Genomic DNA, 63,346 nt, shown 5'->3' on the forward strand with positions numbered 1-63,346 from the left:
GGGAAATCTTAAGACAGTAATCAATGGTGAACGAAACTAAAACAGAACTGCAGTAAAACAATGAAGCCAGAAGCAATATAACTTGAACTTTGAACTCGAAGTAGTTTAAACTGAAACGTCATTGAAAAGCCGATAAGGACGAAAAGCGTGACTTTTCAGCAGTATAAAAATATTTTCCCCTCAACCCAGTCAACCCTATAATATACAACGACATCAGTATTATTGAAAAGTAATTTGTATTATTATTATTATTATTATATATTATTGCGTTTATCAATAACGGAAAATCTACTATTATACTATATACTCTCCGCCATACACCGATCCACGAGAGAACATTACCGTTTGGCGCATGCAGACTAACGGCAGTGACCGGTCCAAGGTATACCATTTCCCCGACTATATTATAATTTATAATATACACGCTGTATAAATATTGTTAAACGTTGCAGCGAACCGTTGTCGGACGTTGTCGAACGTCGACGTGTCGATGGAGTTGGGAATGCGCGGAATCGGACGCGTTTCGATCGAAACACGTCAATATATTATGTTCTCTCGTAGACCAGGGTATATAATGAAAAATCGTAATGCCCGGAAAATATACCGTCCCGAAGAATCATCGACCGCAAACGTCGCGGACAACCGTTCTAGAAATCGAAGAAGGCTGCAGGTTAGCCGTGGGAATAACAGACCTGGCGCTACCGCGGAACTATCGGACGCCGCACGTTGAACCTAAACAATTCGAGTAACCCGCGGAAACGCCAACGAGATAGTTGCACACGCGGGTAGCTGCAACACCAACGTTATGTTTATATTTATAGCGCTTAGTTGTGCAATGTCCAAATATAAAACTATAAAAGTCTGGTTCCCAAAAGAAGCCGGCACGATGTTTGTTCGATACTCGTGTTCGGGTTAGATTATTAGGTTTGAGGTTGAAAAATGTACACAGGTATAAACCGTAGAGCTAGAAGTCGTATAAGTTACAAATTACGTTACTAAAATACTAAACCACATGAAAAATTATTATATACCTTCATATTTCGTTCTTTAGCTCAAAAAAGTATAGTGATACTTGATAGTATATATATCACATATGTATATACATAGGACCTAACCAACGGGTTCTCAACATTCGCATTATTTTTTCACAATTAGTTGTCTACAACTTATGATATATTATTTATCAAGAATGTGAATAAAGAGTATAATAATTAGATAATAATTTTTTTTACATTTTTTAGATATGATAAAAGATTATTAATTAATTATCTGCAGTATATCATTCATCTTAACACTGCATAAGTAAGTAAATATGTCTAATAAAAAGGCCGAAAGGCGCTATAATATCTCGGGGCAGTAATACCTGATAATAAATATAAATATAAAAATGTCAATATTTGAATTTAAATCACGTGTTAAATTTAATACACATTGATATTGTTATTACTATTATGCACAGTGTTGATTTTTTATTTGCCAATTTATCTGTATAATATCATTTATCAGAAAATGTGCTCAATCATAAGCTCGTACAGTTCACTATGTTTGGTAATTTTTAGTGGATTTATTGTGGAGGTAAAATATTGTACGTTTATACATGCTATAGTCACTATACGACAGTAACACAAGGTGTAAATACACGTGTGTGATTGCGCAGTAAGCGTAAAAGTAAGTATAACGCGTGTATAATAATATGATCAGTGATGCGTGGTTTAAATAGTGGGTTGTACCGTAGTATTACACGGTTTTGTGTGTTACAAACTACATAATGCATAGGTCAGTATTATTGTATTGTTTAATCAATAGACAATAATAATAAAAATATAAATCTGAAGATCAAATATGTCAATGTTATTCAAAAATAAATACAACGTAAACTATAGTTTACACAATTTGTTAAATAAAGATAGTTATTTAAATATAATCACAATGCAATTAATATGTTTCATGATAATAAAATTAAATAAAAAGTAAACAAGTGAGAACAATTCATTAAATATGTTTTAAAAAACGTAATTTTTTTCTACTATATCATTGCTGGAAGGCGAGAGAATTTTCGAGATTTTTACGATGACGACCTCTCGCTCACAACACTATTTATTAGCCTTATTTATTTACCTAACTACATATTTTACGTCGTTATATAAAAAACAATAATAAAAATTAATACACTTTTTACCTATACGCATATATTTTATAATATGTTATTATTTATTTTACAGTGACGTTTCATAACCTTTATTTATGAGTGTGTGACACAAATTAAAAAGTACATAAAAAAAACAATCCCTCGTAATTTAAATACCTATAGAAGAATATTTTTATTACACCGTTTATGCTTATGTATTTGTTGACCACATTATTATTTTATTTTAATTTACTAAAACAGAAAAATTATAAATTCCTCTTATTAAACTTGGGGGATCTTTGTTAAACATCCGATTTTTATTATAAATAAACGATTAGTTTTCACCAATATTAGATTTTCTATATTATGTAGTACGGAAATTAAACACCATTTAGTCATCGGAAATCGTCCCAGGAATAAATTACTTTTATAAATTAGAATATTTTCTTCAACAAAAAAGGTTGAATATTAATTCAAAAATTCAGTATTACATTAAAAATATTCAACTATATGATGGTAGATGAAAAAAGATCTGATTTCTTAATATTACACTGAATATCTATTTTGTTGAAATAATTGCTATACTCGCTACTCGCTGTATTACGTATAAAATGCATTATACATTCATATTAAAATTATAAGTATATATAACAAAATATAATTTACATGTAATATTAAATCAAATAATTTAAATGTTTTGTCCACGATTTAATAAACCTATACTAATGTACCTATATTTTCAGATTTTCAGATTCGATTATCTCCTTAAAATTATAATAGGTATAGGTAATAAGTAATAACAATGTACATTGTACAAAATCTTTAAATAAAAAATGTTTATGTATTAACCTAACATTATAAATTGATAAAATACTTATTACCTATAAATATACAATTATTTATTTAAATTATCGTACAAATCAGAATACAAATAGACACGCAATCATTGAACATATAGTAAATAATATTTTTATAATATATTTTTCAATATTGAAACACAAAGCATAAACCTTGCATTTTTCGAAGACATCTTTCGTAAGTAATGAAAGCTTTTATAATAAAATTTAATTTTTAAAACATCATCATGTTCAAAAAATTGATTGTTACACTAAAATTGATCACTTTGTATAGACTATAAAAAATAATCTGATTAGAGTTTTAATTGAAAAATGAAAATGATTCAAAACATGTTCCGTAATGAAAATTGAAAAAAAATAAATTAAAAAAAAATATATATTTTAATATATAATTCCATAAAATAATTTAAAAATCGCCAACGCGTCATATACGTGGGTAGCGATATAGTCTATAATCTAATAATTTATATATAATATTGTGTATACTATATATTGTGAACAATATTACAACACTCTTATGTTTTTAGAGAATTAATATTATATTGGTTAATTTTAATAAAATAAAAACATCATATTATAACTAACAATGTAAGAAAATATTATATCAATAAATCACATATTTTAAGAATATTATTATTATCTCTAATTTATACATATATTATGTAATATAAAATTTAAGTCAATAGATATATACCATAAAATAACTATATAACTATTATTATTTTTGTTTTTAGTATTAGTAAATTACACAATACACATAAGTAGGTTGTAAATATATAACAATATAATATAATATGTATATACCTATAGTCATATAATACACGTCAATATCGTAGTAATGTTATTTAAGATTTTCGGCGAAACGATGAAAGTAATGATTTTACAATAATAAGAGTTTTTTTATGTTTGAAGACAATTTTTAAACAAAAAAATAAAAAATGCTTCATCATCAATATTGAGGATGAATTCAGATAATAATTAAATTTAATTTGTGCTTGTGGGAAGGGGAGGAAGAAGAATATTCAGTGCTTTTTAAAATAATCGGTAAAAAAAAATACAGAATAACTGTAATTGTGGAAGATTTATCAGTCTATGAAAAAATTAATTTTATTCAAAAATTACTAACCACGGAATATTTAAAATTTTCATGAAAAATTTATATTAATTTTTTTTACACGTGACATAATTATTAAATTATTCAGCTTTAATCAACCCATTTATAACTTTTTTTTTTTTTGGAACTAACTTATCAAAAAATCAACAACCAACTTTTTCCATAAACCTTAATACTAATCCAAATAATTGTACATTTTACGATTTCTTACATGTATTATTTTTTCGAAAATTTCCAATCATTTTAACTTGGTTAATTGTAAATGGATTTTTTAAAATGTGTATAACTTTATGACAAGTTGTAAGTCGCCTTTTTATATAGGACATACCTAAGTACCTACTTGATCTATTAAAAAAATTATTTATAGTAAAAAAATTAATATTTTTGGATTCTGAGCTGATCAATAGATGTATAAATTTAAGTAATTTAACAATATGTTTTAAACAATTTTTTCATATACCTTGATAACAACAACTTTGAAGGAGATTTTCGGTAACAAATTCGATCTTTTTTTTTACATAAGTAAGTTAAAAAAAGAAATTTTTCAATACTATTTAAGATAATCGGGAAAAAAAATAATAAGCCGTCAAGTAGGTCATTGCTCTGCTGTACATTATAGGTGTCGAGTAAAACCTCGTCATTGAGTAGGTCAATGTAATGTATGTATTACATTTTAATTTCATGATTAATCATTGTATACGATTAAAAACTGCGCGAAGATTGTCTAACTTATTGGCAATCAAGGTTATAAAAAAATTATTTTAAGAATTAAATTAAAATTTCAATAATTTCATATTCGTAATTTTTTTCTCTCGATTATTTTTAAAAAAATATGAAAATTTTGAATATTAACTTTCAAAAAGTACTAACTAGAAACTTTCCTCCAAGTTAACCATTTTTCTATTAAATAAAGTGTCACCAGACGTACAAAAAACACATTATTGTAAAATTATTTGATCCAAAAATCAATCACGAACATTCGTTAAAATTTTACTATAATTATTAAAATAATTGTTTGGTAGCCTGAAGGTCACCAAAAAGTTAGTAAAGCCCTCACTCGGAAACTTTTTCGTATACAACTACTATACAATATATACGATACATAATTGAATTCAAATTTAACACATCCATTACAATAACCCACTCGACATTTACTGTACAGTAAAGCGGCACCCACTTGCTCACCTTTTTTAAAAACTGAAAAGTATTTAATATTTTCAGTCTTATTAAATTTGTCTTTAATATAAATAAAATTATATTTAATATTTTTTGATTTAAAATTAATTAATCGTGTATTATTCTTTATTGTTCTATATAAAAAATAATATTTGACGTACTCGCGTACTACATTTATTCTTCTGCATTGACTGTATGGAGATGGTGTGTTGCTCCTATTGACAAAAGGTCATACATGCAATAACCTACTCCTCATTCCTCAATGACGAGGTACACTCGAAACCTGCAAACTACTATATAGCTACAGAACAATTCTTCGGTTTTTTATTACTTTATATTTATGTATGAAATTGTTATTGGGTTCTCTTTTGGCAATAAGATATGATAATAAGGCTAATATTTTCCTGTCCATTTTTATGAATCAACCGGGAATTTCCTTGGAACCTATTTCGATCAATACATACATTTAATAAAATACACTTTAAAACATACATCTAAACTGATATAAACAAATTGTTTTTTTTATGAACTCACAATACTGTTATAGAAAGCAATTTTCATTGATTAATGATTATCATTTATTATCATTTATCAATGCAATTATGTTAAAATAATCTTAAATCTTTAGATATTCCTCTCACAATTAATCTCAAATTTTTGTCATTTTATATTATCTTATAGATATAGGTACACTAGCATATTATAGATTAAAATCATGAACTGTGAATTCAATAAATCGAATCCGTAATATGGAATGCTGGTGACAAGACAAATATAAAGAAACAATTAATAAGTATATAAAAATTTGTAAGTATTTAAAGAATTTTAAACAATAAATATTTTTCGTAAAAATGAACCCGAGCTAAGCTCACGGTTAGGGTAAGTCGTATCTCGTATGGTACTAATTTATGTAATATATATCATAAATGTATTATATACATATCTGTAATTATACGCTTTGATCATTTTACACACAGTAACACTTATTAGGACATTCTACCTATATGATTACGATGTGAAAAATTAGAAAAATACACAGGGCTGGTGTATGAGTATAATGAGTATATTTATATGTTAATAAAAATGTTTAGTGGGACCAATTATCTTTTTGAATTTGAAGATTAAACAAAAATAAAAATAATTCAAATAAATGAATATTTATTTCATTAACCTTTATAAATTATGATTGATCAACACAATAAATCTTAAAGTTAGTTGACTTTTGTCGGTAAGTTTCTACGAAACAATACTTGCCTTAAAAATAACGTTTTGTGATATTTCTTCTTTAAAATAGTTATATTATTGTTCAATTATATTAATTCCAATTTAAAAGTAAATATTGTTTTTACAAAAAGTATACATAATTATAAACTTAATATAAGATATGATGTATAATATATATTATTTCATTATATAATAATAAGTAGGTACTTATAATATATAAATATATAATAAATAATGAATAATGACTATAAGTAAAATTTATTAAATACTATATAATATTATAAGATAAATTCATATATTTCAATACCTATATATAGGCTTAATAATTAATATTAACATTATAATATATACGTAACATAACATATGCTCTTTTTTACAAATTAAACGTCACTATATCAATGAAAACTCATCAAAATTATTTTAAAAAATACATCCACGATACAATTAGTTATAACTTATATATTAAATATTTTTTCGATAAAAAAGCGAATTCCATCCATTAAAATTTTAACTTCTATTGATAATAGCTAGAAAGTACTCCAATATATAATTTATACTTATTGTAGTGATTATATATGTAATTACATATAATATATATATATATTAGTTCTTGGCCTGAGGGGAGAGGGGGCAATATTTTTTGGTATGTATATATATTTAAACTATAATACAATTATAGCCAGCGAATGTTTATATTGTCATATAGCAAAAATTAGTGTATTAAGTTATTATTTAGACTTTAAAGCAGAGGTCACCAACTAATTTCTTATTTCTATGGAAGTCCGTTTTGAAACTTACCATACTGGTCGCGGTCCCTGACAGTTCTAGTGATTTACACACATTAATAAATATATTTTTTTTTAATCAGTATTTATATCAATAAATTATTTATGCATTTGTTCAATACAAATCAATTTAATTTTTTTGTCGTAATATAAATTTTATATGAAACACATATAATTTTTATTTATTTATATTTATATTATAAAAATTTTAAAATCTACTCCGCGGATAAGGGTCCGTAAAAAAAGTGTTCGTGGTCCGCCAGTTGGTGACCCCCTGATTTAAAGTAAAAAATTAACGGTGTATTTACTATTTATACAACAAATAAAAAAAAATATTTAAATATTAATATTAATGAAATAAAAAATAGGTATATATACTATATAACTTTGACTATTGACCATATATTTTTGGAAAAGTTCAAATCATAAAATAAAATGATTAAGAATTGTCATATTACTTTTGTAGTTTTGAATTTCATAAGATTTATGTTATATATACATTCAAATTACCTTAGTTGTTATTACTTAAAATATAAAATGTAAATTTCTATTTTTAACACTAGCAAATTGATTAAATATTTAACAAAATAAGGAGTAAGGTGTCTTGGGGGCATGGTCCTTATGGCCCCCCCCTAAAAGCTGTCCCTGTATTTTTATTAAATGTTTTATTACTATAAGAATAGATTAGGTACATACCTAAAAAACTGTACAATATAAAATTTCGTTTTAGAGCAAATAAAAATTTGTCTAAATATTATACGGGTTTAATTATTTTTCATCGCTATGAGTATTTTCGTGTAATTCGTGGACTTGAATCTTTTTATTATTTTTGGTTACAGTGTAGTTATTATAAAAAACTAAAATATAGATTTTGATTTCGGATATTTCGATTAAAACCTAACTAATTACAAAATGATCTATAAAAGACACACCAAAAAAATTAAAACAATCTATCAGAAATTCAAAACTATTAACATAGAAAAACATCTTTATAATAGAAACGATAATAATATATCCCTTTTTCGATTCCGTGATGTAGAGTTCCAATTGCAAATAATTGCAATCGTTTTCTTAGGATCCCAGTTATTTTCGGTCTTTATACGGTTTCAGTCCCTTTTAACATTATACATAGGTTTACATAATATTATAATGGTTTTCAAAAGAAATTAGCTCCGTATGGTCATATGGTTTTTCTATGTATATATGTTGTCAATGTATAGGTAACCACATCCGACTATATTTAGCCTATTAGGTCTGCACAAGGGTAAACTATAATTTATTTAAAACGAAATTTACTCATCTCGCGTAATAATATGTAGGTATAGGTAATAGGTAGAAATATATAATATTATAATATATAACACATAATATCAAACAAAGTTATTATTATTATCCATACATATTATATAGGTATGTACTTGTCTCTTTGTATGCATTACCGGAGTAAATATAAATTTCAATTATGTGTGTTGTGTACTTGTGTTTGGTGTGTTAAGTCTAAATATATAAAAAATGTGTACCAGTTATTTAATAAACGTTGTTTATTCATCGATTTAAATGTTTGTATGTTTAGAATAGGTATTTAATGGTTAATAGTATATCTAATCGTTTAAATGTATGTAGGTATATACATAATATAAAAATTTATTTAAAGAACTCATAATATCTATACCTGAGAATTTTTAATAAATAAATTGTACTAAAATTGGATTATATGTACAGCTGCTAATTTAATTACAGTGAAATGTTAATAATAAATTAATAACTGGCTTAGGTACTGGTGTAATGAGATATATTGAACAAATTAACAATAGTACAATTTTGTTTGTCCTTTACATAACTATGCATTTTTTGTAAACGTAATATAAGGATAAATAGGATAATATTATTATTAATCAATCTATTTTTTCAGAAAACTAAAATACAAATATTTTTTCATACCTACACCTTTTTTTATAAATATTTTAAATTAATCTTAAAATATTTAATAATACTTTTGATAATTTATTTTTATTCACTATTATTTTTTCATAAATTGGGCATATTTAAAATAGGTATTTTTAACATAAAATACAATATCGACTTATATTATTATTTTCAATTTTTTTTTTTGATTAGGTAGTTATGGAAAAAAAGTTGATGTTGCCATTTAAAAATCAAAAGTCAATAGTCCTAGCTCATAAAATAATAATGAGTAGGCATTTTTAAAACATTTCGAAAAAGTGATTTATTACTTATTATTATCTAATATTAAACAATTGTCACTAAAGAAAAAGAAGAAATAAGACTATTTCCAAACTTTTTAGTACGCTAGTTATATCACCTACCTAAATATCATAATATAGTAATAATTAATAATTTATAATTTATATTGATAAATGTATATCTATGTACAACGTAAGTGTATTCAATACGATTGATATTAAAGTGATTGATCGATGAACCCTAAATGGTATATTATCGATAATAAATTAATTAAAAAATTTAATTTGTACACATCGCACTAAATATATAAATATTATATACAGAGACGTTATTGCTATACTATCTCCAATTATATTATTTTCCTCTTCTATAATCATAATTATCTCGAATTTTTTGAAAGTTCTATAATTTATTATTTTTATGTTTACGGCTAATAATACGGTAAGTATAAGTTTTTGGTAATAAGGATGTATAATAATATGTTTAATTTTCAATTAAAATAGTATTTTCGACGCTGTATTTGTATATACTACAGAGTAAAGAATAATATTAAACTGTAATATACTGTTATAGTTACTTCATAGTTAGTGGTCTATTCGGCGTAATATTAAATAGAACCATTACTCATTAGTATAATATTAATTAATTAATAATTATAATATATATAGGTAACACATTACTATTAGTATATTATATTGTGAATTGTGATTAATTGTGGGAATATAGCTGTATATTGATGGTAGGTATGTATTATATACCTACCTATTATTATATGACCATATTTTTATGTTTAACAAAACACAATTCATAAAAAATTACAAAATCAAAAACCAGTGTATCTCGTGTGCGTTATACAATTTATAATAATACATACTATAATAATCGTACAATATTGTATGCAAGGTTAACGAATTTATAAATGTAAATATATAATGTGAATTTGACGGTAATCATAACCACTGCATAGCCTTTGAAAATCGACAGCTGGCATAAAGTGCAATCGATTGATATATTATATAATAATCCTAATATATATTATTATGTTGTTATAATATGAAAAAAATTTCCAAGCTCGGCGATTATATGTCAACGGTTTACCGGTCTACCTATATGTCCTAAAAGTATATTCTTGTTTATACCTAAATTTGTTATTTTGTACAAATGTAGGTATAAACAACTAATTTTCATGTGTAAACACCGATAATTATTATAAACACACATGCACATTAAAGTAATAATAATTATTTTTCTTTAAATAATAATACGATTATTACAAATAATATATATTGTGCACCGAAGGTTTTTTTTCATCTATAGGCATTTTAATTTCACTGTCCGAGTATAATAATGAGTATACGTGCAACCAGGCACGTATACAAAATTAAATTTCGGGGGGGGGGGGGGGGTATGAAATATAGCAATACAAATTGTACCGCAACATAATAAAACAATTTCTTCCTTGTTACTCGAAATAATTTTGTGGGGGAGAGGATGAACACCAAATCCCCCTTGTATACGTGCTTGCGTGCAACGAACATAAAAAGTGCAGACTGCAGATGACGAACATTAAATCTAGAAGATATAAGCAACACCGCCAACACCTACCTACCACGATTCTCTCACACCTGTCGTCTTGTATATATCTAAGAATAATCAGGATTGGGTTATGCTCATTGCTTGTTCTATTTGAAACTTTGTTTTTAAAACAATGCATAAAAATCAAACAATTCATGAATATGAATAAAGGCACGTGAAGTTGGTATTACAAAATATGTAACATAATATTAGGCAAAAAATGTTAAATGATACGTCTGCGATGAATTAATCGATGAATAACATCACTACAGCTTTTGAGGCTGAATTAATCATTCTAAACATACAAATACATAACTAAAATTATGTTAAATTCCTAGTTAAACTATTTCTCCTGTTAAATTTTGAACAAGACATGAATGATCATTCGATCATATTACATTGCTAAAGCAAAATACGGAACTAAAGAAACCGCACTAAGAATAAATAGGAAATAAACGTAATTCCGTTGTAACACCAATTGAGTTATTGGCTAGTAGTATTTATGTGTATTTACGATATTATAGGGGACGGATCCAACTTTTTGACCTTTTTTTTTTATATAATTTTTAGCATTCCAAGAAAATATTTGTTCTAGGGTATTCTTATAATCTAGTAAATACTTACATCCGTAATAGTTGGCGTTCAAATATTAAGACGACTATCAAAGTCAAAAAACAATAATAATTAATGATATTGATTTAGAAAAAATAAACATCGGTTATTTTAAATGTATATAGGTACACTATAATATAGTAAATTATGTAAAATACTGGAAATTTAATTAAATATTGTTTATAAAAATTATTTGAAAATGATTATTATAAGTAATAAGATCTGAAAATTGAATAAAGCTTTATTATATGGTTATATAATATTTAATATTTATTAAACACATACGTAGTCCACATTTTTTTAACATTTTGTTTTGATTAAGCATTTAAAGTATGCGAATCTCGTTTCCTAGACACGGCCACACGGGTGCAAATACACAAACAATTTGAGTGGTCAACGTTACAGTTTGATAATAATAACCCAGAGATAGGATAGGAGATTTGCATACATTTCCACAAGTCTGATATTATAGTTGTACTCGATCCCCGAGAAGAATATGGCCTATTATATTAACATTTTCCTCTATGGCTCTATATCAGTAACCTTTTATCTATTTTAACCACGGTAGATTATCTACCGATGAATCTACCGTGATTTTAACTCTCGTCTCTCACCGGGTTAATCTGTAATATAATTGTTTAATATTTTGATTAAGTATTAAACCATAAATTAAGTATTGGTAATTTAAATATTAAATTATAATTAATAGGCTTTTCTGCTGAATTGTTATTAAGATCAATAAAAAAAAAAAAATTATATTTTTGACATTCGAAATACCAATCATATGTCATAACTCATAAGATAGGTAAAAAGATAAATATTATATTATTATAATCGAAATAATTTAAGATTAAATATTGTGGAATGTAGGTGACACACTAAAATGGTGATAACTGTGTAAGTCATACACTATGGTAAAAATGTTGTTGTAGGTCACAAACTCACAAATAATTCCAAACTTCTACTAAGTATCTTTTATTTTGGTTATAATTTTATAGCAAATGGTACCTAACACAAATACATCTGTAATAAATAAATAAATAATATTTAAAAAAAATGATAACATTATAATATTTGTAATTAATACATATAAAAGCTGTGATTAATTAAATATATATTATTATCACATTATATTACAAAATGGTTAACGTCCAATTATTATATTAGAAAAATATGTTTAAAAAATGAATCAATGAACAATAATTTAATTTCATGAGTTTTCTATTATTTACTATTATATAGAGTGGCCATTTTTGACAGATTTTACGGAATAAGTGGTTTAGGAACAGTAGAGGATTCAAGGGAGAGGGTCGAGCCCTCTTGATTGTCATATTATATTTGTAAAGCCTAACATCAAATGCTAAATATTGAACTTACAAAATAATATATATATAATATAAAATAATATGAAAAATTTTACCCTCCCCCTCAAAAAAAAAAAACTAGATCCGCCACTGTTAAAAAACATGTATCTCAATGTCTCAAAGAAGTTTTTCAGAACTCTGTGTTGTTATTGTGGTTTGATCATTGTACATAAACATTATAATGTTCCAAAATTAAACTAGAGTAAAATATAATTTATTATTATATTTCTGGTCAATAAATATTAACTGAATATTTGTTAATCAATGGTAAAGTAATTACACAAAAATATACCAATAATATATATTATTTATATATATATAATTAAATTAATAAATAAAAATGGTAAGATACAGTAACAATAGATAAATACCAATAGTTCATAAAATATCTTAGGATGCTTGTAGATAGATGACTCACATCCTTATTAAAATCAATACTATCACTGTAAAACAAAAATATTAGTACAAAAACTACTCATCATCTCTTTGGCCTCTTATGAAATCTAATTTTGAAAACTAATTAAAAGTTAAATAATATTTTCAGTTAATATCTCTCAAAGCAATAATCAATGCTCCTAGGTAAATTCAATAAATGATAACATAAAAACAACATTATCATCTAAATCCTTTCATATCAAATTTATACTCTTTAAATCTATTTGATATAAATCAAATCAAAATAAAATGGGTCAAAGAACTTTTAACCTAATTATTTATATAAAAAAAAACAATACTTGAACTCAGGTTTAGATAACTTACTATAATGTTATTATTACTTATTTATTTTATCTACTGATCAAATTTACTTATTGTATTACTTAATATATATTATAAATAAAAAATAAAAATAAAAGACACTGTAAAGTAAAGTAATGGTTAGGTAAAATTGGAATTTGTTGTACCAGATTTCTACAATTAATAATTCAATCTGGCCGCCCTACAATAATAGAATAATAATAACAATTGCTGACTAGATTTAAAGTTTCTTAAAATATAATAAAAAAATATTTTCTCTTATCTTTCAATTCATAAATATTTAAAAATACATAATTAACAATAATTAAATATTATATAAAATAGTACAACTGTTATAATATTTCATATTTTTGGTGATAAGTAATTATTAATTTAGAATAAATTTTAAATTTTAAAAGAAATATTATAGCATATATATATATATATATATATATATATATATATATATATACCAATACATTTAATTAAAATATGTATCTAAGACTCGGCACATTTAAATTTTATTGGTAGCAAAATTTTTACTACAGAACCAGATATTTTGGTACCATAGTGACCAGCCCAATACTGTGTGTCTACTCCAGAATGATATAGAATTAATTGAGATGCATTACTCTGATTTTTAAATGAATGTGAAGCCTAAAAAATAATGTTTAATAATAATTTTACTAAAATATTTTGAAATACAAATATTAGATTAAATATATAATGCATAAAAAAAAAAGTACAAACTTTTGTCCAAATATTAGCCTCCCACTGAGGTAAAACATCATTGTAATTGTGTTGTTCTATTAGCTTATCATTTCTATCATGAACAGTTGCCCTTAATGCATATTTGCAACCACAATCAAAACGACCCGTATACCTGCAAATAATTTTATTTTATTATTTGGTGCAAAGAAAATATTTTAAAGTATGTATTACCATTCACTAACTGAAATTTCAGGTTGAAGAGTTTTCATGACAATATCATTCAAACCATAATTTTTGAATATGATTTTTTGCCTCTTTGAACATAATCGATATGTTGATACAAAACAGCTTGTATGGCCATCAAAATCAGGATCATCAGGTAATGGAGGAGCACCTTGTGGTGTTTGTTCAATAGTCCACCAATTATGATCGTTAGTTATATTCCAATGTGTATATTCATCTGTATATTTAATATAAAAATTATTATGGGTATTTGAACACTAAATTATTTTGAGTTATGATCAGAACTAGAACCCTATATTATAATTTAGAATTTATCAACTTACTTTGTCCACAGTGGTTTTTCACTAAATTTCTATTAAATGGATCATATTTGCATATGACATGAAACACGTACCATGGCAATTCTAGCTTTCTGATATTATTTGAATCAATTTTGGAAAAACTGTAGTACCCTCTACCATTATTCACATACTTATTTTCTCGTGAAGCTTTTTCTTGAAATACGTATGCATCTATAAGTTCTCGCCATCTTTTGCATACAAGTCTACAATCCAAAAGGGTATCTGCATCGATAAAGCTTAATGTGTATACAACCATTTCATCCGGTAGTAAGTCAAAAGGCTCATGATGATTTTTTAATACATCCATCATATTATATAATATAATAATTAATTATGTTGACATCAAAATAAATAAATAGAATAAAATCTTTAATTAACTTCCAAATAAAAACATTAAATAATTTATAATTTTAATTTAAAAGCCTGTAGGCTACATGATTATTATTTATTAATAACTACTGAATTTATGTGATAAAAGTGAAGTTTTAACTTATATAACTTATAGCCCATATAAATTAGTATTATTATTGTCTAATAATCATATTATAAATTTTTATCTTATATAATAGCCAATAGGTAAACAGTAAACACTAAACACTTTAAATATTTCAATAATAATGAATTGCAAGATTAAAATTAAAAATAATATTATCTAGCATATAAAACTCTTATCTTCTTTATGATAAGGAAATTATTGAGAGGACAGCTGTATGATGTTAGAGCGCTATAATGATCACAAATTAAAAATTTATACTGGATAGTGGATACACAGTACACAGTCGTCAGTTACCCATACCTAAACGACCTATAAAAACAACTACCTATTTTTTCTAGAACCCAAATTGACTTACCAGAACAACTGTTGCAACTTGCAAGTACACCTATTTTTTTTGTAGCGCTTGTTATCATATTAGTAGCAAATTTTACTACATAATTTATAATACAATTTAGAAATGAAATTATTATTTTATCGTTCCAGGAAACGTTTAAAATGTAATATAAGCAGTCGTCAAAATTGTATACATGAATAAATTTTAATGTTGCTCATCACTCATCAGTTAGTAATTCACACATTGTCATGATCATTGAAAAAATATAAACATTTTTTTCAAATCCTATAGATAGTTCCGAAGAAAGTACTAGACTAAACGTACACTACGAAACTACAAAATTATAGATATTCCCCTAAAACCAAATTCTTTGGTCGAACTGACAATTAAAGGTGGATGAACAGTAGTTTATAAAAACGAATGGTTTTTGCTAGATATATGGTAACAAAATTAATTTAGATGACAAGACAATTTTTTGAATTGCGGGAAAAATGGCCACGGAAAAAAAACCTAAACTAAAAAACGCACTCCGGAAAAAAAGCCCAAAAAAATTAAATATAAATATAAATGAATGTATTAATATGTTAACATAATATATTTACATTTATTTATAGATACATATTTTAAATAATATATATAGTAGTAAAATATATAGGTAGGTACTAGGTAGTAGGTACATACTTTATTAAATTATACGTGCATAAAAATTTGTAGTTGATTTATTATTAACAGAATATGTTGAACGAAAAAATTTTAAATTATTTGATTTGGGTAGTTAAGGCATAGACATATTAATATGTCTATGAGTTAAGGTAACACCAGTGTGTAGCTGAATTAATCTTATAGTTCAACAATAAGTTATATTTAAAATATCCGATAGGTATGTCAAAATCATGTCGTATTAACTATTGATTGTTATCGTTTTGACAGTGTTGACACCATTTAATTGTTGTTTCAAATCAATAAATGAGTTAAATTAATCCAAGTAAATGATTATTAATTAACCCTTAATAAGTGCTGCTGATTTTGCTTAAATGTATTTAACTTTTTGATAATAGTATTTCAACACCAAGCTTACTCCAGCTGGATTTCTTCACTCAAATGTGTTTAATATTGACACGTTTTGTTATAATTCAACACCAGAATTCTATGTGTGATAGTTAACAATACAATGTATATTTCACACAATAATATTATACCCTGTCAATAAATTTCATTTTTATTACCCAACCTTTGATAAGCATTTTGACATTTCATTTAATTTATATTGCTGATATCTTTATATCAGTGTAAACTGTACTTTTCTTAAACCAGTCAAAATGTTAGTTGGGTAATAAAATTGAAAAGTTCTATTAAATATGTACTATTGTATAATCAACAATCAACTACATTTTATAAAATATTACAATGCTCGCACTTTTATTTTCTTAGGCTTTTTTCCGTGGCCATTTTTCCGCCTCCCCAGGACAATTTTTTCTGCACTTGACGAAGGATTAAAATATTGAAGTATGAAGCAAATGGTATTGTGATGGTAATTTTTATTAAGTTCAGAAAACATTTTGCAGTTAAATGTTTTTTGAGAGAAAAAATATTATGATGTATTTATAACTGCAGTGGTTCAAAACAAATAAAAATATAGTTCTTACAAAGGAGCAGGCCCGTAGCCACGGGAGGGAAAAGGACCCATTACCTCCCCCCCTAAAGGCCTAGACTCGTTTGTTGCACCCCTAGTATTTTAAATAATACTATGAAGACGGAAATTTATATTGTTTTTTCCTACAACTCGATTTGCTCCTCCTAAAAAATTGATCTTGCTATGGGCTTGCAAAAGAGTTTTAAATATAATTTATAAAGAATGTGAAAAACAAGAAGTTTACCCAATTCCACAAATTATAAATTTAGATTTTAAACAAGCTACTATAAATTCCGATCAGTGCATGTTATACTGGCATAGATACTGTAATTATTGATCATGTCTGAACGTCACCATTTACAAGGATGTGTTTATCACTTGTCTCAAAATGTTTATCGCAAGATACAAGAAGTTAGATTAGAAACCAAATACAAAACATATAATGATAGTCAATGATACATTAAATAACTTTTTGCTATACAGACGGGATTTTGCCAATAACTAAAGTTTATGATGGAATAAAATATTGAAAGATGGTTTTTACAGAAGAGGCTATACAGAGGTATAATATATATCAAAAGTTAGGAAAAGGTATGAATATTAAATTTAAAAAAAATAAACAAGTATTTTCATCAGAAATTCGGAACAAATGTTTTACGCATCAGTGGCGTGCTCACGGGGGATCAGGGTGTCATATCCCCCCTTTGGATTTTTTTGTAACGATATTTTATCTATATAAAAAAAAAGTTTAGGGTCTGTGACAAGTCAAAAATGAATATCCCCCTCCTTTCAAAAAAGTTGAGCACGCCACTGACGTGCATCCAATCGTCTGGATGTTAATTTTTAAAATGCACAAATAGTTAGGAATAGGTAGAGATAAAATAGCATTGCAAGAATTACATTATTTTATGCACAGTTAGTATAAAAGTATAACATTTAAAATTAAAATATAGTTTAAAACAATTTTATTTAGAAATTTCAAGGACATTTATGATACATACTAATTTGTTGATTATGTTAACATCTATTGAACTTGTTTATTGAGCACTAACCATAAACATATAAATACTATATATGGTTATCACTTGCTATAACATTTTACAAGTTATACAGTTGTAAATTCAAAACCATGACAATTGTCTGGAAAGAATGAAAATATAAATTAAATGTTAGCTTATAAAATAGAGTAAAATTAATAGTTATTACTTATTAATTATAATATAAAACAGCAACACAAATTTTCTTATACTTACTTATTTAAAAAAATGCAAACAATGATTAATTAACTGAATAATACATACAAATAAAATGTTTACTAAACAAAATTTTAAAAATGAACACCTGCCACATAACTGTATTATATACAAATAAAGTAGTCATGTTTGACAGTTCAGTGATAAAATAATTTTCATACTGAAAATTGGACAATTAAATACAAATTTTTATCAGTATTAATATATTCATCAATTAATAAAAATAAAAATGTAATCATAACTATATAAGATAGTAATTTACTAACTAAACAAATTAAAAATAATAACTTATATTATCTTAACACTATTTTAATATTAAGTCAGTTTAAAACTATGGAACATACAATATAAACCAATAATAACAATGATCATATAAAGAATTAACTGTTTTATTTATACATAAATAAATCATCTCTAAACTAATATAAGAAAAACTATAAAATGTAAAAAAAAATTATAGTTATGAGTGGCCGCTTAAGCTGCCATTCACTTGCGCTAGAAAACACGTTCGTGAAAACCGGAAGTAGTAGATGTAGACGTCCCTTGACTTGGAACGGTTGACGCTGGTCGCATGGCAGATGACTGATGATTATTGAGTCTGCGTGGAGCCAAATATTCAAAATTACTTTGTGTTTGTTGAGACAACATTTTAGACAAATCACATGGCATAGGATCTGTCCAGAAAAAGTCATGATTTAAAGCTGAATCAGCATCAAATCTTTTGGCTGGATCCAATACTAAGAGTTTATCTAATAGATCACAACCCATTGGATCACGTACATAGGGCTTTAGTCGTTCTTTTACCTGTGAATTAAATAATTAGTAAAAAACCAAAAAAAAAAGGAACATTGGAATAATAACCTTTCGTTTTTGTCCTTTAACCAATTCCAATTGATTGTACAAATCTAAAGATTCAACTTTAGGCCAGACTTCTGGTGTTATTGAACCACATAGTTGAGATATTAAAGTTAACTGTTGTTGTTCAGAATTACCCTGCATAATTGGACTACGAGTCCACATTTCAGCCATGATGCATCCAGCTCCCCACAAGTCTACAGGCGGACCATAATTACGATCCCCAAGCAACAACTCGGGAGGGCGATACCATAATGTTACAACTCGATTAGTATATCTAAAATATTGTTATTAATATAAATTAAGTGGTTCAGTGTTTTAATAAAATAAAATATTATTAATTAATGTTATTGTTTATTTATAAACATAAGTAAATTTTATTTTATTATTATTGTTATAAATTACACATAATATTACCTATTAGGTTGACCATTTTTCTGTGCACTGAATGCTCTAGCTAGACCAAAATCAGCCAATTTTAATGTCCCAGTTTTGGTAATTAATACATTTGCTGCTTTCATGTCACGATGCAATATCTGATACATATAGCATAACAGTGGTTTAGATTGTCACAAATTTATACAATTCTAGAAATATGATTATTATAAGTGTGAAATATACCTTGTTACTGTGTATGTAGTAGAGGCCATTGAGCATTTGTTGAATTACTTGCTTAATCTCTCCAAGACTGAACTTCACTTTAGTATTTGATAGCAGACCAGCTAAATCATGCTCGCAGAATTCAAACACCAAATAAAATGTTGAACGATAACGATTGAACTGAGTAGCTATAAAACATTTTTATATGATGTGTTTAATATAAAAATTAAAATGAATGTAATGTATAAATTAAAATTACCTCTAGTTTGACAGATTTCCAATAGATTTACTACATTATCGTGCTTTAATAGTTGTAATATTCGAATTTCTCTAAGAGCAGTGATTGGAAACTAGGATTGAATAAAAAAAATTTATCAGATAATAGTATAAATAATAATAAATATTTTTTAAACAGTATCTATAAAATATTTCTAATTTAGAATCATCATCACTCATGAGTTTAAATATGTTATCTTAGAGCATCAAATACTTGACAAATACCTTATAGTACCTATTTTCAGTTATTACTGTATCACTTAATTTATTGTGCATTCTTTGGTACAAAATGTAAAAATGTATAAGTAATGACTTACTCCTTCTTTTTCATTTTCCATGAGAATTTTTTTCATAGCAACTGTAAATTTATGATTTTTTTTGTCTCGTGCTTTGAACACTTCACTAAAAATTAAAATGTATTAGTTTTAATTTCACATGAATCAAGTCGCCAATCAGTCGATATTTCTATGAATATGGGTCGATCGTAATGAAAATGAAATATAGCATTATTGGTCAATCTAAAGCACTATGATCTTATTTTTAATGCACTGTTTAATTGTATTCGGTTCTGGAATTATGAATGTATACAAAAATCCAAATTTATGATACATTGGTTTGTATATAAGTTTATTTTTTTGTTTCAACTTAGTTAAGTGAGTCAACAATACAATTGCAATGTATTGTATATTTTATAGTACTTATTTAGTATTCGAAAATACTTAAAGAAAAATATCAATCAGTCAAGAATCACAATATTTTTATAATTGTTTCATAGAGAGATTAGAAATTACTATATTGAAGGTGATAGAGTATTTAGAATAAAATTGTGTTAATAGTTTTAATTAAAAAAATCAGGATATGTTTTTATCAGACCTTGTATAAGAAAACTGATATAACATTATAATCATATTATTGTTATTTTAAGATCTATATAAACAATATAATGTTTCTTAACAATAACAATGAAAAATAACAGAAGAGAGTTATGTATACTACAAATAGATTGAATGAAAATAACATAGTATTATTACTAAATACCCAAAAGTGCCTTGACCAATCTTTGCCAGTTTTTCAAATTTTGTGGCAGCTTCACAAAATGGGAAGTTATACTCTTCCAAGTATTTCTCTCTCTCACGAGCCATGTTCATCTGCAGCAGATTGGGTGATGGTGTTGACGGTGGTGTCAACACACCATTTAAATTCGTCATGGCAGCCGTCTTGAAGTCCTTAGGTGAAACGTTTGGGCAAAAAGAAAACTGTCAATTCACAAATCTGAAATCACAACTTAGACAAGTCTGTGCTAGTCAGTAGTCACTACTCATTGACCAAGATATGTATCATGCGTAAAGTTGCTAGGACCACGGTATATAAATTTTATACCACGGTAAGACTGTATAAGTACTATATCAATATCGTGGAAGACAAATATTATGTCTGTTCGGCTTGGAATAAACAACAAATCATATTATCACTAGCACACTAGCTGCTGAATTTAATTTAATAAAATTAATTTAAAATTAATTTTAATAATAATTAATGTTATATATGGTAATTTGTAATATATAATACAATAATTATTGATAGGTTATGTATATATTGTTGTTTTCTAAGTTCCAGTGTATTTCTTATTATAAAATCTAAAACAAATCTCTGTCACATCTCACACCAACATAATGCATATTAGTTCATCTGTGTTATAAATTATACTGTACTTATTTGGTGCGTATTAAAAATCACTTTCCTTCCTATTTTAACATGGTTAGGAATATCCGAACATTAATAGCTTATCGTCTATTTATTAAAAGTATGGAAGTGTGGTCAAAAATGTTTTTTTCTTAAATTTAATAAGGTATAAATTATTTTGCCTAGTTGTTAATTATTATTGGGTTAAAATTTGTAAAATACAGATTTTACAAATTTGTTACATTTAATAAATCTTCTTCAGATAATTACATATGTTCTTACCTTTAAAATGATTATGTTGCATGTTTATAACCGTGAACGAATTTAATGATTTAGATAAGGAAAGTACGAAATTCGTATTATATCCGTAGCCGCGTAGGTACTTCATATTACTATTATTACTGCGATAAGATAAATAACTGTAGACAGACCATAGAGTAATCTTACTCTATGAGACAGACCCAATTCGGACGAATTATTTTATTCACCTGGATTCAATTCCTATAAAATTTAGAACTGTAATTATTTTGGGACCCAATTTAGATGCTTATACTTAAAAGCATGTTAAAAAAACAGTTATTTAGCCATACATAAATAAAAATAAAAACGGGAAACATTAAGCCATTGATATTATATTATCCAAGCTGATTTATTTTATTCTATAAGTAGGTATTAGTATATCTTTCAATTCTTCTATATCTCTAATACAATTGCAAATTGTTTTTAAACTCAATAAGTGATGTACAACGAAGTAGGGGCCTGGTGTCTACTATATTTTATTTATAAGATATTAAAATATTGTGAATGGTGTGAATTGTGGTAAATAATTTAAGTACACATGAATTGTAATTAAATAACCTAATATTTTTTAAATAAATGAAATGTGATTTATGATAGTTAAAAAAACTTGGATTATTATTTTTAAGTAATTGATCGCATAGTGTGCAAACACAATATGGTATATTATACAGACGTACAAAATAAGATAAAGCATTACCTTATGCTCATAAAATAAAATTATAAGTATAAAGATTAAAGACTTACATTTTTATACTCTGTGATTATGATTTAGATAGAGTAATGATAATGTATAACTTAGTAAAAGTATTAGATGTATTTTTTTTATTGAATAGATCAATAGATGTCAGACGCTTAAATTAATATTTTATTACACGGCGTTTTAGCATTCTATATAGGTAGGTTTACAGCACTTAAATTTATCATTATTAATTTAGGCGTTATACGTAGGCAGCCAAACATACTGTTTTTGATATTTTTTAAAAGAAATACCATATTGCTCGAAAACTTATTGTGTAAAAGCTAATAACTATGATTAAGAAATTACAAATATTATTTTTTTTATAAGAGCATAATTATTAATTATTAATTTATATTAATATTATTAATTTATTTATCTTTTAGGATTAACTAAAAATTTTAAATCATGCATTCTGTGATTATAATTGATAAGTGATAACAAGAACACTCGACATTAATTTGATAACTAAAAATTTATTAAACTTTAAACTGCTATTATAGTGCTGTAAGCCTAAAGATTAAAAACATGTAAATTGTTATTTATTTATTTGTAAATATTAATTAATAATTTAAAAACATTGTAGAAATGTGACCATTTAATGCAATTGAGTATTCTAGTTTAACTAGTTCTATGTATTCGTATTATTTCGATTTCTTGTATAATTCTGGGAAATTAGCTAGTCTAATGGATTTATTATTTCCATAACGGTTTAAAATTGCCAGCAAAAAATGCACAATCTGTCCCAAAGACTTACACTTGGCTTGTTGTTATTACTGTTGGCAGATATAATATGGATTATGTCATCAAAACTCATTAACGTATGTTGTATAAATATAATATAAACCATATAAATAATATTTTTCTTCTCATGAAAATTAATATATTTAATTAGTGTTATCATGTCTTGAATTAAATTTAGAAATTAATTTTAAATGTTTATTAAATATAGATACATTTTTTAACAAATCTACAACTTATTTATTGCAATTGACGATCATTAAAGTAAATTAATTTTGTTTTTCAGTATGTTCCTTACCAAACTGACGATTACAAAAAGCCATTTTTCTTTGCCTATACCAAAGCTTCAATATTTACTCTCTACTTTTTGATATATATATTATTTAAGGAATTACGGAAGCCTTGTGGAAACCAAACTAATTATATGGTAATCTTAGGTATATGTACTTAATTCTTGATATTTTAAGTTAATTATTATATTATGATGTTTTAGTTTGTTAATTTTGATACAATTGAAAATGATGACGATGATGATGAAGATGATAATGTTTTTACTGATGAAACTGAAAGATTAGTAAGAATTTTAGTTTATATTATTATTTTATGTAAGAATATTTTCTTAAGAGTTAACAAAATAAATCTATATTTGATTTATTTAATCTGATTAATTATACAATTTGTCTTTGCTTCTAAAATTTAAAAGCATTTATATTTAAATTTAAATTTATAAAATAACTAAAACAATTGAATTACAAATTTGAAATAAATTTAGTTTCATAAGTTTCAAGTGTTTTTTAAAATTTTTACGCCCTTTAGATTATAAATTAAGATATTCTGAAGAGATTTCTGCATTATTTATTTATTCATAATTATTTAAATACATAGTTGATAGTATGTGTAAGATTTTATTAGAAGTTATTGTACCATTTAAGAAAACTTCTATTAAACATTCACTTATTGACAGTCATTAGTGATGTTTTAGAGAGCTTAGAACTGCACCCCAACGTCTACTATAAATTTAAATATTCTTTCCAAATGTAATCATTTATACCAGGGTTTCTCAACCTTTTTAGTCTTGCGTCCTCCTCCCTATCTATATTAAGTATAAATTTGTATCATATCGTAGGGAAAGCCAAATTTTGAATGACTATGTTAATTTTGTAAATCGGTGTTTCATTATTTTTGACATACGCGACCCCCAGTCAAGGCAATCGAAACCTCCGGTTGATAAACGCTGATTTATACATCTATACTAGGTAAATAATAATCAGAATATGTGCCATTTTATAGTAGACAATTCTGAAAATTACTCCATTCTACAGGTTAATAATTCAAACAAAAGTCTACTTATGAATATTTTTGTATAATGACATAGTTTTATGCTAATATGAAATGATAAGTTCACAATTGGAATTATTGTGAAAGTTTTCATATGAAAAAGTCAAATTTGTTTAATTCAATCAGGCATCCAAGATTCAGATGATATCTAAATTGTTAAATTAGGATTTTATTATTAGGTTCTATTTAAATTATATAAATGTGGCTCTCACTTATATTATTAGACATTTTTAAGTTTCTTACTAACATTTGATCTTACACATGTATTATGAATTTAAAACACAAATTGTTTTCCTTAATATCTAAAAAAACAGTACTATTTTTATACAGAGCACAGCAAGCTATGTTCCCATTAAAAATCCTAGTGTGACTTCTGGTACAGAGAGTGATGATTCAGGAACTGTTAAGCCAAATAATAAAGTTGTTCGATTTAACAAAGTTGCTGAGGTAATATATTTTTTTATTAATATTAAAAATCAATTTGTTTTTGGTAATCAAACTTTTTTAATCTAATTTATTGGAAATATTGACTGTAATTTAGTTGTATTTACTAAAAAAAAAAGTAATTAACTAATCTTTAGATATTATTTATATCTATAAATAGTATTAAATGAACAAGTATCAAGTAACAGTTTATAAGTTACAACCACAGAATAGATGTTACCTACAATTTGCTTAAAATAAAATAAATGTATCTTTTGTATATGTACATTTTAAGTAATGTGGGTCAATGAAAATTCTCTTTATCAAAATATTAACTCATATTATTGTTGATAGTTTAAAATTCACTAAACAATTTACAGTCAATAATAGGTATATTTTAAGGAATTTATTTTATCAGATCTATTATTTATTAAATCATAAATATATTATTAAATCTATTTATTTATCAATTATTATAGGTTAGACATTTGTCTGAAACAGAAGCAACCGAAGCATTAATGGCTCGTTTATCATATGCTGCTACAATTAGAGCACGAGAAATTTGCCGTTTATCAAGGCAGTTACTAAATTTACATCAAACTGCAAAGCTAGCTTTTACAGTAGCACCACTTGTAAGAATTACCAAACATTTATATAGTTACAATTTTTTTTTACTTCAACACTAATAAATTATTTTTTTACAATCAATTAATTTAACCTCTCCACAACTCTCAAGTGCTTAAATTAAAACATAATACAACTAGAGTCTAGAATATTATCATTTAGTATAAGCCTTAATAATACTACATCAAAGTCAAAATATTTTTATTATTCTAAGAATATTATAAAATATAAATTACATTTAACTTTATAAAATAAAACATATTAAAATTAATCAATTATTTTATTCTTTTATAAATTATACACACTTATATGTTACATTTTTATTTATACTATTACAGTTTTCATATTGAAATTATTATATTTAATTTAATCAAATTAGCTTTTTAAATTATTGTATGTAAATTAAAGGTTCTCACCCTTTAAAAAAAAATTGTAATACTGCATAATATGCTGTTGAATTGTTTATTATTGCAAAAAATTATATTTATATATTGTTTATTCTTTTTTTTTTCCAGTGGGGTGTTGCTAATTTATTACATCAAGTGTCTATGGTTTACATGGAACATACCCTAGTGTCTGTTGTATTGTCCACAACTAGCTTTTTCACTCTTCTGCTATCTCTATTTTTTGTTACGCCTCCTACAGACCGTTTTACGGTCACTAAATTAATAACTGTATTATTCAGCATAACTGGAAATGTGTGTACTAATTTTTAAATAATAATAAAACCAATAAAAATAGTTTGTTCAAAATTCAAAATATAGTATATTATTTATTGAATTATTTAAATTTTACTTTCATAAAAATTAATACTAGTTTATTAATCTAGAATAAAATTAAAACTCTTATTAAATATAACATTTTAAACAAACTAAAATAAATTTGTGTAATTTGAGTATTTAAAAATTATGTAATTAATAATTTTATGTTTACAGGTTATAATTACTTTACCTGATTCTCATTTTAGTTTTAGTGAAATTAATGTTGGATTTGCATTATCCTTATGTAGTGCTATTTTTTATGCATTGAATATTGTAACATTACGATCTTGGGTAGATCATGAAGATAAATTAGACATTATATTGTACTTTGGTAACTTTTTCATGAACTAATTGATTTTAGTATAGCATATTTTATTAAATGTTATTGAATAAATGATTTTATTTCTAGGTCTTGTTGGTCTATTTAATGTTCTAATGTTCTGGCCACTGTTCATTTTTCTTCATTATTTTGAACTTGAAACCTTTGAATGGCCAAACAAACAGCAAGCAATTTCATTGTTTATAAATGGAGTTGTAAAAGCAACATTGCCTGAAGTCATATGGTTATGGTAAAATTGTTGTATTTACTTTATTTTACAATTACTGTTCTAATTTGTTTTTTTTTATCATAGGGGATGTTTGCTGACATCATCAATTATTGCAACAATGTCTATAGGACTAACTATTCCAATGTCTTTAATGCTGTATGGCATTTCCAGTCAAAACAAGTCTGATAATGAGCGATTTTTGTTACCATCATTCTATTTAGGTTTAGTTCCTACAACTTTCTCTTATTTTTGTCTAATTTGGTTAACATACAGATTTAATTATAATCAAAATGAATACAATTGTCTAAGTCGTTGCCAGAGAAAAAATTTAATTAGGTAAATAACAAAAAATGTTACTAAAAAAAATATTATTTACATTAATATTGTTTCATTAACAGGCTTAGAGATAGTGATGCCGAACAAGCAGAATCACTTATACAAATTCACGAAACAGACAAAGAAGTATGATATAAATTATTTAGAAACTTAAAATTACTCACCAGAATTAATTATTTTTAGTATTTTTACCTCTTTTTGTGCAATATATTATTATTCTTATTTACATTATTTATTAGATGTTATATTAAATTTTAAATCCAGATTATGAAATGAATAAAAGTAATTAACGAATGTTATTACTTACCACTTATTATATCATCTTTGAATTGAGAGATGCTTAAATATTTACACCAAAAATGAGTATAATCTTGTCAGTAAATAAAGTTAAAGTTCCTTTTTTTATTATTATTGTGGAAACTATGACAATAGTTTGTATGTAGCAAATTGGCTTATGTTAAGTATCTGATATTTTAAATCTGGATTTCAAATTTTAAGTATAACATCATAGTTTATTTTATCACAATATTATGATATTATACTTCAAATCTTTGTTCAATTTGTGTTATTATATTTTGTTTAGTTTATTTTGAATGTGTAATTTTACATTTTAATCAAATTTACTACTATATCTTTAAACAATTGTATACTTATTCTATTTAATTTTTATTTTTATTTCTATAAACCTTTCAAAAGTAATCACTAATTGTCTATACTATATTTAGTAATGTATCTTGTTACCACCTATAATGAAATATACCAAAACTAAAAATTGATGTCCTTGATCATTTATTATCAACCTTTATTATTATAACACCTATTTAATGCTATAGAATTATAAAATTGTTTGCTTCTTTTTAATTATTTAAATTTGAATCTTATTTTTTTTACGAAATAAAGTGGACACGATAATAATATATAAAATGATTAAACTTTGTTATTTGGATTAATTTCAATAATAATAATATAAATAAAAAAAAATTACTTTCATCAATTGTTATTATTTCTATTAATTTAAATATGTAATATTTTGCAGAATTCAATTTTTTTTCTTAATCTACACTAAATTATTGCCAAAGGCATTATAGTCAATGCTAATATATATTAATTTACATTGTATTTAAAATGTTTTTGTAGTCCATTATTTTTTTTACTTTTAGCTAAATCCACATTAAGTACTCATTGACAGTGGCAAATTTTGGATAACTTTTGCGAGAACTGTTCTAAATATCCCTTATTGAAATTTGGATAATTCCTGGATACATCAAATAAACTGTAAACTTAGTTTAAAATATATTTCAAAATATGATGTTGCAGTTTGAATGTAAATATTTTGATCGTTGATAGGAATGATTAAAATACTAATACATTGGGCTATTTTATTTTAAAGTTGAAAAATGTTCAGTTATGAAGAATAAACCTTCAAAATATACTACTGCTTAGTGGCGTAACTGGGAAAAAATCTAGGGGGGGCAATGTTTAATGAATGTAATATATTTATTATTATCAAAACCCTGACACCCCTTCTCCTGGTTAAAATATATACTTTTATCTCTCAAAAAATTGTCAAGGGGACAGGTGCCATCCTTCTTGCCCCCCACAATTACGCCATTGCTACTGCTCATTGAAATGCTACTAACTTCTATGTCTATAAAAATCTGTTAGAAATAGCAGTTATTGTATACTTAAAAAGGAAACTTTTAAGTTTTAATAATATATTAAATGTATATTAAATTTATAGTTTTTGCTGAAAAATTACATTACTAAATATTCGAGACATAAATTATGTTTTTCAAAAGCATTGGGGAATGACTTATGACTAATTAAGATCTTACTCATAAATATAGTTTTTTTCATAATATTCTATTATTCTATATCTATTTAATTCAATAATAAAACAATTGGATATCGAAAATATCTTATTATTTCGTAACATGAAATATACAATCATTTATTCAAAGCTTAATTATTCATTTTTAACTTTTACATCCACAAATTTAATCCAGTTACCTACATGCTTTTATGTATATATTACCACTAAAAGTTTAGTATTTAATATTAGAAGGTAAGTGGAGAATAAATTCAGACCAGTGCTCAAAAACAAATGTATCAATGCTAAGTATTTTCCAATTGGATATTAAAAATGTTTTCTGAAATAAAGCATATTATATACATTATACATGAAATACAAATAATTTTAATCTAAAATGAATTGAATTGTTTTTTTAAATAACAACTGATTTTTAGTAGTAAATGGTAATCTAAGTTGACGATGGTAGTATGTTGAAAACTGTAGCATTATATTATTTCAATGACTTTTGTATACAAAACATAGTATCACCAGATAAAAAAAATTTTTTGACAAAATTTTGTAAAAACCAATATTTTAAACACTTGTTGAGTTTATAATTTTTAATCTGTTAATAAAATAATTTATTAATGGTTAAAAATTAGGTATCTAATATTTACCATAATAATAATAATTCACTATTACATTTATTGAAAATAATATAAAATGTGTTATAAAGACACAAAGTATAATTGTATAAATTATATAATATAAAATACACATGGAAATAGAAATGATAATAAAGATATATAAATTACTAATTTTTCATTATTTGAATAATATTTGTCAACCTTAATCAAACTTTGCCCATTAGGTGCACCATGTAAAAGTACATAACATCCTACTCATACCTCTACACATAAGACATCCACCGAATTATGTTTCTGAAGTTGAATAGAGTATAGTATACGAGGTTAATTGATTTAATATGTATTAAAATATTTTTTTAATGATTTGTTTTCATCAAGTTTTAAACTAATATTTTTTAAATTTAGTAGCTAATACATTAAATTATAAATTACTAAATCAAATAACAAATGTTTTTTAGTTTATTATTATAAATACAATCACAGTTCACTGTTCATAATAAATAGATAATATTTATGAATTCCTTTGAATATACAGTTATTAAATTCTATCAATTGAATGGGTGGTTGAAGTTTATTGATTATTACACTAAAATTTGATTTCATACATATTTTATTCAACATTTTACTGTATAACAAACTTAAAAATTGATTTTAAGAGCCAGCTACTACACAGAAATAACTTTACTGTAATCAATATTCAGAAATATTTATCTGAATAAGTATAATATTTAACATTTTCTTGAGGCCATTGTTTAGGCATAAATGGTCTATATCGTTTACACAAATAATCCCCAGAAAGCATCAATCCACTTATTCCAAAAACTGCAGCGAACAATGACAACACTCTCTGCCAATCAGGAAATCTAGATTTTTCTCTATAATTTGGGTCACCTTTATCGGAACCCCACATGTCAGCATGAACGTGTAATATCTCACCTAAGAAAATAAATAAAAAATAAAAATCAACCCATAACTCCAAGGATACAAATTATCTATTATATAGGCTTACCAAAGTTTCTATTATGTTCGGGGCAGTCCCATGGATAATATTCACTTTTAGAATCCTGGCCAATGTCTGGTAACTTTGGGTAGTCACCAAAACCTAAACCATCATCTGGGTGGGGTGCATACTCTTCTGGTAGCAGGCCATACTTCTTTGCAGCAGCAAGTCGTTCTGCTTCAGTTTTTGGATATGGACCGGGCTTCCAGGGTTCATGTGATACCACACTTCTGCTAGACACTGAATATATAGCTTTGGTGCGTAACATCCCGTTAATCACACGGGGCAAAGCCATTTTCAAACGTTACTGAAGAGCAAAATTAAATAATTAATTAATTTTTTTTTAAATTTCAGTCAATTATAAAAGAAAAGTAAAGGCTTATCAAAGAGATATAGCCGTACTGGAGTATTTGATTTAGGATTATTAAAATTTTCAATAAATTTTCTCAAAATAATTTTGATAACAGCGAAGGACGTTTAGTAACCACGGCAAACTGTGGTACTAACTTTCAACCTTGGTTAAGTTTAAGGTTAATGCATTTTCATTAAATGTATTTTCAAAAAAAATCAACTGAATAGTGTAAATCTGGCATCTACGATCTGCTTAATTCAGTTAACGCAGAATAGATTCAAATAAATATAATATATTGAAGTCGAAAATCGATATGATTTAAATTTTCAAAAATAATCCACCATCATTCTTGTCATAGTAAGTTATTATTGTCTTCATAAACGACCGAAACGCCTCCAGCGGTAGTTTAGTAAACTGGACGGAGTTTGGTTTGCTTATCTATTCCTCGTCTTCATGTTTACGACATAATCCGATAACGTGATCGAATTGAATGAATATCATCCAAATTACTAAATAGTATACCATTATAACTATTCGGTTTCCAGTTTTGTTAATTGTTATGTGTACTCACATTTAAATTCATTTTTAAATTTACAATGTCCGATACCGAGGATGTATATATGTGTGAAGATGACGAAGATTATGGACTTGTAAGTATAACTTGCACCAATATTATGTAAAATACACTTTTGTTTTCAATTTTATTCTAGTCTAGAACCTGTGTACAGTATTTTAACAAATTTTGTTTAAGATACATACAATAGTTCTTAAACCTAAATAGAAAAATAGAAAAATAGTAATAATGACTTATTACATACATTTTTGGTTATTAATCATAATGTGCATTTCAAATGCTGCTTTTATATAATTTTTTTGATGTTAAAGTGTACAAGAATAACCCACATACATATGATGTATGTATTAAATATATTATACATTTTTTCTATAGGAATATTCAGAAGATAGCAATTCTGAGCCCGATGTGGATTTGGAAAATCAATATTATAATTCCAAATCGCTAAAAGAAAAGGATCCTAATGCTTCATTAGTGTCTTTTCAAAAAGTATTGGATCTTGAAGCTGGTGAAAAAGGAGAATGGGGTTTCAAAGCTTTGAAACAAATGATCAAAATTAATTTCCGTCTCGTGAGTTTTATACAAATTTATTATTTGAATATGTTATGTCATGTAATTATTATACCTAATTGTTTTTGTACAAAAAAGTAGTATTTAGTCATCCTAATTTACTTAATAAATAAAACATTATAATAAATATTAAATTTACTACTTCCTTTTACTATATAAATAAATATATAGCAAATAATGTATACTTATTATATTTAGTTAGTATTTTTATGGTATTGTATATTATTATAATTTTTGTTCAGAGTAATTTTGACGAAATGATGAACCGTTATAAGCAATTATTAACATACATAAAAACTGCTGTCACTCGGAATCATAGTGAAAAATCTATAAATTCAATTTTAGATTATATTTCAACTTCAAAAAATGTAAGTTTCTGAAACTTATTAAAGATGATTAATATTTTATTGTTGTAATTTATTGATATAAAATGTTTTTCACATTATATTATTTTTTAATGTAGATGGATTTATTGCAAAATTTCTATGAAACGACTTTAGATGCATTGAAAGATGCTAAGAATGATAGACTTTGGTTCAAAACTAATACAAAATTGGGTAAATTGTATTTTGATTTAGCCGATTACAATAAACTGACAAAAATTCTGAAGCAGTTGCATGCTTCCTGTCAAGTAAGATATACATATCTAAGTTTAAATGCTTGGTTACTAACACAGTAATAATAACCAATATTGTATAATTTGTAGTTATTATTTTAATATAGTTTGTCACATTATGTAACAAAAAGATTCTATCCTTGTTCAAATACTAAATAATATTTGTAATTAATGCTATAATTATAAATTATCTACAATTAAGCTTTAAATATTTCATAGTATTAGAATAAATCTAATTTTATGTTCCTAACAATACTCTGTATATGTTTTTGATATATTTACTAAATCATCTTAACTAAATAGCGGCCAGTAAACAAATTTTACCTAGCCCACGGACTAGATATATAATATTTTAATTTTTATATTTCTGGTAAATTAATTAAGGTTTTTATTTTATTTTATTTTTTATAATCAAATATGTACACTGAATTTTTACGACCTGCAATGACTTGCAAATTCTTTGTACGACTCCAAAACTTTTAATTGGTAATCCTTTTTAATATAATTCTTATTTTAATAGTTAGGTATGTTATTTTGTAAACTGAGTTTTCAACATAATTTGGCATTTATAGCAGCTGAAATTAATTGATGTAATATGATTACTTTTTTTGGTTAATAGTAGTTTTCCTGATAATTTTTTAATTTTAAAACCTATTAATTAAATCTGTTTTCAACTTACTGAATTTTCAAAATGTCACGAGTATTCCATTAGCAATATTAGTTTCAAATATAGTTTATGTTAAATAAATCATATAAATATGTTTTTTAATGAATTGCTTATGCTACAATTTCAGACTGATAATGGCGAAGACGATCTTAAAAAAGGTACCCAACTATTGGAAATTTATGCTTTAGAAATACAAATGTATACAGCACAAAAGAACAATAAAAAATTAAAAGAACTTTATGAACAGTCACTCCATATTAAATCTGCTATTCCACATCCTTTAATTATGGGTGTTATTCGAGGTAAATTAATAATTATACCTTAAAAAATTATAATTAATCTCATAATATAATTTTACAGAATGTGGTGGTAAAATGCATTTAGAAGAAGGCCATTTCTCTAAAGCACATACTGATTTTTTTGAAGCTTTTAAAAATTATGATGAATCAGGAAGTCCTCGTCGTACAACTTGCTTAAAATACCTAGTTTTGGCAAACATGTAATAGTTTTAAATTTACCTTGTTAATGATAAGTTATTACTAATAATTATAATTATTATCTAAATTTAAGGTTGATGAAATCTGGTATCAATCCATTTGATTCACAAGAAGCTAAACCTTATAAAAATGATCCAGAAATATTAGCGATGACTAACTTAGTCCAAGCTTACCAGAATGATGACATTAAGGAATTTGAAACTATCCTAAAGAATCATCGTAAAAATATAATGGATGATCCATTCATTAGGGAACATATTGAAGGTAACTTGGCTAATATGCTGATAAATTGTACTCTTGTTTATTATACTCAAATATATATTTTATTTTCTAGCCTTGTTAAGTAATATTCGTACTCAAGTATTGATAAAATTAATTAAACCTTATACTCGTGTTCATATACCATACATTGCAACTGAACTCAATATTGAAGAAAGCGATGTAGAAAGTCTTTTAGTTACATGTATTCTAGATGAGTAAGTTTATCTTCTTTTTAAAATATATTTTTTACTATGTATATATTCTTTTATTGTAGAACCATTAAAGGCCGCATTGATCAGACAAATCAAGTGTTAACTTTGACACTAGTTGATTCAGCAACCAACCGTTATGCAGCCATTGATAAATGGACCAATCAGCTGGATACTCTCAATTTATCTATTTCACAAAAAATATTTTAATAATGTCATTGTAATTTTTTTTAATAAATACTTAACAATATATATAATATTATTATTATATTAATGTCTGAAATTTTCTAATTTTCTAATTCAACAGATTATTAATTTAAATATTTTTGAAACAAATTTTTAGCAGTTTGAAAAATATACTGAATATTTTTTTTATAATTCTTTATTTTTAATTTTTTCCAGCAATGTTGAAAAGAATTTGGCTTTTGATAACAATACTTTTGCTTGATTTTGGTTATTTTCACTAAAAGCTTTTGACAATTCCCTATTAACATACAAATATTGATTATATTCCATGATAAAATATTATTCCTAATTAAATTATTAACTAACGTGTATAAGTCGATCAACATATCATCAACGTCTTTCTTCAAACCTTCAAGAGATTCTTTTGTATTAACTTCTTCGACTTTTTCATTCCAATCCATGATTTCATATAAAAATGTGGTATCCATTGTTATAGAATCTTCATCAATACTCAAACCACCAAGGTGTAACATATAAAGGCCTCTTAAAAGTGGATTCAATAGAGTAGTATAAGATTTGTTTAAAAGAGAAGAAAATGATTCTGATAGTAATTGTTCTTCCTAAAACACAATTAATTTTAAAACATGATTAAATATAATGGAAAAACAAAATTCACTTCAGTTTTGTTGGAAAATCGGTCTGGATGCATAAGGTTTTGTAGTTTTCTAAAATTTGATGTCAACTGTACAGTATCAATTTCATACTGAACATTGATGTTAAAAAGCTCAAAATAATTTAAATTCTGGTCTTCAGGTGACTGAATTATTGAGCAATTTTTACAAAACAGACATGGTCTGATGTCTAATATCGTTTGACAGTTCCAACATTTGAATCCGTCATAAGTTACATATGGATGGCCCTTGAAATTATTATATCTGATATTGTCTTTCTGTAGATATGAGGGCTCTGATAATTGTCTAGCTCCAGAATGGTGAACGTTCTGGCGTACTGTTCTTAATAAGCTATTTCCAAACATACTTGTACGCCAATACCGAGTCATAAACATTATAAATGTAACAAAAATAATAACTAAAAATTAAATAACGTATTGATAAAAGTTTTAGGTATTGAATTTAACTTAGTTAAATATTTACAAATAATACAAATTCATTTTAATTTTAACTTTGCTTATTGCAAATGTTTTATTCGTCTGATACTTTGATGTTTAATAAAAAATACTGATAAAAGAATTATGATAACATTTTTTACAGTATCACACTGAGATAGTGAGATAGATATCAATCATTGACTATGATATCAATGCATTTTTAGTTCAGTAAAAAAAGTGTAAATTTTATATTGAAATACAAATACCACAAACAATATTTTTAAATTAGGTATAGCAAAATAAAATACACTAAAATATTTATTCATCGTATATATTATATCTAATTTTTAACAAAAATATTTTCTTATCTCTTATGTCTATTTAAAAAAAAATGTATTTAATTATTTTTTTAATTATTAATATTTTGTTCTAGTATGAACTACTTATGAAAAACCTTGCATTAAATTTTCCAGATTATTTAACCAAAACAAATTGTTTTTCTATACATAAAGTGGAAAATTTAAAATAAGAAAATATGTCATGCACACATAGAAATGATGGAGTTAAATCTACAATAAATATGGGTTAAAATTAAAATGTCAAGTTAATAGTTTGTTCTATTCATGATAACACTTTGTGGGAGTGAATATATTATATCGCTTGACAATTATTATAAATTGTCGTGACTATAATTAAGCGTAAATTAAAAAAAATAATTAATAGTTATTTTGAAACTCTCGTGTGTTGGTATAAAATATGTATAAGAGTCAATCTATAATATTATAATAATTTCATTATAACTACCAATCCATAGTTATCTAGTAGATTTGATTACCAAGGTGACTTTAATTTAACAGCGACTATAACCATGTTTGCGCGTTTCCTGAATTTTGATTATTATTAACTTTAAAATACGTTCATTATTTTGCTTTTTATAATAACAAGAAATATTATTTTTAGAGCCTTTTTTGCAATACATAGAGAAAGTTTAATGATTTCGTATTATTATTATTTATAGGTGGACGTGTACAACTGCATGTAGTTTGTTCGGCCTTGACTTTTATGTTTCAACAATTTTGACGGTCAAAATAATGTAAAAAAATTATTTTTATTATTAAAATTATTTCCATTGTTATTATTGGTTGAAACAATATTTTTTTATCAAATTAATTTTTTTTTTCTTTAACTATTTTTCGAAGTTATAATTATTCGATCTTTTTACTATCGTTATTATTTCCAAGTTGATAATCATTTTTAAACAATGTGTAAATCACATACTTAGGTTTAATTAAATTTAACTGTAAATTATTATTATCACACCATTTTTTTTTTTTTTTTACTGACGATATATAATTATTGGCTATCTTAAATAAATCTTCATACTTCAAACTTTTAACCAGAATAACTGCGTCCTCTACATATAACACAGTATGTAAACATCAAGGTTCAAATTTAAAAGTCAGTTTATGTAAATAATAAGTAAAACTGACCAATTTTATTATTTTACTTTGAGATAACAAAACACAACTTGTATTTTCACCACTAAATCATCTATTAAGTCTTACCTGTTCAGGAAATGAGGGCTAACGGAAAACAGTATGTTAAATGAATCAAGAGTATTGATTCTTATATGCAACAAAAATTTCACTTATTAATCATAGTTATTTAATGAGTCAAATTCCTTTTTTTTAATCAAGAAAATACCTAGAACTTTAAATTTTGTATCTGAATTACTATGCTATTATGCGTGTAATAAGAAGTTTTAGTTATAGGATTTATAGTAGAAATATTAGAGCAAAATTCAAAGCGAATAAACGAGAAAAATGTTTAATTGTTTAAAAATGAGATTTTTCTTGATTTAAATACATTTCAAACCAATTTTTGAATCGGTTTAAGTTAAAACAAGAAGCCTGCAATTTCCACATTGTTTATGCTATCAGATTTAAACAAAAGTATAAAAATAGTTTTTTTTATAGCTAGAAAGATATTTTTCAAAAATGTATGATCTATTAAAAGCAATTTAGATAACAAAATTGAGATAGAGTCAACTGCTTTTTTAAATAAAATTTTATAAGCCACTATTGTAAAAAAAGATTTATTGTGTTTTTTAAATTAAATTAGACATTTTAGAAGGATTTATCAAATTGGATATTTATATGGAAATTATTATCAAATCATCCCAATTCAATTTTGTGGTTTATTCTATCGTATTACAAATAGGCACATAGTATTAGTCTTGAGAACAGCTAAAGACGTAGTGTGCCAGACATGCGCTTGATTGCATTTGTCAGGCTTTAGACTTTTAGAAAACCACCCCGCTTTGCACGACTGCTCAAAAAAGTTGGCTGTACTTGAACCCACCTAAACTGCAATGGCAATTTCTTTTAGTGACTTTGTACGAGAGCCTGCGCGAATTCGTTTGAGTTTTACGAAAATAAATAGGTATTATACACTAACATTTATATTATTTTAAAATTCATATAATAATATTTCAAACCACATATTTCATTAATTATATTATTATTACTATTATTACTATTTAATAAATAAAATATTTTATAAATATATAATATACGTACATGTATCCTAGAAGCATATTGTGTCATCTTACATTCATTCAGTATTATTACGGAGTCCCCCCACCATATAAGTACAATTATTATTTTTGATTACTTAACAAAATGTATAATAATAATCTTACATATTCGCATGCTGAACGAGTCTCGTTTCATCGCTGACTCCATCTATTGCTACCAAAGGTCATTGCTAAAAAAAAATATATCATATTAATATTTTATTTCAATATAGGTTCGTATATTTTTAGTCGTTATAAGTAAATGTATTTTCTAATATTATTAACATAAAAATCATCTTATATTACCCCATTTGTTATTAATTTATCATTGATAAACCTTACCAATAAATATAGACAAAATTATAGTTATCATCACATAAGACGTAACTATTTGTTTATTTAGCTGAAATTCAAAGAAAAAAATACACAATAGTGGGTCCACTCTACTGTGTGTTAAATTTAAATTCAACAATGTATAACTGTATAATAAAACCAATTTTGAATGAAGACTATCTATCACTCTATCAGAGTATTAGCCTAATCACTAAATATACTATAAATACAATATTGTACTTATTATATTATTAATATTTAATTATTATAATAACATATATTTTGTATACCATATTATATCAAATAGATTTAGTACAAACTAGAGATTTTTCTATCCAAAACCACGCTAAAAATTGAAAATCCAACAATTTTATCGATACACACATATATAGGTAAACAAAAATTTTTAAAAAAAACCAGATTCAAAAATATTAAATTATTGAACTATATTGATCATGTATATTTTCATTTCTTATAGCAACGAATATTATGTATTTTAACACAGCAAGTCATTTGTTTATTAATTAATTTTAATAATTCTTAAGCGAATTTATTGAACATATATCGATCAACATGGAAATGCATACTGAACATAGTTTTAAAAAATCCTACTTTTTCCATTTAAATAAATGCATGCACTGTAACAAAAGAAGTTTGCTCAAACCAGTCTATAAGTGCACCGTTTGTTCCAAAGTAAGTCATCAAAGCTGTTTGGAAAGAAATCAGGACATCATTAACCATCTCAAGTTAAAAAGAAGTATAGTCAAAGACCAAAAATCACTAATGAAAACCAAATACAATGAACTCGGGGAACTTCCAGAACCAAATTATCTGAATAATATGTTGGAAATAGAAAAACGACACCCAATATCGTTGATGTCGGAAGAATACCTGAAATCAAGGCATACAGAGCACAAATCTTTGTTTCATTCCATTCGGGTACCTCTAATGATCTTTGTATAATTAAAATTATTGTATTACTTAATATAATATAGGAACTAATTATATAAGTTAAATAAAACCAATAAATCATATTTTTGAACCTAATTTTTAAATCATATCAAAAGAATTTTTAAATTTCCATTATTTTCAGAAAACATGATTAGACACTTGATTGTGGTTGCTTATTATTTACTCTTCGGCTAAAATCTAATATCATGTCTGATACAGTTATATAGTTATATCGATATATTTCAAACGTTCATTTAATGAAGGTATTTTCAAATTTTTCTCTCGTATTAAAAAAAAGCGAAAATTACCATTACCATACAATTGTAAACATAATTACAATATGGGTTTCGTCCTAATAAATCAACCATTACTTATTGTGTTTTATTTACAACCTATTTATCTGAAGTTATATTGAGCACGATGATTGGTGGCTATGTTAAAGTTATTTTACCATTTCTAAATCTTGTTTTATCATTAAAAATCATATTATTTATCAACTAACAATATTATTTAGAAACGTTCTTTGGAACCATATACCACGCCAAGCAGATACAGTCAAGAACCGAGTGCAGAAATTACAGACCCAGAACAAGGTATTTACATATTTCTGTCTTCACGAGACATTACTGCATTAGTCCCTATGCCAGAAACTGATTTAGAAGAACAGGAATATAGTTCAGAAGCACCAGAATCAATTGCAGGATCACCAGAATTAAATGTAAGCGTGCCAGAACTAGATTCAGGAGCACTAGAACTAGGTCTAAGAATACCCGAATTAGGTGGGCCATCTGAACTAAGTACAGAGATACTAGAACCGAATGGAGAGGCAACAGAACTTGGAGCAGCCAAGTCCGAATCAGGTGGGCCATCTGAACTAAGTACAGAGATACTAGAACCAAATGGAGAGGCAACAGAACCTGGAGCAGCCAAGTCCGAATCAGATGGGCCATCTGAACTAAGTACAGAGATACTAGAACCGAATGGAGAGGCAACAGAACCTGGATCAGCCAAGTCCGAATCAGGTGGGCCATCTGAATTAAGTACAGAGATACCAGAACCGAATGGAGAGGCAACAGAACCTGGATCAGCCAAGTCCGAATCAGGTGGGCCATCTGAATTAAGTACAGAGATACCAGAACCGAATGGAGAGGCAACAGAACCTGGATCAGCCAAACCCGATTTCAGTAAAACAGTTTCAGAACTGAGTGAAATCGAGAGTAAATAATTAGATATGAATACATTCACGTTTCACTAAATGCTGGGTCACCAGAATTGTTTGTATAACTACAGGATGATTCTTTTATCATAACACACTCATTATTTTAAAAAGTATTCATGTTTTGGAAAACATTTTTTTACATAGTTTCAAGTTGTTAAAAAATCAACGTTTTTATTAAAAAATATATTTTTAAATATTTTTTATCCTTATATTTTTTTTAAGTTTTTTACTTTTTTGAATGACAACATAGAGTTTTAATTTCATATTCCAAAGCAGAATAATTTTTTGAGTATTTTGATACATATAAATCGAATTTAGGGCGAGTAGTTTATGAGTTGTACGTATTTAAAGTTTAGACAAGCGGAGTAGTGGACAAACATTTTGCGGGGTAACCTCGTATCACACTACACCACGCAACTAAACTTTAAATACTTATAACTCATAAACTAGTAACCCTAAATCCGATTTTTATGTTTCAAAATACTCAGAAAATTATTCTGCTTTAAGACTCTATGTTGTCATTCAAAAAAGTAAAAAACTTAAAAAAAAATATACTTAAGGATAAAAAATATTTAAAAATATAATTTTTTAACAACTTGAAACTATGTAAAAAAATGTTTTCCAAAACATGAATACTTTTTAAAATAATGAGTGTTTTATAATAAAATAATCACCCTGTATATTAATAAATTCAGATTTCTATAAACACTGAAAATTGTTGAAAATTAAAATTAGAGTTATAAAAATATATAAACATTAAAACAACTTAACTGTAAATTATTTTGGTGTGTAAAAAGCAATAATACGTGACTATTATATGAGAAATCTTATAAAATCCCCGAATAAGATATTTAAAATATATTTATGATTGTCCTTTTAGAAATACACATATCTACACCGCAATATAATAGCTACTTGTCTTACTGTATAATCATACAATCATACACAAACAATATTATGATATATTTTAGAAGTAATAACTATTTTTTAAACACTTATTATTTACAAATTGGTTTCACTACAGTTCTTAATAAAAAAGAGTATTTGTTATACTATCGACATCTATTGTTAATCAAATATCATTAAAAAAGCGATTATTTATTTTCGTTAAAACATCTAACTTTATGATCATATAATGATTTAAAATTACACAATTTACAACACTAGAGTAATAAAAACTGATTTACAGTTAGAACACAGAACCTATTTTATTTTAGGTAGGTTTATATAGTTTTGTTTTCATACAACAGAATAATAATATTTGTAGTGAAATGTGTACATAATGTATAGTCCGTCAGCCCAGTATGGCAGTATAGGTAGATGCATCGTATAAAATATTAAATAATGTTATTATATTGTTTAATATATACGAGTATTTATTTTTTTATGCGTGTCTGAACTACAATTTTACACGTTATCCCATTAAAACAAAAACAAAAATAATAATGAATAATCCATTACGACAATCTATTGCACGAGGGCACCAGTGTTGTTGTTTTTTATATAATAATTAAACGGTCGGCGACGGTGATAAATGCGTTTCTATTATATTTTTGACCTTTTTGAAATTTAATTTCCTCGAATTATAATTATCGCGGAGGAGTAGCCTGGTAAGTTTACCTAACATTACCAGCAACACCACTTATATCCACCTATATATACGCCTACACCTGTATATATATATATGATTATCATATATTATTATATATTCATTATATGAATATATATGCATTGCATATAATGATAATATAATATCATAAAAAAACTCGACGTTTTCCGTCGCAAACGTTTCTCAATTGAACGATTAAATTATATTTTATACGACGTGCGTGTATTTATCATCTACAAATATCTCATATGTACGTACAAGGCCGTAATGGCGTAATAAGAACAAATTTTCGGGGGGGGGGGGAGAGTTATACAAGTCTTAGTAAGTGGTGAATAAAAAATTAGCGTCCAAACATCACACTACACCCCTATATTGTAATTGTTTCATGTTTTAGCTGTATTGCTAAATTATTAATATTATATTAATGAAAAATAACTTATAAATTTCTAAGTTTTCTTAGTGCGTGATAATTTCAGAGGTGGAGGTTTGAACCCCTAAACCCCTTCACCCAGGTACGGCGTTGTGTAATAATAAATTATATTATTACTAAGTGTATACCCATAATGGCATAATCCCCAAAAATCATTAAATTTATTACTGATATAAAAATATTTTAAAATAAAGATATACTTATTTATTTATTACGCATCATCCAATGACATTATAATTTAAATTACGATTTAAAAAGATATATAACATGTTATTATAATAACTCATCAATACACCTACAAAAAACTTATTATGTATTTTACATATAATATACACCAATACACCAATGTACATGAATGCAGTATTGTGCGACACAAACGTCGTCAAGAAACGCGTTTATAGTATACAGCACAACCCGTGGCTGAAGATATAAGGATATAAGTATGACGTAAAAGTTTAGCTACCGAGAACAACAAAAATAATATAATAATATATAATGCAATTTATTGAATAAAAAAAAAACAGTATTGTACATCGACAAATGGGCTTCGAATCAAACGTTGAAACGTATATTATTTACGTGTACATTTAAGCAATAAAAATAGAATAAATAAATATCACGTACATCGATCGGCGTCTGCGATCCTATATGTGCGAAAATAAAAAGATCGAAGAAAAACGTCCGGGGGACTGTCGTTGGCGGTCGTATCATTACCGCGATCGCAACCGCTACGAACGCTAACGCCGAAAAAATTGTATATAGTAAGTATATACGCACGGCTTTCAAAAGACGCAAACTACGCGAATACGAAAAGAACGGGTTGGAAAAAATTCTGGAAAAGTCTTAAAATTCCGTGAAAAGTTTGTACATAATAAATAATTGTTTAATATTTTAACTTTTAATTTTTTGTCCGAGAGGAGGGAATTTTCCGTTCGGTGTGGGGGGGGGGGTGCACAGATAAGGTTCTAGATTCTTCTTTTCCTTTTTATTATTCTTATTCCTAATCTTATTATTATTATTAATATTACTATTTTTATTATTATTATAATAACTTTTATTTAAATTGTGCGTTTATCGGCAATTGCACTATTCTTCTTGTTATCTGTTAAAAAACAAGAGACCGGTCTTATGTAATCGCCAATGAACCGGGTATAAAAGGCCCTGCAAAAGACCAGCATTCACAGTCACTGTTTTTCCTCCGTCGTAGCAAGACCCACCCCGGGCAGACTTGCGCGACTAGGAAAGGCATCTGGTGCCGTTATTTTTTGCCAAATATTTTTTGACTTTTAGCATATTATGTTGCCTGCACATTATACTGCACAAACAGGATTCGACCTCAGCCTTGTTCCACGGCTTATATAAGTCTGACACCTTTCGAGCAGTGTTTGGTATATTGCGTTTGCGCGAACACTGATCGTTACATCTGTATTAAATATTTGCGTAAGTACATATTTTTCATATTTAATTTTTTCTTTTTTTTGTTCCCTTATTATGCCATAAACAGTCACTCGTAGGAATACGTTATTCGTAAGTGTTCAAGTATGTTTTCCAAACAGAACGTATATTCGTAAAACCCCGTTTCCCTGTGCGTATTATCATTGACGATACGCGCAGGGCTACGGCTGGTTACGTTCCGCAGAAATGACGATTCGCGCGTACGTCAGAACTAGTGAGCAGATGGCACAGTTCCAGTGACTCTTAAGAGTACCGCGTTACGGGTGTATCGCTCTCATTTGAGCTGCCCGTCTCGTGTGCCACTGTAATGATCTGACAATGCGTGCGATTCGATTCTGATCCGATTATTCGGTGGCTGCGATGTCGTTGAATGACATACGAATCTGTTCGAAACATTGTACACATTACAAAAACGTTAACTTTTTTGAGTAATTGTAATTTATAATGATTCTTTATTATATATTATTTTATTTTTTTTTGTAATAAATTTATCCACGTTAATATAGTTAGATTTGTTGTTTATAAGCACCTAATTATGATTATTTTTTTTTTATAGATTTCCTATGAACAATCAGCAACTCAACTATGGCCAATCGCTGTTACAAGGTAAATAGTAAAATTTTTTGAAAAACCACTCATGGATTTGACATATTTTTCGACGGTTTCTTGTTATCTGTTAGAAAACAAGAGACCGGTCTTATGTAATCGCCAATGAACCGGGTATAAAAGGCCCTGCAAAAGATCAGCATTCACAGTCACTGTCTTTCCTCCGTCGTAGCAAGACCCACCCCGGGCAGACTTGCGCGACTAGGAAAGGCAACTGGTGTCTTTATTTTTTGACTTTTAGCATATTATGTTGCCTGCACATTATACTGCACAAACAGGATTCGACCTCGGCCTTGTTCCGCGTCTTATATAAGTCTGACACCTTTCGAGCAGTGTTTGGTATATTGCGTTTACGCGAACACTGATCGTTACATCTGTATTAAATATTTGCGTAAGTACATATTTTTCATATTTAATTTTTTCTTTTTTTTGTTCCCTTTTTATGCCATAAACAGTTACTCGTAGGAATACGTTATTCGTAAGTGTTCTAGTATGTTTTTCAAACAGAACGTATATTCGTAAAACCCCATTTCCCTGTGCGTAATACGAGTATCATTGACGACACGCGCAGGGCTACGGCTGGTTACGTTCCGCAGAAATGACGATTCGCGCGTACGTCAGAACTAGTGAGCAGATGCCACAGTTCCAGTGACTCTTAAGAGTTCCGCGTTACTGGTGTATCACTCTCGTTTGAGCTCAAAAATTTGGGTTTCGGTTTCTTTTCGGTTTTTATAAAAACTAGAATTTCGGTTCCGGTTCCTTTTCGATTTCTAAATTTGGGTTTCGGTTTCTTTTTGGTTCCTAAAAAATGAAAATGTTTAAAAAAATACGTTTCCTGTTTTGGTTTTATACTTTTGTAAATAAAAATTTGGTTGTGTCGATTTTTTATAAAATATTATAAAATATTAGTAGTGTCAATTGGCATCAATTATGACAGACTAAATAAGTAAAATAATTACTAAACACAATTAATGTTATGTACATTAAACGTAACCCCGTTTTAAATAATCCTTTTTTTTTAAATTTTTATATCTAGTTTATACTTTAATTGTTATATATTATTTACTAATTACCACTTATTGTATCAATATTCGGTGTTTCAAATTTTAAAATATCACCAACTTTTTATTTATTATCAACATATACTATATCTATAGTATACTATTTAATCTATAAAAAACCGAAATAAATCGTAAAAACCCTTTACAAAAAAGTAACGGTTCCGGTAATGTTCCGGTTTTTAAATTAATTTAAATTTGGGTTTCGGTGAGATTCCGGTTTTTTTCGGTACGGTTCCAGTCCCTGCCAGAAATAGAGCTTTAGTTACCACTATAGTATTCACGCATAATATTTCACCGAAATGCATTTGTACAGATGTTATGCAGAGGTTCACTGACAAAAAACTTTCTCAACAATCGAGTATATTTTATTTTAAAAACCGAGGACCAATTAACCAGCGGTTCTCATATTTTATTTTTTACGTACCACTTATGTATATTATTAATCAGTCGCGTACCACTAATGACTAAAAATAGAACAATCCAAAATCCAAAATGATACAGTTCAATACATTTTTTTTTAAATAACAAGGCAGTAAAATACTACAAGTTACAACTACAGTATAATTATTTTTTATTTATTAATTTTTTAAAATAACAGGAATCAAATAATTTAATGTGTTTATTATCCAAAAATGGCACTTCGCGTACCACCATACAGTTTTTCGCGTGCCACTAGTGGTAGTTTCAAAACTTGTTGAAGTACATTTTGTGTGTTCTCTTATCCAAGTATAGATAATAGTGCGGACGTGTTTTCGATCTCCTTCACAATTCGGTTTATATTATTATTTGAATTTTTATTAGAAGATGATTCGCCCTTTCTTTTTTTCTCGTTATGAATACGCTTACGACATTTGCTATGATGACGTGATTTTCTTTTTTACAATAATGACAAAATATGATTTGAATCCAGGTATCCAGGTTATTTTTTATAGATTAGTAATAATTAAATAATTAATAAGAAAATGTAGTTCAATTGTTAAAATAATACAAAATGTTTAATTTTTTTTTTTGTATTCTACTGACTTGAAATAGATAAATATCTAAAATCTTAATGTCTAGAACCTAGGTGAATAGTAAAATTGCATAAAAATAAAATTTTTTGATTATTTACCCGGACATTTCGTAAAATGCTTGATTTGAATATATGCCTACGACATATGCATATTAATTTTTATATTAACTTTCTAGTCTACAATTGTTTCCTAATGTTAAAATATTTTTGAGTAGTATGAAACATTTTTTAAATAGACTGAAAATAAAAAAAAAATGTGTCACCTTAAAGTACCTTATAATTGCCAAACTGAAGTCCTTGTTTATTCAATAATACTAATAATTTATATAGATAACGTTAAGTGTAAGATGCCTTAAATATTATACATGACTTATTACCATTTTCAATTAGTCATAGGTACTTAATTGTTCGAAAGTAGTATTCAGATTATGTTTACTGACATATTTGATTTTTATTTCTAATATATTATATAATATATTTATATTCCATTTTCACCCAAGAAATCAACCCATATTATTTTAGTAATATATACTTTTAAGTTCCATGGTAACATAATAATGTGATATAATTACAGAAAACATTTAGTGAAATATCCAAATACAGGGTGATTTTTTTATCGTGAACCAGTAAATATCTCGGTAAATATTAGGAATTTTAAAATAATTTTTTTTTAAACTTTCTAGGTTTTACTATTTTACACTGTGTTACAATTTTGATAATTTTAACTTCCTCCTTTATTTGATAAAAAACTATCAACTTTCGATTTTCAAATGGCAATACCTATTTTCGATAACGAAAATTTATAAACATACTGAAAAAAATAATTTTAACGTTTATAGAAATTTCAGTAATCCGTTCGTGACTTATTACCGTTTAAATATTCGTTCAATTTACTGCTACCGGGTAATTTATCAAACCCAACAGTAAAGACCAGAAGTAAAAACGAAGTGATATCTTAATTTAACAATACCCATAACGGTCATAATCGATAATAAATCTTAGGTAGCAAGATAGATAAACAATACTGTTAGAAAAAATAATGTCCTATCAACACTCCCACCAGAACACCGTGGTGTCAGTGAGCGACTAGCCTGCCGTAGCGGGGCTGAATCAGTTATAAAGTATAAAAATAACATATTACAATTTACCATCATGGTTACATAGTATATCACTGGTTACTGATTCTTGGTATAGTTCTTATCCGTATCATTTTAATAAATAAATGATAATAAATGGCGGTTAACTGTTTCTGAAAACATGTGTTTATTGGTTAATCGTTAATGTTAATTTTACATTATCAAATATCGAATATTAATTATTATTCTTTGAACGTTTAACCACAGAATACGTTTTAAGTAAATACTATGTAAATGTGTATTAATTTAAATATAAATTTAAGGTTTAAATCAATTATTTCAATGCATATGTATTTTGTGGTAGTGTTTTAATGTTGTATTTTGGTTAAACAATTTGAATTTAATTAAAAGTACTTCTATCCAATCAGCAATAGTATTATGTGTATGGCAATTAGTTTTCATACTTTTACGACAACTTTTTTTGTATAATTTATTGGTAAGTTCAATCTAAAATTAATAAATTAGAATTTTTTTTTTTATTAAATGATTTATGCATAATATAATAACCATGGTTCAAATATTTTAATTTTATTTCAGTGGCAATTCTTAGAATTGGTGTAATAATCAAAAATAACAGTGAAATATATGACTAGCTCAATTTGACCAGCAATTAATGCAAATTCATATTGCTTTCTACTGGTACCTATCTGATGACTATAAATTAATGAATAAAATAAAATTGGAATAAAGGAATAAAATATACATATATCTATATTATATTTTGATCGTTTAACAAACTAAACAATCTATTATGTAAGTATGAACTTTTTTATAAAATAAATAATTTGATGTTTATTATAATTTTTGTTCATTTTTTAGGAAATTTATTTTATTTTATTTCAAATTCCAATTGCATTTAATAGTACTAACTTTTAATTCAAATATCTATAACAATATTGGATGAACAAATACAAATTGCTGTTTTGGTTAGTCACAGCATAATACAGTGAAACTTCTAATTAACAGTCACCAAAGGGACCATAAATAATGACCGCTATTTAGAAGTAGCCGTCCTATAGAGGTGACAATACATGACATAACACTTGATGGGACCAAAAAACCTAACCGTTACATAGAGGTGACCGTTAACGGAAGTTTTACTGTACACTTCACCTAATAACTTAATAAGTATGTATACAATTTTTTTTGTATAGAATCAATTCTATAAATAATTTAATGTTTTTTTTTTTTTAGTTGCATTCTGATAAAAAAAAAAAACAGTGCAGCATCAAGATCAATTACCTCTAAATTTGTAAAAATTGTTGATAATCACATTAATAGTTAATTGTATGTTTAAATAATTAGGTTAAGTTATTGGTATATAACATAAGTAGGGCTATGGAGTTTTTATTAACCTAAATTGGCAAATTAAAATTTTTTTTTACATCTGAGTGTCATTTTCGTGCAATATATTAAAAGATTTTTATATCATAAAATATTAATTAAAAATTAACATAATTTCAAAAATAAGTGTAAAAATGAATAATTTTTTAAAACATCCATAGCCCTAAAAATATGTTGTACCCTATGTATAGAGTAGATAATGTAAAGTATGTTCAATGTTCATTTAATTTGTATTAATTTATCTAGGGTAGTGGACATGTTAAGTGTTAATATTTTTTATTAGGTATGACCTTACCCAAATCCTGCAAAAATTTGCACTACGGAAATTTGTTCATGTTCTAGTAAAATTATTAATAACTAATGTGTTTATTTGATAATTTAGTATTGAATTAATGTCCATTATTTGGTATATGTTCAATAAACTTGAATAAAAACTATCTATCAATTTTTTATGACTTATTTCAACGTCTTGGACATATTAATCCTACTGATTAGTGGCTACTAAAAAACTAAATACTAATTTATAAATGTAAAAAAGTTAATGAAAAATTTAAAAAGAGTGAACATTTATAAAGTTGTTTTTTTATATGAAACAAAGAAAATAAGTAACATACTTACATATTATAATGTTTTGTACTACTATATCATAGAAAAGTACTATAATACCAATACCAGGGATACCACTAACAATATTAACTAAATTAATTTGTATACCATGGAACAATATTATATCTTAGTTCATGTTTCAAAATTAAATTAAACCTATGAAGTTAATGTTATCACAGAACTATGGACCACGGTCTTAAGAGTAACCATGGTTGAAATACATATATCTTAGAATATAGTGAATATACCTTATATTTTATAAAAGCGTCCAATATTGGTATTTGGTAAGGAAATTAAGGATTGGTTAAGTTCAAAATTTAATTAAAACAGATAAACACATACACAATACTTGTAAGTAGTCAATTAAAGTTTATTAATAATTTATTTTAATAAATGTTCAAACTGATGACCATCTACTTACAAACAAATTGCTAGTCGTTTAAGTAATTTATTTGTAGTAGTTTTCACTAACACATAATTTGGGATATTAGAACAAGCATCTTTAATTTTTTGATTAAGATCATTTACATTAGCAGGCATTTCTTTGTAAACTACACTTTGAAGATAACCCCAAAGAAAATAATCTGGCTGAGCGCTACGGCCGAACTGATACAACAATATTATAATATTATATAGATAAAATTATAAAAACAAATAATGTATTAAATCACCGGAAACATGCAGGGACACACAAACAAAGATATAACGCACAGTCTCTTCCGGTTGTGTAATTTGCCTGATGTGAATAAATTATTCATTAAAAATAAAAATAATAATAATTAATAATTCGTTTATACACGCGTAAAATAGATAATTTACTCTTGTTCATATATCGAATATTCGATAATCTATACTATATATCATTATTATGTAATATATTATAATTTGTAATATCGCGCCGTCGGTTATGTCTATGTCCGGTCGCCGCCGATGTCTCGCACACTTGCATCGTCGTATCCGGAAACTGCGTGCAGATTTAGTGGCACCGCAGCTGACTTTATTCTGTTCAACTCAGTACTCACCCGTACCGTCTCCGCCACGTCAATAATCGCCATCAACGTCATTGCGACACCTGAGCCTCGTTGCCACCGCACACGTACCTACTTGCAATCGGTTCTCTGCAGCTGTCATCTGTCGCGTCATGTTAACTCTATCTCCGCCGTACCGTCGTGATTCGCATCACGACACCAAATATGCGATGGACCTCAAACGAGTCAAACGTAGGAGGGTATGACGCGAACATACATAGTATTATAAATATTTATAATACGATACACTGATGCAAACATAATTATCTCGTTATTTTTTCTTTATCGTGCGCAGCCGAAAAGTTCGTGTGACGGTAAAATAATTATCGAAAAACGACAAAACAATATTATTTATACAAATACTATATTATATAGTATTATTATATTCATAATATTATATTAATAGTTCTACAGTTAGAAAAAACCCTAGAAAACAATATCATTTATACGAAAATTTGAAATATTATTTTATTATGTTATACTAAATTATTATTATTAATTTGATACCTAACATATTTGATTTACATTATTTGAATATTTATACGCACCTGAGCACCTCTCATAAACATGGCTTGCAAATCGTACTTTAATATGAGAGATTGGGCCTCAAGTCACCAACAACTCCGAGTAAAATTACGCGTATAATATATATACATATTACTCATATTAGTATAAATATACCTACTATTATATTTTGTGTCGTGGCCATATTAACAAATGATTTTCATGGTTTTTTCGATTAATGTAATTAGTATTCCTATTTGCTATTATGATACATTTTTAATTATAATTTATAAACATACGTGTAACATAGTAACATTATCTATTGGAAGAAGTGTTTTTTCAATAATTTATTTAAATTTGTAACGAGATGTGGACATTACGAGACTACTTCGACGTTGTTACACGTTTATTAGGTAGCAAGACCATGGATGATTATCTATTATTATTATTATTGTACATAAACGTCATAAACTAATCACTTAATCGGCTAAATATATTATAAATTTTATCATAAAATATAAAAATATTTATAAATATTGTATTAAGGCGGAATTACCGACAATGACGGTAACATGTATATAAGATACATACATATAGGTTATTATAATAGGTTTTGGAGAAATTTCGGGAGGGGTTACAATCCCTTAACCCTGCCCCACTCCCCGGTTGCGCCATTGCCCAATATATTACCTATTATTTATACATAATTTTAGATAAAAATAATAAAAATAATAATTAAATAACAAGCTTTAAAAATCCGAAAATTATCATAGTAATATTTAGTTGTATGTTAAAAACTATGTTTTGCCACAGGACCGACAGACACATAATATACATGTAGTATATTATTTATGACCCCCAAATCCAAATTATCAGCTTTGAACGATAAAAATTGTATCTCGGCCACAAGCTTCTCGCGGACCACGAAACGTACTGCAGGGTCATTGGCTGACGCGCCACCGTCGTGAAACTATATGTGAGCCTTCTGCCGGGGTAGCCGTCACACACAATGTCCACAGATACATTTTGTCGGCTATCTACCCGACGTCTTTTTTCGGCCTCGAATTTGGCTATCATTGGCACAGTGAAGACTGTCGACGTGACTATGAAGTTCGTATAGTATGAATGTGACCGGATATCCATTTCTAGAGTACTCTTCATAACTGTCAGACATTTATACTCCAGTAATAGCCCATCATCAAAACTCGCACATTGCCTGCAAACCGTTGACCATCAACGACTGGTTTAATGATTTTTGACGACCAACGTTCTTATTTTTATCATTGTCAACAAAACGGTACTATACAGTGTTCTGCGGCTATACAATTCACGGTCCGAACATATACATCTCGACAATTTCAGCACTATGCACTGCGCGTAAGAACACGATATATACTAAACATATGTATAAATTAAGTTTTGATTTAACAGTAAAAACATATGCTTATTTAAGTTGTAAATTATAATTCGTCAAGTTACATATTTAAACTCGGTGGATACGAATTTCAATTGAATTTAAAAGCGTGGTGGGTAAATATTCCGTACTAGGAAGTTACCTGTCTATAACATGCAATAGCAGCGCCGTTCGTGTACAATATTGATTGACAATATTTACAAATGAGTTATTTACAAATGAAATATTTACAATGAGTTAAAATGCATCATTATTTATTTTATATTTTGTTCGACTCGAATATTCGAACATTTTATGCATTATTATTATTTATACTCATAAGTGTGTAAATTGCATATGGCACGCTTACATTGTCCTGCTCTGGCAATGTAGAACGCCATTATCAATAAATAACTTTTTGTGCATATTTCTTATTGAATTTCTCATTACTAATAACTAATAAGTAATAATTATATAATATTAATGGAAATAATATTCGAATATAAAAAATTGACTAATATTATTTTAAATTATAATTGTATTATTACTTATTTATTTACACAGATTTACTAGAATAACACTTGGAATTACAAATGCTGTCTACTTTGCTACGTTTGCATGTATTTGTTTTGCATGGGTGTGTACAAGTCCATCAATCATATCCCTATTGGCTATCATCATAAATTTAAAAGGAGCGCGCTATATGCCTATATACTTCTAATAATGAAATTAGTAATTAAAAATTAACCACGCGGCGTTATAGCCAGGCTGTTTCACTACACGAATGATACGCGAAACATTATGATGGATAAATAATTTTGCATGATATTTTTTCATATTTCAAGATATTATTACAAATCGATTCAAAACGCAGTGTTGTATTCAGCTTTTCAAGTGAGATACATTTAACAACGTAAACAATTTTATTGATGGCAGTCAAAGAATGTATATTTTTGATTTTTTTGAGGTCCAGTGGGAGAGGGATGATTTTCCCGTTAAACATGGTACGATTAATTACCACAGTGAACAATTTAAATACATTGTGATTTGTCAAGAAACAAATATAATATATTTCTGAAATTAATTTCCGTCAATAAATATTATTATTATTATTATTATTAGATATTGATATGATAAATAATAACTAAACATTAATATAGTATATATGCTATTACGAATTATAATATTCGTTAAACTTTGATACAAAATAAATTAGTTTATTCAATATAAACTTAATAAAGGTATTATTATACTATTATTTAAAGTATTCTACAAACAAAAATGTATAAAAAAACCGGATATTAAATGTTTAAATTAAATTGTTCCTTATAATTGAGGAAATGAGGACTTATTGAATTAAAATAATATATACATAATAAATTATAGATATAAATAAATTGAACATAATTGGAAGTTTACAGTTTCTTATTTCGTATGTATGTAGGTCTTCTATCTCTTTTTTGGATTGTGACGGGATAACCATTAGCGCTTCTCAATAATAAATCTAATTTTAATTTTATGTCATCAAGTGTATAGTGTGTATGTACGCTGTAGTTCCGCAAGAACGTAGACATTGCAACTTTCATAGACAACATTGCATACTTGGATCCTGAATTATATTTATAAGTATTTACATATCACATAATAAATAACATGGTTTATATTGTTCTTATAAGTCATTCATACCTATGCAACCTCTTGGGCCACCACTGAAAGCTATAAAGCTATACTTATGGCGACTAGCAACATTTTCAGGATCGAAATTGTCTGGATTAAATTTCAAAGGGTTTGGATATAATTCAGAAAAATGATGTGTGCCTAATATAGATATAATACATGTCGTTCCTTTTGGTAGTATATGATCATCTGAAACTAAAATATAATTTTTTTTTCCATTATAAGTTTTTAAATATGCGGTTTTGATAATTCACTCACCAATTTTAACGTTTTCTTGGAGTTCTCTAAATATCAAAGGCAATACAGGAAATAATCGAAGTGTTTCCTTTAATACTTGTTCCAAATACACCAGTTTAGTAGTGTCTTCTACAGTAATTGTTTCATCACCATCGTGAAATATCTCATAAATCTCGTCGTAAACTTTATTCTAAAATTTTAGTGTAAAGAAACATAACAAACGTACAATATATTTTCATATCACCTTATGTGTCACCATAAATGAGGTTTATTAAATGTAATAAATACGATTACTTACTTGGATATCGGGGTGAATGGCCAACAATAAAAGACTAAAACAGATTGTAATAGCACTGGTTTCACTACCCTGTAATTTAATTTACATATTTATATTCAATAGATTTGTTTTTCTATACAAGTATTTATATATATAAATTTACTTACGCCTATCATCATGGTCACAACTTCATCCTTAATGTCATCGTCGGAGAAATTAGCTCCATCTTCGTTCAATTCAAATAATGTGTCCAAAAATACTTTCAATTTTTTTTCTAAATAATCAATAATACGTATGGTATTAATATATTATCACATATTATATTACTGGTTTTTTATGCACACTTCCACTCACTTTCATTATCTGTAACATTCGTGGCACTTGGTTTATTTAATATTTTCCTCTGTGTAAAGGCATCTCTTTTTTCCTGGATCATCTAAACATTAAAAATAGACTATTTTAGTATGATTGATATGTCATATTCTTAAAATGTATAGTATAGAAGACATACTTTTAATGGTAATTTGTACAACGTATTAAATACATTAGAATGTCCCTTAAGTCTTAGATATAGTTTGAACATAAAGTTTAAGTATAACCACGGGCTTTTAATCCTTAATGAATCCAGTTCTGATGCTCTAAAAGTATGTATTGTTTCAAAATATATAATATAAATTTTATACTTAAGACAATTATATTTTTTTTTTACTTTATCATGGCTTTCTCAAATTCGGTACCATGTTGTGATTGATTATCAAGATTATAACCCATTGCAGTTTCTAAAATAAAATTACGAAATTAACAAAGTTAAGTATTTAAATATTTCTGTGATAAAAAACTTACGACAAATTAAATTAAGAGTTGTTGGTGCAATGTAATCCCAAAGATCAAATGGTGTCGTTTTACCTAATTCTTTCTTTAAATTCTTAATTAGGATTTGGTTTTTTTCGTTAAATACAGGGAAAAACTGACTAAGAAGAGTGGAGTTAAATGACGGTGTAATAAGACGACGATGTTTTCGCCATTTATGAACTGAAAAAAAAAAATAATTTCTAATAATTTTATTAAATAAGTATATTTATGAACTTACATTCAATTATTATAAACTTACTTATATATTTTAAAAATTGTATATACTTAATTAGTTTCAATTCTAAATTAAGTGTGAGATTGTACCTATAATTGTTCTTTGTTTTGTTTGTTTATAATATTTTTTAAATAAAAAGTTCACTGAAAAGTCTTATGTAATATTTTTATTGACTGATACATTTATAATTCGTACTGGTGACGACAGTACTTCAGTAAGTTAATCACTAAAAAACAACCAAAATATAGGTAAGGTACTATTATTTATCAATATTGTGAAGATTATTAAAAAATTAGATTTTCTTGGATTGGTGATATGAATGATCCTCGACCGTTCTGCTTTATATGTAATGAAAAATTGTCAAATGTAGCAATGGTCTCTATAGTAAACTTAAACGGCATTAATATGTAAGGTTTTAATGAAAATACATTAACATCGTTTAATATAAAATTATCATTGAAAAAAAGGAATCTACGAAAAATAAAAATTAATCAAGGTCATTTAATTATGTTTTTATATATTGCGTTGCTAATTATATAGATGAAAATATTTCGTCATTAATAGTCGTGTCTATCACACTGTTTAAAATTAAAATAAATCAATATTTTCCTAGTATTATTATTTAATATTAAACATAACGACTGCCATGGGTTCAAGATCCTTTTAATGTAACTTATGTAACTATTGGTGACTTGGATAATTTAAATCTTGCTAAAGAAAAAAATCTGTATTCAATTCAAAATTTAAACATTGAAAAATTATATTTGATATTTAGAGTAGATTAATGAATACCTATGTTTTATATAGGTAGGTACTACGTTTTTATATAGGTAATTTGATCTATTTATTTTTTGTTTGAAAATATCGAAGTTTAATGTTTATATTATTTTGATGTTAATTTTTTAATCACAATATTTAAAATTATAATTTTTTATAAAATTCGTGCAAATTATAAATATTTTTTTCCATACTTACTTGGGGCAGTTAGCAATCCTTCTCCAAAAATATTCTTAATAAAATCGTAAAAACGATCTTTCTGCAGAGCTTTTGAATTATTTAACACAGACTAAAACAAATTAGATTACATACTAACTACCAAAGTATATGGATTAAGGATATTATATTTTTGTATTAGGTATGATTGTATGAATTATACATATTATTTAAAGAATAGTTGATAAGTTGTCGTTGCGTAGAAAAATGGGGACAACGTATTTGTCTTTTTTATACCCGTATATAAGTATAAGTTAGAAATGTGTAATATTATTATTAATTAAAATAATATATTTATTGTTAGGTATTAAAAATACAAAAAAAATTACAAATTACAAAATATTAATTTATTGAAATTATGTATTATTTTTAATTATTTAAAAAAATAATTACTTGTACATCTTCTGGTTTAATAATAATTACTCCAAAATATGGACCCACCCATATTTTAAACGGTCCAGGACTGTATTTATTATCTAATTTAAGTATTTTTTCCATGACCTCTAAAAAAAAAAAATAGGTAGGTATATCGTATATGTATATTATGTATTAGTATAATACTATTATGTGCTCGTATAAATCATATTATCTTTATACTTGGTTATAAAAGTGTTCATATTTTCTTACGTTCGGGTGTTCCAATAAAGTCGAATGATGAGCCAATGAATGGGTACCCATTAGGTCCTATCATTTTTGTGGCCACTCTTTCAAAATTTCTGCGGATCCATTTAAAACGACACCAAATGACAACAAAAAAGAAAATTGCCTGGTAAGCAAGTAACTCTGAAGTTGTCAATCGAATATCTCTTAATGACTGTATAATATTTTTCATTCTAATAATCATAAACAATTTTTTTAAGTAATATTTTTAAGAGGACAACTTGTAATGATTTATATAGGTTAGGTTAGATTGAGTTAGAATAAATTATTAAATTATGGTAAAAAAAAGCGAACTAATAAAACACGTAACTTCGCTATTGAATAATGAATAGGCCAATGTAATCATTGTGTTAAATTTTAATTCAATAATAATAAAAACAATGCTGAGTGGTTACGGTCTATCAAACTATATTTTTAAGGTTATTTTATTATATATTAATGTTTCATATTGACAATACAGTCGGTTTAACTAATTGTTGCAAAAAACAAACGCGTATATTCTCTAATAATTAATATAAAATTATTTTTTAAAATATATCTAACTATAATTAACTTAGAAGTTAACATCGACATCCCGCCTGACAAAACGATGTGAATAAAAGTTTTTGTTATAATATCTTAAAATTAATTTAAAATTTTTTAAAACATTATCGAGTGCAGTAAAAAGTAATATACATAATTGAGAAAAAAGTCCCTACGAATAGTATTTTTTAAATTACAAACAAAAGACTTGTTATTTTATATTTATATATGGTAACCAATTTTGTGAACATTTTAACTTGAAATATCTATCTATAATAAATAATAGTATATATTATGTATTTGTATTTTTGATATTTTTTAATGATGGTAAATGGTAAATTCAACTTATGAAAAACCTTATACCTCTATTTAGTTTTGTTAAAAATCTAAAAAGTAGAAACTTTCAATTGTCTTTAAAGAGTACAAAAAGAGCCTTAATAATATGAAAATATTATCTTATCCAGGAAATGCTAATACAATTAATTTGGTGATTGGAGAAAAATTCAAATCATTACAGTTATATGTAGTTAATTTTAAATTATATATATTAATTTGAAAGTAAAATATGAATATATATATTGTATACCCTCTTGCAATAAAATACAATTACATTTAATTTAATTTAAATACAAACTCGTATATCGGTTACTATGATATTTACCTGGGATTGATTAAAAGAAGTGTTGGATAATATTGTCTATGTATTGCGTATGCTAAATGGTAGTAACTTTTTAACAAGATATTAATGTATTCTCTAAATTTAGTTCTTATTACATATTGTTGATTTTTAACAATTTTATATAATAATAATATATTTAATTAAAATAAAAAAATGTTACTTTTAATTTTTTCTTATTAATATTATTTAAACTCCAAAATTCGGCATGTTTCGGCACTTATTACAATATATAACTGAACATAAAAAAAAATTAAAATACTATTTTATAATACATTTATACGTGAAACTCCCCTTCTATTTTTCAATATTTACATAAAATATAATCCAATGATAACTTATAATTATTGTATTCTTTTTATTATAATGCATATCATTATTTTTTTAATTAAATCAATAAATATTCTAATCAAATACAAACACTAAATATTTCATTCAAAAATCAAAATCTTACTTACCTTGAAGACATAATCTCTGAATAGAAAATTTAGAGATTTAGAGATAAATTAATTTTAAAAGGGCATGAATTTATCTATTATTATAATATAATTAATATAATGAATTATGGTGTCTAGGGTCGGACTAACCATTGCTATGGAGTGGTAAAAGCTAGTGAGTTCCCCTAGTATTCCCATATAAGCTCTTCATTATATAAACAGAAAAATCATAATTATACAGTTAAAAGGTTATAAAATATAAATAATGAATATACCTATTGTATTTATAAAAAAAGTAATTTAGAATATAGATGGACAAAATATGTAAGTGACGTTAGTATTATCAATACATAATTGTATCAATTGCAACTTTAGAATTTTCTATTTTTAGAGCTTTAAACCCAAAATCCTATTGGCTTATAAAATATTACAATCGGTACACAATGATACTTACCTATTTCCGCTGAAAATATCGTTATTCGGTCTCGGGTAAAATGTTCAAAAATGATATGTTCAAATAAATTAGTATTCAAAAATTTCGCAATTATTATATTGACATAGACTTTATATTCCCTCGTAAATTCCGACTCATCATTATTCATTAAATAGTGAGTGACAAAATTTGAACCATTTATTTTAAGGAATAACTGCAAAAAAAAATAGGAAACAAAATGAAGAAAGAATAAAAAATAACATTGAGTTTTTAAGAAGCATTGCATACAATTTAAACTTTTTACTTGACGATATATACATTAATGCATTTCTACAAACATATTTTTACTTTTAAATAATTTAAATAATTTATATAAATATGTTGTTCTTACAATAAATTATATTATTCAAAACAAAAACGTATTCGATTAAAAATTCAATTAAAAATATTTTTTTTCAAACACTTCATCGGAATATCTTTTATTTAAAAATATAATTTTTGAATACACAACCCCTCGTCACGTTATTCAGTTATGATTAACACGATTTATGAATTACGATTCCCGGTTATTTGTTCCCCTATTTAAAATGGATAAATGTAAATTTCAACCTGGAGCTGTAGGACGTTCAGTAAAACTAAGAAATAATTTGAATGCTTGTAGATTCTTACCAAGTTCACAAAAATTAAATACCTTATTTCTTAAGTATTACTAAATACTAAGTATATCATAAAGTATCTGATAACATTCATTCAATATTTTAACATTCAAATTAATGTAATGAAAACTAATTTACATTATTCAATATTATTCATATATTACATGAATAATTATAATTATTGTTTTATAGAAAATTGGATCTAGTTGATCCCTAAAAAATAACAAGAAAAAAAATTTGAGAAAAATGGAAATTTTTAAGTAAAACCCGTTCTCGACGAAATCTATTTTATTTTTTTGTTGTATTTTAAAAATAAATTACCACGAAGATTAGATATTTTCATCAAATATTCATAATAGTATTAATCAGACATAACCAGTGTTGTAGTCCTAAAAAAAGCAGAGGGTATACTATGAGATATAATATTAAACATTTAAACATTTATACTATCATTAGGTATCGTTTCTTAAACTTTTAAAGTAGCAAAAACACATAATCGTCTAACCGAATACTTTGATGGAGGGTAAATAACACAACACACAAATTAAAATTAAAACTAAATAATTTTTTTATTAAAGTATTTTACTAAAATATTTTATTGAAAAATATTCCATAAATGTTGTCGGGATCCCGATTTTGTTAAATCATTTCTTCTCAATCTTGATTGGTTGTCATCAGTTGATCGATGGTCTTCTAGCCACGACCTCACGTACATTTCTGGGTTGAACACTTCAATAGGTGGTCTGTTAAATGTCAAATGTGTAATAATACTATTCATAAGGCTGAAACCTCTTTCGCACTCAGCTGTCGAACATGGTAATGATGCGATTGTATTTAAAATGGGTTTAAAATTATCTGGTATAATAATAATAATCTAATGGTTTTACTCTTTATATTATTTGGTGATTTCACTACAACAGCTAGAGTATACGACATTAATTAGAAGGCCGTATACGGAGTTCATTAGAAATAACCAGAAGGTGTAGGGCGTATATCGCCATATACCCTCCACTACAGCACTGGACATAATATAATTTTTAAAATATTTTGGTTCTTTTACTCCTTTTTTTGCCTATAACTATTTGAATTTTTGTAATACAAAAAATATCTAAAATATATATTCACAATTATTTATTATATGTGTTTAAAGGTTGTAGGTTTAATTTATATAAGATTCATCAAAATCAATGAAATTCGCTAAAATACATACAATTAAATATTTAAAATTAGACGATTTGGTACAAGTTTCTTCATTTATGTATTTACTGGATATTAAAAAACAATTTTAGTGTTAAGTCACAACAATTTTTAAGAGCGATTGAAAGTATTTGAAACTCAATTTTTAATAATTTTTAATTTAACCTCAAACGATTTTTATTATTTAATTGTATTGATCATAGAAACTTAAATTTAATACATGCATTACAGTGATAAGAGTGATAACTGATAACCTACTCAATGTCGTGGTTCACTCAAAATTAGCTGTACAACAAAGCGGCTTTCCTGGTTTTATTTATTCAACTTATTCTAACTTATTCAAAGTTGATATGATGACACTATTATAGAAAAACACTCCTTCCCCCCCAAAAATGATGTCCAAGTTGAGTATTTTTTTTCCATGATCATTCTTTGTTTATTCAGAAAAACATATAGTACGATAGTACAAATAATATTTGTGTATAGTTATACAGCAAATATTTAAAATTTAAATTAAGTTAAAATGATAAAAACCTCAACTACACATGCTACAATTTACTGAAATTCAAATAAAGGTATAATATCAACTTGTTAATATTAAACATTTATTTTTTAAAAACACTTTTATTATATACATTTTAATTTTGTTATATTTATGCATATCATACAATCATAACCTTCATAAAAATGTATTAAAAATTATCTAATTTGTATTAGTATACATAAATAAATTATTTTTTTACTAA

The 63,346-nt window shown here is 26.1% G+C and overlaps 7 protein-coding genes and 1 long non-coding RNA gene across 12 annotated transcripts; 3 read left to right on the forward strand and 5 right to left on the reverse strand.

Moving 5' to 3' along the window:
* Window positions 1–12,635: 12,635 nt before the first annotated feature.
* On the reverse strand, window positions 12,636–15,667 carry LOC132930547 (F-box only protein 17-like). The gene is made up of 4 exons (XM_060996479.1): window positions 15,053–15,667; window positions 14,718–14,946; window positions 14,526–14,658; window positions 12,636–14,432 (listed from the first exon to the last, which is right to left on the reverse strand). The coding sequence occupies exons 1-4, from the start codon at window positions 15,378–15,380 to the stop codon at window positions 14,274–14,276; spliced, it is 849 nt and encodes a 282-aa protein (XP_060852462.1). The 5' UTR covers window positions 15,381–15,667; the 3' UTR covers window positions 12,636–14,273.
* A 2,814-nt stretch (window positions 15,668–18,481) lies between these two features.
* LOC132930173 (cyclin-dependent kinase 9) lies at window positions 18,482–21,847 on the reverse strand. The gene is made up of 7 exons (XM_060995890.1): window positions 21,556–21,847; window positions 20,835–20,919; window positions 20,501–20,591; window positions 20,263–20,429; window positions 20,059–20,177; window positions 19,648–19,918; window positions 18,482–19,590 (listed from the first exon to the last, which is right to left on the reverse strand). Exons 1-7 carry the CDS (start codon window positions 21,723–21,725, stop codon window positions 19,282–19,284), a joined length of 1,212 nt encoding a protein of 403 aa, XP_060851873.1. The 5' UTR covers window positions 21,726–21,847; the 3' UTR covers window positions 18,482–19,281.
* A 1,876-nt stretch (window positions 21,848–23,723) lies between these two features.
* On the forward strand, window positions 23,724–28,783 carry LOC132930412 (solute carrier family 35 member F5). Of its 3 annotated transcripts, XM_060996282.1 has the most exons (10): window positions 23,726–24,057; window positions 24,264–24,404; window positions 24,471–24,551; window positions 25,646–25,762; window positions 26,218–26,370; window positions 26,878–27,060; window positions 27,298–27,454; window positions 27,533–27,692; window positions 27,756–28,007; window positions 28,070–28,783. In XM_060996282.1, the coding sequence occupies exons 1-10, from the start codon at window positions 23,968–23,970 to the stop codon at window positions 28,137–28,139; spliced, it is 1,404 nt and encodes a 467-aa protein (XP_060852265.1). In that variant the 5' UTR covers window positions 23,726–23,967; the 3' UTR covers window positions 28,140–28,783. The 3 variants fall into 3 exon arrangements, with proteins under 3 accessions (XP_060852266.1, XP_060852265.1, XP_060852267.1); XM_060996283.1 differs by lacking the exon at window positions 26,878–27,060 and having other exon boundaries at window positions 23,724–24,057; XM_060996284.1 differs by lacking the exon at window positions 23,726–24,057 and having other exon boundaries at window positions 24,265–24,404; window positions 25,630–25,762.
* Window positions 28,784–30,887: 2,104 nt separating this feature from the next.
* On the reverse strand, window positions 30,888–31,901 carry LOC132929245 (NADH dehydrogenase [ubiquinone] 1 beta subcomplex subunit 8, mitochondrial). The gene is made up of 2 exons (XM_060994444.1): window positions 31,456–31,901; window positions 30,888–31,382 (listed from the first exon to the last, which is right to left on the reverse strand). The coding sequence occupies exons 1-2, from the start codon at window positions 31,739–31,741 to the stop codon at window positions 31,144–31,146; spliced, it is 525 nt and encodes a 174-aa protein (XP_060850427.1). The 5' UTR covers window positions 31,742–31,901; the 3' UTR covers window positions 30,888–31,143.
* A 348-nt stretch (window positions 31,902–32,249) lies between these two features.
* Window positions 32,250–35,462, forward strand: LOC132929242 (COP9 signalosome complex subunit 2). The gene is made up of 9 exons (XM_060994442.1): window positions 32,250–32,448; window positions 32,748–32,942; window positions 33,185–33,310; window positions 33,406–33,573; window positions 34,353–34,527; window positions 34,586–34,724; window positions 34,796–34,986; window positions 35,057–35,198; window positions 35,258–35,462. The coding sequence occupies exons 1-9, from the start codon at window positions 32,395–32,397 to the stop codon at window positions 35,400–35,402; spliced, it is 1,335 nt and encodes a 444-aa protein (XP_060850425.1). The 5' UTR covers window positions 32,250–32,394; the 3' UTR covers window positions 35,403–35,462.
* Window positions 35,443–36,606, reverse strand: LOC132929244 (co-chaperone protein HscB homolog). Its single transcript, XM_060994443.1, has 3 exons — window positions 36,055–36,606; window positions 35,745–35,998; window positions 35,443–35,676 (listed from the first exon to the last, which is right to left on the reverse strand). The coding sequence occupies exons 1-3, from the start codon at window positions 36,442–36,444 to the stop codon at window positions 35,565–35,567; spliced, it is 756 nt and encodes a 251-aa protein (XP_060850426.1). The 5' UTR covers window positions 36,445–36,606; the 3' UTR covers window positions 35,443–35,564.
* Window positions 36,607–44,798: 8,192 nt separating this feature from the next.
* On the forward strand, window positions 44,799–50,662 carry LOC132929448 (uncharacterized). Of its 3 annotated transcripts, XR_009662101.1 has the most exons (7): window positions 44,799–45,043; window positions 45,615–45,664; window positions 45,739–46,055; window positions 49,178–49,309; window positions 49,411–49,626; window positions 49,693–50,001; window positions 50,068–50,662. It is a non-coding gene; the product is annotated as an uncharacterized LOC132929448 (long non-coding RNA). The 3 variants fall into 3 exon arrangements; XR_009662099.1 differs by lacking the exon at window positions 49,178–49,309; XR_009662100.1 differs by lacking the exon at window positions 49,178–49,309 and having other exon boundaries at window positions 45,906–46,055.
* Window positions 50,663–54,929: 4,267 nt separating this feature from the next.
* Window positions 54,930–58,851, reverse strand: LOC132929412 (cytochrome P450 4C1-like). Its single transcript, XM_060994747.1, has 12 exons — window positions 58,647–58,851; window positions 58,413–58,522; window positions 58,002–58,092; window positions 56,783–56,971; window positions 56,649–56,718; window positions 56,451–56,577; window positions 56,294–56,375; window positions 56,107–56,213; window positions 55,961–56,029; window positions 55,684–55,852; window positions 55,435–55,620; window positions 54,930–55,357 (listed from the first exon to the last, which is right to left on the reverse strand). Exons 1-12 carry the CDS (start codon window positions 58,849–58,851, stop codon window positions 55,164–55,166), a joined length of 1,599 nt encoding a protein of 532 aa, XP_060850730.1. The 3' UTR covers window positions 54,930–55,163.
* Between the last annotated feature and the right edge of the window lie 4,495 nt (window positions 58,852–63,346).

The sequence above is a fragment of the Rhopalosiphum padi genome, chromosome 4 (assembly GCF_020882245.1).
Source record: "Rhopalosiphum padi isolate XX-2018 chromosome 4, ASM2088224v1, whole genome shotgun sequence".
Lineage (NCBI taxonomy): Eukaryota > Metazoa > Arthropoda > Insecta > Hemiptera > Aphididae > Rhopalosiphum > Rhopalosiphum padi.

Coding starts and splice junctions, on each gene's coding strand:
- LOC132930547 (XM_060996479.1), bottom strand. CDS start 15,380: ATGATGGATGTATTAAAAAATCATCATGAGCCTTTTGACTTACTACCG. Junction 14,947..15,052: donor GAAAAACCACTGTGGACAAA/GTAAGTTGATAA, acceptor TTAAATATACAG/ATGAATATACACATTGGAAT. Junction 14,659..14,717: donor GAAATTTCAGTTAGTGAATG/GTAATACATACT, acceptor AATTATTTGCAG/GTATACGGGTCGTTTTGATT.
- LOC132930173 (XM_060995890.1), bottom strand. CDS start 21,725: ATGACGAATTTAAATGGTGTGTTGACACCACCGTCAACACCATCACCC. Junction 20,178..20,262: donor ACTACATACACAGTAACAAG/GTATATTTCACA, acceptor TATATGTATCAG/ATATTGCATCGTGACATGAA. Junction 19,591..19,647: donor TTAAAGGACAAAAACGAAAG/GTTATTATTCCA, acceptor TTTAATTCACAG/GTAAAAGAACGACTAAAGCC.
- LOC132930412 (XM_060996282.1), top strand. CDS start 23,968: ATGCACAATCTGTCCCAAAGACTTACACTTGGCTTGTTGTTATTACTG. Junction 25,763..26,217: donor GATTTAACAAAGTTGCTGAG/GTAATATATTTT, acceptor CAATTATTATAG/GTTAGACATTTGTCTGAAAC. Junction 27,693..27,755: donor CCTGAAGTCATATGGTTATG/GTAAAATTGTTG, acceptor TTTTTATCATAG/GGGATGTTTGCTGACATCAT.
- LOC132929245 (XM_060994444.1), bottom strand. CDS start 31,741: ATGGCTTTGCCCCGTGTGATTAACGGGATGTTACGCACCAAAGCTATA. Junction 31,383..31,455: donor CGAACATAATAGAAACTTTG/GTAAGCCTATAT, acceptor TTATTTTCTTAG/GTGAGATATTACACGTTCAT.
- LOC132929242 (XM_060994442.1), top strand. CDS start 32,395: ATGTCCGATACCGAGGATGTATATATGTGTGAAGATGACGAAGATTAT. Junction 33,574..34,352: donor AGTTGCATGCTTCCTGTCAA/GTAAGATATACA, acceptor CTACAATTTCAG/ACTGATAATGGCGAAGACGA. Junction 34,987..35,056: donor CATTAGGGAACATATTGAAG/GTAACTTGGCTA, acceptor TTTATTTTCTAG/CCTTGTTAAGTAATATTCGT.
- LOC132929244 (XM_060994443.1), bottom strand. CDS start 36,444: ATGTTTATGACTCGGTATTGGCGTACAAGTATGTTTGGAAATAGCTTA. Junction 35,999..36,054: donor GATTTTCCAACAAAACTGAA/GTGAATTTTGTT, acceptor ATTGTGTTTTAG/GAAGAACAATTACTATCAGA. Junction 35,677..35,744: donor ATGTTGATCGACTTATACAC/GTTAGTTAATAA, acceptor GTATGTTAATAG/GGAATTGTCAAAAGCTTTTA.
- LOC132929412 (XM_060994747.1), bottom strand. CDS start 58,851: ATGAAAAATATTATACAGTCATTAAGAGATATTCGATTGACAACTTCA. Junction 58,523..58,646: donor CTTTATTGGAACACCCGAAC/GTAAGAAAATAT, acceptor TTTTTTTTTTAG/AGGTCATGGAAAAAATACTT. Junction 56,376..56,450: donor TGTACAAATTACCATTAAAA/GTATGTCTTCTA, acceptor TTTAATGTTTAG/ATGATCCAGGAAAAAAGAGA.